Source organism: Carya illinoinensis, chromosome 4 (genome assembly GCF_018687715.1).
Source record: "Carya illinoinensis cultivar Pawnee chromosome 4, C.illinoinensisPawnee_v1, whole genome shotgun sequence".
In the NCBI taxonomy this organism is placed as follows: domain Eukaryota; kingdom Viridiplantae; phylum Streptophyta; class Magnoliopsida; order Fagales; family Juglandaceae; genus Carya; species Carya illinoinensis.
The window spans coordinates 38,294,038-38,366,126 of record NC_056755.1 but is presented as its reverse complement, the minus strand read 5'-3'; the positions used below and the strand labels follow the sequence as shown (position 1 = coordinate 38,366,126).

Below are 72,089 nucleotides of genomic sequence, written 5' to 3'. Positions count from 1 at the left end.
GATTTCTATGGAGTTATTGTTGATATAATTGTAATGAAATATTTGGAGGAGCTTGCAGTGTATCTGTTTAAGTGTGATTGGTGGGATTTAAGCAATCATTGAATTGGAGTTCGTAATGATGAATATTTTTTGAGTATTAATACATCAAAATAATGGTATGAAGATGATCGTTTTATTTTGACTTTTCAAGTACCTAAGTATTCTACTTAGATGACTCAAAGTTAGGAAATCAATGGCAAATAGTACAAAAATATTCTTCAAGAAATATATATGATGTTATCCCTCAGGCAGAAGGACGAGATGAAGAAGATGATAATCCCTCTACTCAAGAAGCAAACCAAAAGAGTGAGCCCGTCTTTAATTTGTTTATGGATTTGAGCGAGTATGAGATAATTCCATTAAATAGAGAACATATTGAGGCTGAAATTGTTGATGCAACAATTGAGCAAAATGTTGAATCATATTAAGTATCTACAGATGATGAGACCGAATTGTTAAATGATGCTGATACAGATTATGATTGACCAATTGTGTGTTCACATTACTTTTGATGAGCACTATTTTACTTAATGAAATTATGCCACTGAAGAGAAAGGCAGTTTGCATCCCATATCCACCTGTTCCTAGCTCGCTTTTAGACTCACCATTAGAGATTGACTCTATAGAACAATGTAAAATTCTAATAGTCATAAAAGTTATTAATTAAGTTTATAATAGAAAATTGATTATAATGTTATATTTTGTAGAGTTCACAGTACAATCTCGTCAAGGTCGAGGCACTATTAGCGGCGTGATGTTAGAAAAATATTGTAAGGTGAGTAAGATAATGGTTAACATTCTTGACGAACATACCGGAGGTGAAGGACAACCAGCAGCTTGGCTTGCATCGCATGCGGGTGCTCTTACACGAATTTATGTACCTTTGGAAACGAGTTTGAAATTACCCAAGTACCCCTGATACGTCACGTTTAACACTTAGCTTAAACTGTTAGCACCGATTAGTAACTAAAATAAAATAATCACTTGAACACACTATTTGGTTACGAAGGGAAACTCTTTGAAGAACTCTTCAAAGATAAAACCCTACGGGACAACCAAATCCAGAAAAGTTAATTTATTGATTTAGAGAACTCAAGTAAACTGTTAACAAAACCTTTGTAACTCACCCGTTTACTCAAGACATGCGACCCGCTTGCCTTCTACCTTAGTAGGTAATCAGAACCTCTGACACTCTCCAATCGTTGCCTTTCCTATTGAAACCTCCAGTGGTTGAAACTTGAACAGGACAACTCTCCCTTGGAGTATGCTCCTCCTCAATTCCCAGACTGAGTTTCTCAAGATCTTGATCAATGTCCAATATGTGCTGTATATGCTCACCCTTTAAATCTTCAGCTGACTCCCTTTATATAATTAATGTTGTTATTGACTTGTAGAAGAAGTCTGCTGACAGGTTTATCCAGTATCCTAGTTAGAGACATTTCTACCAACTTGCGAATGCTTCAGACTGGATTATTCTTCTAAACTGCGTAGAGTTCAGATTAGCTTCAGTTTCTTCAACACGCCTTACGTCTTTATCTCTTCAACTGATGCTAAGACTCTAAACATTCTTAGGACTCTTTGATAACTCTTATCTTATGATATAAAAAACTATGACAAGAGTTCTAATTTAAATACACAGTCTTATCGGATCACTAGAGTCTAATTAAGATTACATTCATTTCTTACATTATACGCATCTAATCCTCGCCAAGCACAAATTACATTTACAATCTCCTCCTTTGGCTGATTGATGATTCCAATATAAACTTGATGAATGTAACTTAATCTACAAAAAAGAAAAAAAAAAAAAACAACTAACCAATCACCAGCAAAGATCTCATGTAGACAATCATACTTCATATTAAATTCCATCATAACAAAAAATTATCATAGCATAAAGTATGTGAACTAGCAAATAAATCCTACACATGCAAATAATAGTTTAAAATACATACCTAACTAAAATAACTTTAGATAAACTGAAACTTAAAAAAAAAAAAAAAACTCAAAAGAAATGAAATGATGATGGTGGTTGCACATCGTTAGCAGCACTGCCAAGCTCTCCAGCATAATTGACCAGCCCAGTTCCCCCAGCTGCCTTTTGAAGTCATTCCTTCTCCCCCTATATCTGGTAGCATCAGTAAGAATCAAGGTTATCTTCATCCTCTGGTGAAGTGACTGTTTTCAAGATTTGATCCACATCCACTACAATTTGCTGCAGTCTATCATTTATCTTTTCAGATTCATCTTGCTGATCTGCAAGCAATTTATCAATCTTCTCCATTTTCTCTTCCCATTTGTCCACAAATGAGCCAAACTTTGATTGCAAAATTTGAAATTGTTCAACCACTTCAGTGGACTGTTTTGGAGGATTAGAAGATGTGAATGCCTCAGCATGAGTCCTTTTCTTTAACCTAACAACTGCCTTTGACTTAGTAATAGTCTTGGAGGAGATTTTCCCAAACATTTTAAGTGTGGCCTCGGTACTCCTCAAGGGGACTTTAAATAGTTTGGCCAATTTCATGATAAGGCCACCAAATGGTAAACTTTCTTTGTCTATTTTATCAGTTATGGCCTTTGAGATCACATCAACAATGTGTGAAGGGAGATCAATATGGACACCTTTCACTAATGCATACATAAACTGAGCTTTCTCAAATGTCAGCTCAGTATGTCTAGAAATGGGTCACAGATTTGTTAGAACTACTTTGGTCAGAAACCTAAATTCGGGGAGCATGGACTTCATAGGGAGCCTATGAACTTTTGGGGGCCATGCTGGTGCATTGGGCCTAGCAAACAGATCCTTCATTTGGGCATTTGACGGGGTCCCCGTGCCCTTATATGGAAAATCTGGGTTTTCCACACTTGGGAGCTCATAGAACTCTCTCACAATTTTGGGAGTAATGATTAAATCAACTCTTATGACAACTGAAGTAATAAACTTGTCATCAACACTTATTAAAGCATTTGCATAAAATTTCCTAACAACCTCAATGTATGGGGCAGGGGCCCCCGCTGTTATCTTTTCCCACCCTCTATCTGCAAAGATGTGGGCTATAAAATCAAAGCCAGGTTCATTCAGATCATTCAATGTTACCTCTCTTTCTCCAAGCATGTTCCTTTTGGAGAAAATTGTTTTGTAGAGGTTTTCAGCTTCTTCACTCGAGAACTTTGGTACCTTAGAACTTGAAGTCGAGGGCTTCGAAGTGCTCCATTTTCCTTTGTTAGGGCCTAACCCTATTTCTATCTCTTTAGTTCTTTTTGGAGTTTTCTCAAGTGGCCCAGTTTCCTCTTTACTCGAGAAATTTTCAGGGATTGCATGCCGGTTGAATTTTGCCTTCTTTGCAACAGTTTTGTATTTCATCTACAAGCCAAAACCGTTTAGAGTATGAGAAATGTAGAGAATACTAAGGGACTCAGGTTCATAGGTATTCCTACATTCAAAACCTAACATAATACCTTTGCAAACCAAATTAAATCATCATGCTCGTATTTAAAAAATATTTAGAAATCAGTAATCTTTATTCGATGTACACATTTCCTACTCCTAATCAGGGTGTCATTGCAGTACAAAGACATGATCGATATTTAAGACAAACCAAACAGAGTTATGCTGACTTCATTTGTCACTTTTCTAAATACAATCATCATGCCAATTAAAAAAAAAACATCTAATCATCTTTTCAACCGATTTTCAAGAGCTAACTCAGGCAAATTCCCAACAGAGCTTCAAGTATTTCAAGGAATTTGAAAAAACATCTTAAGAACAGTAAAGCCCTAAGATAAATGATGACCAATCTTCAGACAAAATATTCAGAAGAGATAAACTCACCTTGAGGTTGTGTAGAGAGATTAGCACGAAAAGAGGAAAAAAAACTTCAAATGAAGCAGAGCAATTTTTGGGTTTTCTCTAACACGAGGAGTATCGGAGAAGATATCAGTAGCCCACTTGTGAATGAAAAATAGCTTAAAGAGTGATTATGGAAGATGGCATGCAGTAAGTGCTACAGAGTAGCAGCTTTATTTTTAATCTCCCACCCAGAACATGGGACGTGAGGCCTGGGATGTGCCAGGCACACAAGCCCCTTAGAGTATGCATTAGAGGCTACTCTTCAAGATGATACCAATTGTGGCATCATAATCTTTTTTATTATTTAAAAAAAAAACTGAATAGAAACAATAAAACAATTTTAAAAACACTTAAAATGTACATGTCATCCACACGGTTGAGTCCTTTGAATAACACCTTTGTCCAAGAGATTTTTATATTATTTTTTTATTATAAAATGAACACTTATTCATTTATTCATGAGAATTATTTCTGACTGGCCAGTCTTTACAATTGAGCATTTTACTTAATATATGACCTCCTAAGAACACGTCTCTGAGTGTGTGTAAGTGAGGTAGACAAAATCTTTCCTTTGTTCTTATTTATTTCCTTTGGTCCCTTTTTGTAATGATCCAAGAAGGGTGAACTTTCCTTGAAAGTCAAACTTTATGTTAGGGCCTATATACCCGAAAAACATTTCCCTCCAAGCACAAGGTCAATAGAGCCTGTATGTCCATTTAATATTGCTTATCTTTTTCCATAATGATGAAGACAATGATTTTTTCTCTTAAGGACAGTGAGGGCTCAAATCTAAGTATGAGTGTTTGCCTTTTTCCGTAATGACTTCTGAACACTCGAATTTTTCTATAAAAATTGAACAATGTGCATGGCAAGAGGAATTCTTTTTCTTTTGAGTAATAGGTTCAACTAGTTTTAGTTAATTCGAAGGCATGGATTCCCCCTCCTGTGATGCATTGTATAGAGGTGGACAAGATGCCATTAAATTGTTAGGAGGTTAGATCTGACTCCTCATTGTGCAGAGGATTGAGTACTCAAGAGGTCTTTCTTAAGAGTTTTGCATCAAAGGTAAAAACACATACCAGAGAAGATCTATTTTGTACCCAAGCAAATGAACTTGTGTGGTTATAGAGTGCACGGACTTGGTATATTTAGCAAACCTATACCTCGTGTATGATATCAACATAAAAACTGTGAAAGTAAAAGAAAAAAAAAAAGCAAAGCCAAAAAAAAAAAAAAAACAACTTCCCCCCTTTTTTTAATTATATTTTTTATTATTATATTTTAAAAAAATCAAGGCATGTCACACACACTAATAGTCTTCCTTAGAAATTCAAACCTTAATCCATCCTAAGGTTTAGCGAACAAGTCAGCCAATTGGTGTTCAGTATCAATATGTTCGAGTGACATTATTTTTGTCTCAACTAAGTCTTGTATAAAATGATATCTTATATCTATATGCTTGGTCCGAGAATGTTGCACAAGATTCTTCGAGATACTAATGGCACTCATATTATCGTAATAGATAGTCATAGTATCTTGTGAGAACCCATAGTCCTCAAACATTTTTTTCATCCAAAGTAGCTGTGTGCAACAACTACCAACTGCAATGTACTTGACTTCAGCAGTGGAGAGAGAAATAGAATTTTGGTTTTTGCTCATCCATGCTACCAGATTGCTACCGAAATAAAAATAGACACCAGTTGTGCTCTTTCTGTCGTCATCATTACCAGCCCAGTCAGCATCAGAATAGCCAACTAGACTTAGATTTGAATATCTGGAGTACCAGATGCCATAGTCAACCGTAGCACTCAAGTATTTCAGAATTCTTTTGATTGCAGTGAGATGTGATTCTTTGGGTCTCGCATGAAACGGTGCACATACACCTACACTAAAAGCAATATCTGGTCTGCTAGCAGTAATGCATAGAAGACTTCCTATCATGCTTCTGTAGAGAGTAGGATCAACGCTCTTATCTATAGAATCTGAGCAGATTTTAACTGAAGTGCTCATCGGAGTGTGAGCATGTGTCTTGCCTTCCATGCCAAATTTCTTAACAAGGTCTTTAGCATATTTTGATTGTGAAATAAAAATTTCTTCTTCAGTTTGTTTGATTTGGATTCCAAGAAAAAAAGTTAATTCCCCAATCATGCTCATCTCAAACTCAATTTTCATGTTGTTAGAGAAATCATGTAAAAGTTTATCAAGAGTGAAACCAAACACAATATCATCTACTTATATCTGCGCTATAAATAAATGCTTACCAGATTTTCTTAAAACTAGTGTTCGGTCAGCTTGCCCTCTTACAAAGTTATTGTCAAGCAAGTATTTCGTGAGTCGTTCATACCATGCTCGAGGTGCTTGCTTGAATCCATAAGGAGCTTTCTTCAATTTGAAAACATGGTCAGGAAACAGGTGATTAGTAAATCCCTTTGATTGTTTAACATATACTTCTTCATTTAGTATGCCATTTAAAAATGCACTTTTAACGTCCATTTGATAAATCTTAAAACGTAAATGGCTTGCAATTGCTAGCAGTATGTGAACTGATTCCAAGCAGGCTACTGGTGCAAAAGTTTCCTCAAAATCAATTCCTTCAACTTGGGTGTATCCTTGTGCCACCAGTCTGGCCTTGTTATGAACAATGGCGCCATGTTCGTTTGACTTGTTCTTAAAAATCCACTTTGTTTCAATGATGTTATGATCCTCGGGTCTAGGTACCAGCTCCCACACTTGATTTTGAGTGAACTGGTGTAGTTCCTCATTCATGGCATTCACCCAGCTTTCATCTTGTAAGGCTTCTTCCACGTCCTTTGGTTCAACCTGCGACAAATAGCAAACATATGAGACGTGATTTAAAACTTATTTCCTTAGTCTCATACCTTCACTCAAGTCTCCAAGAATGTTTTCTTTTGGGTGGTTGTGATTGATTCTTATGGATGGCACATTCTCACGAGTTAGAGTTGAGTTTGGTAAGACAAGTTCCATTGCATTTATATCCTCTTGATCTGTTGAGTTTTCTTTGATTTTTTCAATAAGTTGTTCAAATTCCTTGGTGTTCATTTCTTTGGAATCGTCATCTACAACTAGATTGACTGACTCCATCACTATTTTAGTCCGTAGATTATAAACCCTATAAGCCTTGCTGTTTGATGAGTATCCCATAAATATTCATTCATCGCTCTTGCCATCAAATTTGTGGGCAGTCTAAGTACTCTCTCTGTCTTTCAATATGTAACAGGTACTCCTGAATACTTTAAAGTGCTTTATCGTGAGTTTCTTCCCATTCCATAACTCATAGGGAGTGAGTTTGGTACCTGTGCGAAGAACTACACGGTTTAAAATATGTCCAGCAGTATTGACAGCTTCTCCCTAGAAGTATAGAGCCAACTTTTTGCTACTTAGCATAGTGCGTGCCATCTCTTGTATTGCTCTATTTTTCCTCTCTACAATTCCATTTTGTTGTAGAGTGATTGGGGCTGAGAATTCTTGATATATGCCCTGTTCATCACAAAAGGAAGAAAAATTAGCACTTTCAAATTCTCTACCATGATCACTATGAATACGAGAGATATAAAATTTTTTCTCTATTTGCAGTCGTTTGAACAATTTCTTGGCAAGTTCAAAAGTTTTTGTTTTATCTCTCAACATAATGATCCACGTATATCTTGAATAGTCATCTACGATAACCATTATATATTTCTTTCCTCCAAGACTCTCATTCTGAGTAGGATCCATCAAGTCCATATGTAGCAGCTCAAGTGGTCGTGAGGTCAGAATGTTACTTAACTTCCTGTGTTGTGCCTTGGTCTGCTTTCCTTCTTGACAAGTTGCACACACTATCTTTTTGTTTTTCAAATTTTTTGGCAGTCCTTGTACAACTTCTTTCTTGAGAATCTTTCGCATGTCTCTATAGTTGATGTGGCCTAGATGGTAATGCCACAACTCAATTTCATCCAATTCTACCTTGTGACATCGTATTGGGTTGATGTGAGTGATTCTATAGCAGTTCTAGTGCCTCTTAAAATCTATTTTCCAGCACCATTATATACTTTGCATTCATCTTTTAAGAACTACACATAAAGATTCTCATCACAAAATTGGCTAATACTTAACAAATTTGCCTTGAGACCATTAACAAAAAGAACATTATGAAGAGTAGGTAAACTAGGAATATTCACACTTCCATTTCCTTCCATTGTTGTTGAACTTCCATCACCGAAAGTTACTGACCCACCACTAGTGGACTCAATCTCTTTAAACAATGATTGTTTCCTGTCATATGTCTAGAGCAAGCACTATCCAGGTACCACATGCTAGTGTCCATAACTTTGAGAGCAGTGTGTGCTACTAGGCATACGGCCTTTTCTTTCACTACCCATTTGGTCTTGATATTTGTTTTCTTTAAATTTTTTGAAGAACATAATTTAGATAGTTTGCACATATTCTTACCAAGAGTATGTATTTGATTGCTCAATTTGTCCACTTTAAATTCTAGGTTCCTATATTTTCTTACAAACTTATTTCTTTTTCCTCTCTCTTTTTCTTTTCTAAGTCGGAGACATGACAAGTAGGAACAAACATACATTTGGACTTACCTGAATGAATCATTGTTGACTTGCCTTTGTTATCAGAGTTCTTTGGGATATTTTCAGTGTTACTTCCTTTTACAAAAGGTAATGCCTTTAGACGTAGAGGTAGCAAATGCTTTATGCTATGAATCTTTGAAAGTATTGTATCCCAAACCTGTACGATCAGTACTATCTTGTTGAACCTTTAGTAGTTCACTTAGTTTTTGAGTGGGAGTTTTTTCTTTGAGTTCCTGACAAGTTGCCAAATCCTTTTCCAGCACTTCTTTCTGTTCGTGCAGTTTTGTCACTTCCAGTTCTGTCAGCTTCAGTGCTTCCACCAAATTATTCTTCTCATTTTCCATGGTGTTTAAGTTTTTATATAGCTTTTTATTTACTTTATGAATTTTCACGAATTCTTCACATAGTTCCTCATATGCTTCTTGCACGCTTAATTCATGATCAGATACTTTTGTGGCAACATCAGAATCAGTATCACATAAGGTTGTGCTTTTATCAATACATAGTTTATTCTTCTCAATATGATCAGTAATGGATGCAGAGAAAGCTATAAATGCAGTTTCATTATCAGAAGATCTATCTGAGCTTTTAGAATCAGAATCATCACTCAAAGTAGTATTCAAAACTTTTGCCTTTCTTTTATAATTTTGACATTCAATTATTATATGACCAAAACCAGAATATTCATGACATTGGACTTTCTCTTTAATATATGGTTTATCTTTATGCCATTTTTCAGGTTCATTCTTTTTAACAAAACTCTTTCATTTTCTCTTTTTTCTAGAACTATTTTTATTAAATAGAAATTTTTTAAATTTTCTGGCCACAAGAGCTAGGTCATGACTACACAGATCTTCATCATCAGAATGTCTCTCTTCTTTAACAGTTTTGAGTGCAATGGACTTGTCTTTCCTTTGTTGTGGAAAAGTAGATTCATAGGTTTGTAGAGAGCCTACCAGTTCTTCTACCCGAATTGTATCTATATCCTTGCTTTCTTCTATGGCTGTCACTTTTGGTTGAAACCTTTCAGGCAGAGATCTCAGGATTTTCCTCACAACTCGTGCCTCCTCCACCTTTTCACCGAGATTGTACCTGGAATTGATAATGTCGTTTAGTTTGGAATATAACTCATTAAAGGTCTCATCATCCAACATTTTTATTTCTTCAAATTTTGAAGTCAATATTTGTAATTTAGAATTTTTCACCGTCTTGGTCCCTTCATGTGTGGTTTCCAAAATATCCCAAGCCTCATTGGCATTTTCACACATTGAAATCCTCTTGAACTCATTAGGTGAAACTACTATAAAAATTGCATTTAGACCTTTGTTATTCCAATTACAACTACTGGATTGATCTTTAGTCCATTCTTCTACAGGTGATGAAGGCCTCATCCATCCTGATTCCACAGTTAACCATACTTTCTCATCGAGTGATCTTAAAAACATTCTCATTCTTACTTTCCAGTAGGCATAGTTGTCACCATCAAATTGTGGTGGTGATGATAGTGTTGCCAAAATCTTTCAGGAGAATAGATCACACTCAGATTGAGTGAACTACGCTCTGATGCCAATTGAAATTATCCAAGTACCCTTGATTCATCACGTTTAACACTTAGCTCAAACTGTTAGCACCAATTAGTAACCAAAATAAAATAATCACTTGAACATATTATTTGGTTACAAAGGGAAACTCTTTGAAGAACTCTTCAAAGATAAAACCCTACGGGCAACCAAACCCATAAAAGTCAATTTATTGATTAGAGAACTACAAGTAAACTGTTAACAAAACCTTTGTAACCAACTCGTTTATTCAAGAGATGCGACCCGCTTGCCTTCTACCTCAGTAGGTAGTTAGAACCTCTGACACTCTCCAATTATTGCCTTTCCTACTGGAACCTCCAATGGTTGAAACTTGAACAGGACGAGTCCCCCTTGGAGTATGCTCCTCCTCAATTTCATGAACTGAGTTTCTCAAGATCGTGATCAATGTCCAATATGTACTGTATGTGCTCACCCTTTAAATCTTCAGCCGACTCCTTTTATATAATTAATGCTATTATCGACTTGTAGAAGAAGTCTGTTGACAAGTTTATCCAGTATCCTAGTTAGAGACGTTTCTACCAACTTGCAAACACTTCGAACTGGATTATTCTTCTTAACTGTGTAGAGTTCAGATCAGCTTCAGTTTCTTCAACACGCCTTATATCTTTATCTCTTCAACTGATGCTAAGACTCTAAACATTCTTAGGATTCTTTGATAACTCTTATCTTATGATATAACAAACTATGATAAGACTTCTAATTTAAATACATAGTCTTATCGGATCACTAGAGTCCAATTAAGATTACATTCATTTCTTACATTATATGCATCTAATCCTAGCCAAGCACAAATTACATTTACAGAGTTCATGGAAAAAAGTCCTCCAAAATGTTAAAGAGTTTATCAAGAAGCGTTGTTTGGTAATGTTTAAAACATTTATTTAGTAAATTAAATTTTTATATTTTACTTAAAGTTAGAATATTATAAATGATAATATGTTTGTGTAAATTTTTTTAAGGATGATTTCAAATTAAATTTTGGTCGGAGAGAGGAGCGTAAGACTGTGGAAGTGCTTATGAGTAATACATTCCGCAAATATAAGATGAGGTGTCATGAACATTATAATAAGTTCAAGAATATGGAAGATGCACGCCAACATCATTTTCAGGATGTCCAACTTTTTGAGTAGAAAAAACTTTGTGACATGTTTGATCTATCATATAAGATATAATTAAATTAATTATTTTAGTTGTCCTATTTTTAATTTCGTTTTCTAATATTTTCAATTTTTATGTAGGAGCGAAGTTTTATAAACAAAACAAATATATCAAAATTGAATATTAATCATCATGCAGGCTCAAGATCTTTCCATCGCCTCTTTAAGAAATTTGTATTGCTATTTTTTTTATTGGATATAGTTAATTGAATATATGAATTCTAATGACTTTATATCTTAACAAATATTTATTGTAGCAAAATTTAGATACCAATTATGATCTGACAAAATTATATGCTGCATCACATACAAATCATAATGAAGAGTGGACTCATCCCAATGCCAGTGAAAATTATGTAAGTATTATAATCTGTTTTAAATAAATATATTAGAATATTTATGATGATATTAACTCTTTATTTTATGTGTAGGATAAAATGGTTGCCATACATGCTGAATCTGCGTCAGATCAAAATTCCTCAACAAATGATGTTGATATTTTTACACAAGTTCTGGATCAGCGTTCAGGATATTTGAGGGGTTTGGGTCACTGTGTAAAACCTTCTCCCTCTTCCTCTTCTTTCCAGTTTGCTTCTACAGCTTCTATAGCGCAAGAATGCGAATCGCAGAATCGAAGAATTGGTTGTAAGGCAGCATGAGTTAGAGGCTCAATTGGTGAAACAATGAGACATGAAGATGCGCCACAATAAGAAGAGTTTATGAGAGAGATGCAACTCCAAATGCAGCAGCTTATGTAACAGTACATGCTTTCAAACAATTGATGGTTTTTTATGTATAGATTATGGGATTATCTAATTATGTATGAACAATACCAATCTCATGGTCATTTATTAGTTCGCACTTATTATAAAAATTTTGTGAGTATTAAACAGTTTCTAATGTATTTTTCTCAAATATTATGAATGTCTATTTGGTTTTTTATTATTATGGGGTTTTAATAAAATAGTTAGCATTCGAATGACTATATAACGTTTGAACACCATTGATTAAAACGTTCGACCGACCGCAGACGATCAAATAACATTCAAACACAATTTATTATTGTAGTGTTCGAACATAACTTTTATCCGTTCGATTTGTTCCTTTAACGTTCGAACAAAAAGCTATTTTATATCGTTCGAACGGTCTAAAAATGTGTACTCGTTCGAATGTAAATTTTCAATTGTTTAAACAATTTAAGACCTTTCGAACGTAAAATAGTAACCATTCGAACAATATTCTAGAATGAACTTGAGCCGTGACAAAAAATTAACCGTTAGAATGGTATCAAATGGTTAATTTCAAAATCGCCCCAAAAGATATATTTTGGGATGAAATGGTGATTCTCATCCCAAAATATCTTCTGGGACAGTATTGTAGGAGTGACCTTGGGATGAATTTTTTTGATCTCAAAAAATTTCCTAGGACGAAATTCCTATAATTTGGGATGAAAATTTTCGTTCCAAAAGAGTTATTATGTTGTAGTGATGATATTTCCAGAAGAGAAATACTTTTTGCAGTCGGCAGATGCAGTCGGCGTGCAGTCGGCAGTAAAAAAAAAATTAATACAGGACCTACATGAAAAAAAAAAATTATTTTTATAACTTTTTATAATTCATGTAGGTCCCCTTGAATATAAAAAAAAAAATTTATAATTGTTTTTATTCATTCCGTACAGCCGACTGCACGCCGACTGCATGTGGCGACTGTATGTAGCAAAGTCCTTTCCAGAAAAACAATTGTAAATCAAATCTTGCCTAACCGGCCAACAGTGTAATTAAATCATATGTATCCTTCACTCCATCGATCTTATAAATATAATTGATATGTTTTTATATGTTTCTAGAGAAATAATAGTAGATTTTTTAAGAAAATCGACCTAAGCCGTACAAGTTCATCATTTAAGAAAAAAACAATTAAAAAAGTATAGATTTTGCTAAAGTTTAATTCTTAAACTATGATTTTCTTTCGGCATGGGCAGTGCATGCATGGATATAAAAAATGTGCACGCATGCAGCATGCATTCTGTTAAGTAATTAAAGCTAGATCAAACTAGCTAATACAAGCTGGGTAGACATCACGTTCGTTTAAAAGCAACATAGCATTACTATATATAATTTGATGGTCCATATTTATTATACAGAACCAAATATGGATGCACACACACATATATATTATATCTATGATAAACGACACATTTTAAAGAAAAGGAACTAATTTCTCTGAAAGATTTTAAGCGCATTAATTTCCATAATTTATGTATATTTGGGATCATTTGCGCACTTGCATTATTAATATTAATTCGTCCTTCAAAACAAGTAATGTACCTGCAATATTTAAACCCTTAATTAGTTAATGCCTCCGGCCGTCCACATAAAGATCAGTACTGTTTTTAGTTCGATTAATAGTATGAATTAAGTTTGAATGAATGAATAGATCATCATGAGTCTTCTGATCGATCTCTCATAAATCTTAATCATGTTATACCTAATTCAGTACCACATGCTCCAATATTCAAATGTTGGGCACTCGATCATCATGATCAGCTAATCGCTAACGACCAACATTAACTCTTCATGATCTATGATTGATGTTTCTAATTCTCATGTTTGTTGATTGAAAGTAATTAGTGAGACCCCAAATGATCAGAGCTCTAGCTATAGGCGGAAAAGAGTTAATTCTCTGCTCAGCGCGCACACATTACAACAACACTCAACATGATGATGATGATGAGATGCTATCTATTTGTGTCAAAGTGATGATGAGATCATGCTTAAATTTTTTATCCCTCCGAGTACTTGAATTAAAAATATGCAATGAGAAAATAAGAAAAGCTGGAGAATGGCATATATATGATCCTCTCGCGCCAGAAGAATTGATGCATTTCTTTGATTCATGTATATCACCCGGCCAGTTGTTATTTGCTAAATGCATCCTTTCTGATCTTAAGTACCATCAGCATCCCATTCTCTGAAAGTTCAAATTAGTACTTGGAAAACTAATTGAAGTCTATAACAGAGGCCGCATATTGCATGATTCATGCCCCCCCACAAGCAGGTGACAGATCCTAATGATTAAGATTTTTGCATGGTTTGAATCTTCACTACCTTTCCTTTTGGTTAACCAAGTATATCTATAGAGAAATACTCTAACCATAAAAAGATTATATAAAAATAATTTCATAAATTAATGTAATATTTTTATGTATTTCGTCAAATCTGCCACAATCATTGATGGTGATCTGCAGATTGATTGAATCTTTAGATAAGGACTCGCATGCTTCGAGAGTTCTACAATGAATATATTGCTTAGATATTTCTATGTTAACTGGAAAAGGCTAGCTAGAGTCGGTATTGCTATATGTGTGAGCCTCTAGCTAGGGGTTTAATTAAATGTTTAGTGCACCCTCGGCCACAATACTATACTTTAATTTGGTCATGCGTACTTTAGGCCGTACAATACGTTCTTTTAAGCTTTAACTATTAAAAGAAAAGGTAATGATATATACTACACTCTCATCCTACTTTCATCTCGTTAGATAAGATATTAGGTAAGATATGACATATTTATCACTATTAAATATTTTATTATTTAATAATAATAAATATGTCACATTTTATATAGTAAAATAAAAGTAAAATGATAGTATTGTAATGTATAGAGTTTTCCGATACTCCATATCGGCAAAGTTTATGAATCAAAGGCTCAAACGCTAATTCCTCTATCTAACCAAAAATAGACTGCTTCATGCGCAATATTGCGCATGCGCTCTTCGTATCCTTGGGATTAGGATACTGCTGTATAATATAATGAAAGCTTTTGAGCTTGGCTGAGTATTTGATAAAGTTCTGCACCAACGCCATTAATCATTTTATTAATGCATGCATGCATATGTTGATGGGATATAAAAATTAAGGTATTTTTCTCTGTTTTCCAAACGAAGGACTTTTGGAGTTGACACGAATTAGTGAAAGCGCCCGTACGTCTTGGCTCTTAGCTAGTGCCAATCACCTTAAACAATTTTGTAGCATTAATTAATTAATATAGCTGTTCAACTCATACTTCCATTAATAGAGTATTGCATGCTTAAGATTAATTACATCAATTAGGCCAAATCCGGCCAACTCGTAGGCTGTTTGATATAAGTCCCTAACAGCTTATATAATATAGGAAGGGATAAACTATATTCCAATGTATCTCATAGGAAAGCTACCAAAAGGAAATTTTTAGCCTGTCCCATTTATGATTCGTATGTTGTTGATCATTTCGTTGAATTTGGATGAGTTTTTGTAGAAAGTGTGAACAAAGAAAAGAGATAAGACATACGCGATTGGGGAGACAGACAGCGCAGTGAAGAGCATGGCTCTATCTTTCTGATATCCAGGGTGAATTTGGTTGCGGAAAATACTAAGGCTAAACAACAGATTTGGTAACTAAAACCAAAGGGATATTTTTGTATCCTTGACCTATATATTGTACGTACGTAGCTAAGAGGCAGTGTGATTTTGGACTAAACCATTTGAATTCATGAAATCTTGACAGATTTTCCCCAGATGGCCACTGATTAGAAAGACTTGCAGGAGTTTTGATGTGGCAAAATCAAAGGAGTAGACTGTAGGGACTAAAGTCATACGATCGAGAAAATGACCACCAATAGAAACTTATAAGCTCAACAGATCTTCATAGTGCATTAGGAAAAATACATTATAAGCTGTGATTGCAACTTATGAATATATATATATATATATAGGTGCAAAGTTTGCAAAAGTAATACTTTTATAGAAATTAGGAAATACTTGAAATTTGAGTCCGCATGGATAATATTAAAAAAAAGATAACGCTACCTACTAATTATAACCAGCTTGTTGGTGAAAAGGCTAGGAATCATGAGTTGGAGATCAGAATTCACCCCTACTTCTTAAAAAGGATCCAATTCAGAACGTACAGTCACTGTGGGGGCCGTGAAAAGCCGGTATATCTATATCACGCAATCAATAAACTGCTCGCATCTGTTATAGGTCTATATATCTCTTCTCTACAAGGAATTTGTTTTTCAGTTTGAAATCATTATCATTTTATGTTCTTTAATTAGAAAAATATATAATAATCTTGGCATGAAGAGTAGTTCAAGCAAAGGTGTTCTTGTTTGTATGTGGTCTTCGTTTGTATAAATCAGTCATAAAACATGAATATCGATGATGGATAATCATCAATCATATCAATATGTAATAACCCTATCGGCCTTACATAACCACTTAATATATCTATCTAGCTAACAATTGGCTCATGCGCCCCTAGATGGGTGTCCATTAATTGGAATATTAGCTCCATACGCAACCCAAAGTTCAAACATATTTAATAACATAAAGTGATTGACACTTTGCAATGGCGATCGATCGAACTGGTGAAATGGGGTGAGAGTGTATTTCGAAGGGAAAAAAAAAAGCATTATAAAAATGTATTGAAATAAGGAATGCTCCTAGATCTCTCCAAGGGTCTTCAAAAAGTGGCTTTAAACTTGAAAAGAGAACACATTATAATACTGCATGTGGAGACCAAAAGAAAAAGAAGATCTTCTGTGCACGCGAGTTACCTAGGTGTTTTTGGGAAAGATATATATACATAGGAAAGTTGGAAAGGCTAAAATAATACAGATTGTTAAACCAAAGTTCGAATATATATAAGGTGTGAAAGAGATACTCCATAATTCATGGGGGGCATTGGACTCAGAGTGGAGGCCAGGCATATTCTTGGTTGGTTCTCTGCATCCAAAGGACAACATATATATATATATATATAGTGGGCATTTTGAATCATGTGATGAGGCAAAAAGGGGATCACTTATGTCTTTGAGGCTTAAAAATGGTGCACTTCGATTCTCATTTACCATTCGTACTAAATGCATGATTGAGGAAATACGTAAATGATTGGGGAATTAAAACAAGATGGAGAAAAAATAATACCCATATCACTAGTTTCTGCACTCCAGATTAAGTATTCAGACCACAAAACAATGATCTTTCTCCACAACATGATCATCGCCAACAAATTAATATATAGTACGTGGCGTACGTATCATGCACATTCCTGTGCAGAGAAGTCATGTTCTTTGAAATTGGTGGATATATGGCATTAAGATAGCTAGGTATGATTCAGAACGTCATCATTATGTCCTTAATTATTTTTTAGCATTAATATTGGATGATCAGCATAATGGTTCAGTACATGCACACTTCTGGCTTGCAACTGGCTTTTCTTGTGAAAGAAGAATGGATATCGTCACCATAGTCAAGCAACATATCAATTAGTTACTCAAAGCAAATGAATGTGTTTTAACACTTTTATTAGTGCGTGTGCATGTGGATGGATGACTGATCGCACAAGTGAGAAGTTAGGGACCACAATTATAAATATATATTATAAAAAAATGTTACATTAATATATATCAAAATATGTACTTCTACTTTTTTTTAATATTTTTAATTTGCACTATAAATTATATCATATTGTCCACCTTATGGTCATCTCGAGAGAAAAAAAAACATAAAAGTGACTACGAAATCATCAAATAAAATAATTATCTAAATGATTATTATCTATTTTAAGTGAAATTGAATGAAAGATGAATATTAAGTAAAAAATAAATAAAATAAGTAATGAATGTTTTAGGCTGATGAGTCACTTAAGAGATAAGATTTTGGGACACGATCAATAATGTCAAATGGGCCTCATCTTATTATTCAAACATCTGGTTCTACGGCTTATCATTCATGATCTGGTTCTACGGCTTATCATTGATCTCGTAAGAGAGGTCTCCGTCGGAATATATAGTTTTGGGCCTGAAAACCTAGCTGCAAATCACCCCCAAGCATTTTCAAGACATCCATATATTTAACATGATTGGTTGACCATGATCTGCATTTCATCCCCAACGCCCACTGCTTATGATTGAGCAGTGTCATCAATGGGAGACTGGAGTAGCAACATGTCGTTGTAACAAGTACGTTCTCTCTCTCTCTCTCTCTCTGATTTGTGCCTGTGGGGTCAAGTATATGTGTACATAAGAGGATGCTATTGGTTGGTGCGATAATCAAGTTTATAAGGTTTGATCGAGGATGTGCATGTATGCGTCATGAATTCGAGTAATTATATCACGATGCTAAGAAAATAAGACTCGTGTCTATTATATCTCTCTACTTACTCTTTCTCGTTTGGATGTTAAAATGAGATAAAAAAATATGTGAATAATATGAAATGATTTGAGTTATGATGTTTTATGAAGTTTTGAAAAATAAGATCAGAAGCGTTGAATAAAAATATTCAGATTATTCCAATGTTTAATTATTTATTTCTTATAAAGTTAAAATATTATTATAATATATTTTTCATTTTGGAATTCGAAAAGATTGAATTATTTTTTGTATTTTTTTGAAATTTTTAAAAAGTTATAATAATTAGATAATAATTAAATGAAAAAATTGAAGATTTGACATTAAAATTTGTTTATATTTAAATACTATTTAGATATAATTAATATGAGATAAGATAGATAGGGGTGTAAACTGATGCGTCGGCGTCGGCGTCGGTTTCGGCGTCAAATTGAATCCCCACCGACATGGGAAAATGGTGCTTACAACCAGCTGAAACCGATCGACTAGAGGAGAGAGAACCGATTCCATCGGTCTCGACTAGTGTTGGCGTGGTCTTTGGTTCGCCGTCGGCGTCATCTGGGATGGAGGAGCAGCGTCTGCGACTCTGCCATGGGAGTGTGACGAAGCTCTGGTAGACGAAACCCTAGGGCTCGACGAAGAAGGAAGGGGGCAAGTTGGTTTAATGCTATTTTGGAATGACTCCGTTAAGCCAAACGGCGCCGTTCCTTTAAATTTTTTTCCCATTCAAGGGTATTAAACGACGTCGTTTCACTTTAATGAGTGAAACGGCACCGTTTCTTTACAGGTAGAAAACAAAAAAAAAAAGTTACCGCTGACGTCGGCCGGTTCAGCAGTTTTCCCTGGGGTCAAACCGCGAACCGAACCAGCTGACGTCGGTTCCTATATTTTTAACTCGAATGCCGACCGGTTCTTCACCGGTTCTGGCCTCCGGCGGTCGGTCTCCGTCGGTTTAAACCGGTTTATCGGTTTGGTGTACAACCCTAAAGATAGATATAAAAGAGGATGTAAAGATCCAACCCGGCTGTAATTACTCCTTGGTATTTGGTGCGACTAGCTAAGGTGAGATGATTCTATTTAGATAGTGAAAATATTTCATTTTATTATTATAATTATTTCATATTTTTACATAAAATATAATAAATAATTTAATTTTTTATATACAAAAATAATAATAATATTAAAAAATAATATTATATTCATCTTCTAATTTTAATCTAAAATCATCGTTATCTTCCAAACAAAACATACAGCACCAAAGTCTTTGTAGACTCGTCTAGTAGCCCATTCCGTAGATGCCCTAAGTAAAGTTACACGTAAACGACCCTAATCTTTGGTCCACCTCTCCCTTCTTTGTCCTTTTCTGCACAGAATACTAACAAAAAAGAAAATCTAACCGAACCATGAGCCACCGATATATATATACCCCCAAGTCTACTATACTGCTGCCACAGTGAAATCACCTCTCTTGTTCTCTCGATCTAGCTCTCTTAAGCAAATTAAAGCTCTTCCCCTTCATGCTCCTCAGCTGATCTGGCTCTCCATTTTCTGCTCCACTAAACAAAACCAAAAGATCAAGCTCACATTTCCTGAAAGTCTCTGGAACCCTCCTGATGATCCGTACGTATTTCCAGAAATCCAGGACTTCCCTATAAGTTCTGTCAAAAATCTCAGCCTAATACTCACTCAAAGAGAGCGCCAGAGTTCCCGAGCTCTATTCCATAACTATAAGTTGAGTCTCTAGCATAATCACATATCGATATCATCCTCCATTTTCTTCTTTTGCATGGACGTCGACCCATGGCACTCTGAAGTCAAGTGATCAGTTTAAATCTTATTGCAACTCTTTTCCTTTGGCTTTTCTGGTGTTATGGACTACTTGAAAGAATTGGAAGGCAAGCGAATCCATGACCATCTCGACCAAAATACGGCGCAACCAAGGTGTAAGTGGGTGCCAGGGCCTGTCATAGTTGGGGCTGGCCCTTCAGGTTTAGCTGCAGCAGCTTGTCTCAAACAAAGAGGTATTCCAAGCTTAATCCTCGAAAAAGCTGGGTGCCTAGCTTCCTTATGGCAGCAAAAAACCTATGACCGACTCCGTCTTCACCTTCCAAAGAAATTCTGTGAGCTCCCCTTCATGCCATTCCCCAAGAATTTCCCTACCTACCCAACTAAACAACAGTTTGTGGCATATTTAAAGGCCTACGCTGACCGTTTTGAGATAAAACCTGTATTCAACGAAACAGTAGTGAGTGCAAAGTTTGATCAGGTTCGAGCGTTCTGGAGGGTTCAGACAAAGAGCTTGGAAAATGAAGAAGCAGAGTACGCGAGCAAATGGCTGATAGTTGCAACTGGAGAGAATGCAGAGAATGTTGTGCCGCAAATTGAGGGAATGAATGAATTTTGTGGAACTATGGTCCACACAAGTGCGTACAAGAGCGGGGATTTGTTTAGTGGAAAGAGTGTTTTGGTGGTTGGATGCGGTAACTCAGGCATGGAGGTCTGCTTGGATCTTTGCAACTATAATGCTCGCCCTTCCCTAGTGGTTAGAGATTCGGTGAGCACATTTAAATTCTTATCAAACTAAACTCAGACTATTATATTTGATAAACTGGCAGCTGAGTTTATGAGCAAGTTGTTCTTGCTTCACAGCATCAAAATTAGCTGAAATGAAACCATTAAATTAAGAATTTTGAAGTCTTCCGACACAAGAAATATTACATTTCAAACCTCTGTTAAAACAGCAATATATAGCTTTGTGAAGTTTATCCAAACATTTCCCGAAGCGGTTCTTCTCCTTGCTTTATAAGTATGGGCGGAAATGATCATACTTTAATATTGATTTATGGCAGTTAATAATTATTTTCTGTTTTTCTTTGTGCTCGACTATTTTTTACAGTTGTGGTGTTGACTTAATCTGGACTGTTATTTTTCTATTTGGCGAGGGTTTTACTCAAAAGAAAACGGAAGTCTGTAAACAGAAAAAGCCATGCGAAAAAAATAAAAAGAAATATAATCGAGAGTCTGTCCATAAAGAACTTTTCATCAGGAGAAGATGTCATCCTTTTCTAACTTTCTTGCTACTTGTTGGCATGCGCAACAATGGCCAGCAGAACAAAATCTTACGGCATATATCCTAATATTGTACCTTTTTTGTATAAAATTGTTACCAAAAAAAAAAAAAAAAGAAACACTCCGAAGTTAGAATTAGTGTTGCAGATTTTAAAAATGACATGGAAGTCATATCCTAGAAGAGGCACAAATGAACACGAGCTTTCGGGACTCATCAGAGGTCCCATGCAACATCTTTAGCCCTTTAATTTCTATTATTTTAACCACATGATCTTTTTCCTAAAATTATGTTGCAGGTGCATGTCTTGCCCCAGGAGATGCTGGGAAGATCAACTTTTGGATTGTCCATGTGGCTGCTCAAGTGGCTCCCCATGCGCCTCGTGGATCAATTCTTACTCCTGATGTCACTCATGATGCTTGGGGACACCGCTCAATTTGGTCTAAATCGCCCAAAGCTTGGTCCTCTTGAGCTCAAGAACAAGTTTGGCAAGACGCCCGTGTTAGATGTTGGAACACTCGCCAAGATCAAGACAGGGAACATCAAGGTTCACTGAGTGTGTGTGTGTGTGTCTATATATATGTATGTATAACTCTTAGTCCTTAAATAATCAGACATTTTTTACAACTATATATGAAACACGTTGTTTTGTAACATGATCAAACATGTCACCTTGATAACTAGAAGCCTAGCTAACTTTCACCCCCACATCGTGGATATAGGTATACAAAGCAATAAAGCGTTTAAGGCACCATGCTGTGGAGTTCGTTGATGGGAAAGTAGAAAAGTTCGATGCTATCATTTTGGCCACGGGATACAAAAGTAATGTCCCATCTTGGTTAAAGGTAGGAGCATGTGCTAAATTTATGTATATACAATCTCAAGCATGTGTTCATTCACGAGAGTAAAGGAAATAGTAAGAAGTTGAAATTTTGTTGTCATCAGGAGAGCGACATGTTCTCCGAGAAAGATGGGTTGCCTCGGGAACCATTCCCGAAAGGATGGAAAGGCGGATGCGGGCTGTACGCCGTGGGATTCACCAAACGTGGCCTGCAAGGCACGTCTGCCGATGCCAGGAAGATTGCAGAAGATATAGACTTTAGAGCACAGCTGGAAAGCTGAGGCAACACACTTCAAATTACATGGCTTTCATTTGCTGGTGCACTATATATACTACCATGCACGACAATTATGAGCTGATAAAAAAAGACTAGAGATCGATGCAATCAACCGTGTATAATCTTCTTCCATGGTTGAACAAGATGATTGTGCCATGAAATTATGGTGCCCCATTTGTTTAGAGCAAAGCATGCAGGGAAAGAACAGAAAAAGTACTAGGATTGATCAGGATATATAAAAACATTCAAATTGCGTGCACTCGACCTAGCTAGGTAAACATATAAGGTAAAAAGTTTGGAGAATTGAAGTGCTGAGGGAAATTTTAATTTAATTTCTTGTGCCAACTGTTTAATATCACTACTGGGGGATGTAATTAGAAACATTAAAAATTTACAGAGGTTAAATTAAGAACCAAAAGAGTAATTTGGGATATTTTACCCTTGCATCTATATATATGTGTGTGTGTGTTTTTACTGGCCGTGGCTGCATGGTAGCAGTACTGGTGATCGTACGTGCATGTAGTAGTATCCACTATAGTACTACTATTTCTTTGGAGTTTGTAATTTTTTTTTTTTTTTTTTTTTTTTTTGCCCTTTTGGAGCTATATATGTACGTGTGTGTATATATATATTTCAATTAAATTTGTGATCACTCTACATTTCAACATTAATAATGATGTTTCCATGAGTTTGACTTTGTATTATTGTCTCTATATATCTCTCCGAGGTATTATGATTGATCATCCTTAATTATGTTAACTCTCAGGAGTAGAGTCGCAGATATACATACAAGCTGCTAGCTAGGCCGGGAATAGCTAACTAGGGACCATTACATATATCTTATCAAGCCATTCAAAAACTTAGTATAGTGAGTTGAAAGTGAGTTGAGATTAGATGAGTTGAAATAAAAGTTAAAAATTAAATAAAATATTGTTAGAATATTAATTTTAAATATTATTATTGGTTTGATATTTTAAAAAAATTAAATTATGTATTATATTTTGTGTGAGAATTTATAAAATTTTTAATAATAAAATGAGATGAAGTGAGATAACAAAAAATAAATTCGCATTCAGTCTATAGCTAGCCTGGTTTGACCATTATTATGAGCGTTATAGAGACCCATTACATGTCTTATCCTGTGGAAAACCAAAAGCAAAGGCATTCAAAATTAAGTAAATTATAAAAAGACATCATGATTAGAGAAAGTGCCTTTAGATGCCTTGTAAAAGGTCCCATTCATGAATTAGCTAGATGAAGTGGCTCTCTCTCTCTCTCTCTCTCTCTCTCTCTCTCTCTCTCTCTCTCTCTCTCTCTCTCTCTCTCTCTCTCTCTCTCTCTCTCTCTCTCTCTCTCTCTCTCTCTCTCTATATATATATATATATATATCTTTATTGTAGACTAGCTTTTCAACATGATATACATGATCAATATAATCTTTATTCTTATTGTATTATATCTCTAGGCTACCTTTTCTATTCATTTGTACGAATATATATATTATTCATATATATATATCAGCATCAATAACTCGATCGGAGTCTCGGACCACATTTTTAATTTGTTTTTTTGGAATTCAAACACGCATACGCTTTCCAACCACAATTTCATCCCTATCAACACTTGATGGGGTCTCATGTATTTATGATGAAAGACTTTGCCAATGAAGAATATCAAAGCTCGATCTATTCATTATATTATATACACATGACACACACACACCAACTAGAGAAAAGCTAGATGAATGATCAGCAATTTAATGTACAGGCTGTTTGCACAAAGAGCTAGCTAGCTAGCTCGAATTAATAATTAAGAAAAGGAGAATTAAGGGCATTTGGTATATGATTAATTAATGGTACTACCGATCATCATCATCTCTTAGGAAAGCAATAGATCCAGCCAATTACAATTAATTTACCAAATCGAATATTGTTTAATAAATATCTATATATCTATGTTTATTTAAAATTATATCTATATATCGAAGCACTGTATACCATATGAAAATTGTGGTAGTGAAAATAAGTAATATTTAGAAATATTTTACATTTTTGCTTGCAAATGAACCTTATAGAAATATAATTACCATATATAATATGGAAGATTAGACGTTAGTTAATATATAGTTTGAGGGTACGTACTAGATATATAGAGGCCAGTTTTTCCCTTAATTTTTTTTAATGTTTAATTTTTATTTTGGTAGGATTTATTCCGACCGAATGGAGTTTGATGAGCAATAGAAACGAATGGAATGTTTGGACTCATAATATATACAGACAATAAACGGGAAGGTAGACTATCACCATCAAGAAACTTCAACTTCGAAAAATCGCACTTAGGACCAGCAATGGTGCCCTACTAATAATTGCCTGGCCCATTCAAGATCCCATCATTCCACTTGAACGGCCCCTTAATTCCTTTTGCTGCCGACTCTAATTTCCTGATCTCTCTCTTTTTTTCTATCTTCTCCTTTTTTTTTATCAAAAAAATAATTACTTGGCATTTTTTTAATTACTATAATCTGCTTTTTAAATTATTAAAACTGAAATTTTAATTACTAGTGCTCGATCCTTCCCTTTCCTTTATATCTTTCTCTTAAAAAGAAAAGTTTCATTGGAGAACAATGCGCTCTCTATTGGGTTGGTGCATGTTTCTCATTCTCCCACTAACGTTCCTTTAATCATCAAAAGTTGAAATAATTCTCAAAAAAAAAAAAAAAAACACCCAGCAAATAAGATCAATGGGGGCTGAATGTCTCTGCCATTTTCTCCTGTTAATATTTGTTAATACCACTCGTTTTTTTAAAAATAAAAAATAAAAAATAATAGTTAAGAAGTAATCAACAAGCTCACTCTATAGCTAGAATATTTATGTTAATGTTGTGACATGATTTTCTTTTTGAGTTTTGGGATCGATACTCTTGCAATATTTCGACATCGATCTGTAGCTGTACATGATTGATCGATCGAAAAGGCAGATCGATGATCATCAACATGACGTCTCAACCACTTGGTGACTTTGGGAGGGCTACTTACAAAGACAGCGTAGTATGGTCCAGAAAGCATGTGATACGCAAAGGCGGCATTACATGTCGCCACCCCGGCGCAGCTTTCCCCACAGTATTGTACGTACACATGCTGCTTCACATGCTAATTGGTTTTACCCTGGACCAATCCCTTTAATATCATTTATTAGATTTACTGCATTAATGGTTCGTGGTCCATCAAATTTATTGTGGTAACTGTATCTGATAATTGCTCATTATCGACCGTATATCATTTTCTTCTACGGTTTCTTTCAGGACCATTTGCCTCTGCCTGCTAGCTTCAAGATATATAAAAGTGCACACACACACATATATATATATATATATATGTCTAACAGCTAAGGTGGCTTTGGTTTAGATTTTGATATTCCAATGATTGCATTTAAAGTTCCGGAATGTTATCATATGTTGACAATTCTATGTTTTTTGCCTTATATATATTCCTATAATTGTGAAAAGAGATGCAGGAAAAGGAGCCCACAACCACAAGTAGTAGGACTGTTCAAAGAACTGTACGCGCAATTATCACTGCATTAATTTCATATTAAGAATATTGAATTTTGTTATAATATTGGAAATATCTACCAAAACATGCATGCAATTGATCCTTTAAGTCACATGCTTTAATTACCAAGTCTTTTAATTTGGAAACTTAATGCATGCTACGGTCCTGATAAACCATGAGTGTTTGTTTACTTTAGAAGAATTCCCAAGCTAGTAACTAATTAATTAGCTAGATCGAGGAGGTACTATGAATTAAGGTGGTAAAATGAATCGGAATCAGAGTGCACTATATATTACGTACGTAGTTGAAAAGGGCAAGTCACGCAGGCGCGAGGGGAGAGTGACAAGAACACGTCGAGTCATCGTCAGAAGCATTATATATATATAATCAGGTAGGGAATGGATGATGGACGGTGAGAGAGCGTTGGATCGGATGATGCTGATGATGATCAGAGTCATGAGTCATGAGGCGGGAAAGGTCTCATGTTTGAGATCGATGGACGCAGCAGTACAACAACTACTACTAATTAATATTTAATACTAGATGACTTTGGCTTTTCTTTTGAATGAATATATATATATATAATAAAGAAAAGCATGAAGGCTAGCTAGGGACCACATGATGGATGATGCACCACTTCATGAATCTGCAATGTGTTGTCTTCTTCAATAATTAGACCATCCCAGCTTACTCGATCCCGTACATATGGGATTCCTAGCTACGTACTGCATGCATGCCCGCTGATCGATTGAACACATCATGCAATTGATCGGACGTTACGTACGCTTTCCTTCGGTAGTACTGTTCATTAATATTTTATTTATTTATTTTAATTTGATCTGTCTTTGGGGAGCTAGCTAGCTAGCTCGCGCTTGTATGCAAGATTCACAATATATAGGGATCATAGATAGATCGATAGGGCCTGCTATAGCTAGGCACATTGGACGAATATCATCCCTTCAAGAAATCTGAGCGACGAAAAGTACTAGCTTTATTCATGGATTAATAATTTCGGGATTTCCTTTCTTCATTTTTGGAGGAATAAAGATTTTCCAAAAGCTTAAGCTAGGATATATAGATAATGAAATCAATATTGTAGCTAAAATCCTCACCAACATGCTGGAAAACGTCGTACTTGGGCAGCCATGAGTTTTCAATCCATCTAAAACTAATTAGCGTTAGAAAATGCACACTATTCATCGTCACACTCGAATGCCTATTTTTAGGGCAGCTGTAGAGAGTGTTATAGCGGCTATACATACTCAAAAACCATTTATATAATTTTGTTCTCCAAGCTGGTGATCAAGCGCCGGCTAAAAATACTACGCATATTGCCCTTGCATGCGCGCAGCTGCTTCCAAGATAGATTAATTAACATTAATCAAGACAACCAGTTTCTTACATAAATGGCTTCAACCCCCCATGATAAGAACGATATATCGATCATGTTCTTATCATTTCAAATAAACCATGTAGTATAGTACTTTTCCTTCGTTCCAAAAGTCTTCTAAAGTTCTCTTTCCCCGGTCGTTGGTGAGGTAGATCATGTGCATCATGCATAATATCAGTAGTACTTGAGGAGTAAATTAAGCAAATTAAGATCCGCTGCAAAATATTCCATAGCTAGCTCTCGTTTCGCCCTCTCCCGAAGGGCACTTGGAGAGACAGTAACTAAAAGGTACCTATACTTATCTCCTCTTTTGAACGCAATAGGCTGATCTCGAACGTGATGCATGCGTGGCTGGAAAGGTCTCAAAATGGTGCTTATAAAGTATAGAAACAGAGAGAATCCAAATGTACTAACTAGCTAGCGTCAACTATACTTTCTAGTGTCATTTGCACTCCATATTCTTGGGATCTCAATGATTCTGAGGGAATCTTCTCTAGCTTAAAATGAAACCAAGTCCAAGAAAGAACAAGCACGTGATCCTTTATTATTGGATATTTTGGATCATTGGATTTCTTTTGTTATTTTGGCGTCCAACTTGAACTTGATGACTCTGAGTTGATGGGATCGAGATGCTTGGTGGGATCGATCCGTCAAGTTGAGTGGTCTAAAGATTTTCTCAACAACAATAAATCAACCACACCACGCATATGGTTTGGTATAAATATATGCCTACATCTAGCAAAAGATCAATCAATATTTCTGACGGAAATTAATGCTAGGGTTGTGTACGTGAGACATGAATTAAGATCTCAACGTTTAATTGCAGGTATGTAGAGTGATAATTAAGATCTCAACGTTTAATATCGAGCCAAAACCATGCAGACACCAACGTTTAATTGCACCCAAGTCCTCAATCAGGAAAAAGGAATCTCATTTTGGGATTGAGCTACAATTCAGACTAGCAGGTAATTATAAGATTCCTACGTGACCGTACGTACGTAGAGTGATAATTGGATCAATATTCTCTCAAGTTTTAGTCTTGACTTGAGGGTCTCAAGTGGAAGAAAGATATGTATGTACATCATGATGAGGGATATGTACGTACGTACATCTTTCCAAAAAATTCACAAGCAACATTAATAATGTTGTAGTGATATACATTATCATGTGTCTATGATCTCTCTGTATCCCTTACAGAAATATTGATCTTTGTAACTATATGCATGCATGCACCTCGTATGCCTCAAGATGATAATATTAATTCAGTAATACATATATAGTACATAAACACATGCAAAAAGAAATTGATCAAAATATATATGCCTCTCGAAAGCACCTCCGATATTCTTCTCTCTCCTAAATGAAATGACCTGAGGAGGTCATGTCAGTGACAAAGGATTAGGCGTGCCTGAGACATATATCTTGTGAAAGACAACATTATAAATAAAGATCTTCTGGGTATATTCTTCATAATTCCTTCATTGATATTGTAGAAATTGTTTTCAGCCTCCTTTACATGACTAGTACCGCCTTTAAATTTCAGTTCATAATGATCATCATAAAACTTGTTCTATTAACACAAACATAAGAAAAGGTACGTAGAAAATATCTATGTTTCAAGAAAGATAATTAGTACTAAAGATGCAAACATATTATAAAAATAAATCTACAAATTAACATTATTTCATATAATACATTAGATCTGCTTTACAATAAAAATAATTTTACAATTTAACATATGTACTACATTAAGTTACGCTAGCTTGTGAATTTATTTTTCTCAAAAATGTACCAAATTGTAATATTGCATTAGTCTTTTTATATTTCTACATGCAAGATTATAACTCACAACCTCGCCCTTTACTTTCTCTACGAGGGAGGAAGCATCATAATTGATCATCCCAACTAATCTCATTTATTAGTTTCCTTTAATTGATTTTACCATGCATTTTCCTTTTAGAATTTTGCTACATATAAGTAAAGTTACGTACTAATCTGTGTACCAATACTGATTTCTTCATATTTAAAATTTAAATTAGCACTGTTTTCAATCAAATCAACTTTTTGACCAATCACATTCAATTGGTGCACATATTAGTACACAATTATGCTTATAACTAGATTTTTCCTTTCATGAATATGCGTATATGTGTTCGATATCTTTTATTAATTAAGATTTTCCACAACATTTGATATCTTTTATACACATATATTAGTTTCTATTTCATACACACGAGCATATAAATTGAAATCAAGAGAATAGACATTTCAAATTTGGATTCTTTAGAGTTCTGCCGGAATTTTATGGTCTAGAGTCAATAATAGATAGATACATAAAATGAATCTTACATCATTTATAGAGCATTTGTTGTCCAAAAAATTATTTGAATAACTATAAATATTATGTAATTTATTTTATATGTTTATCTCTCTACTACTATAAGCTTTTAAGTGCCTATTGCCATAATGTCATTGTAGTCCTCATTTTTGCCATCCAGATTCTTATGTTTTTGGGCCTTATTGCAAAATCCTTATATAGTTGAGACAAGACTTCCAAGAATCAAAATACGTTCATATTATCTCGTTTTTTAAAGGGGGAATGTTTGAGCCTTGATCACGTTTAATTGAAATTAAAGCTCAACTCATGGCCCAAACTAATCCAACCGAACAATAATTTGACTCAATCTCAGGCAGGCAAACTGGGGTTTGGGCTGCCCAACCCTATATATGCTCCAAAGGAGGATGAACCATATTGGCTCCTATGAATTTCTATACATTCTCACCGAAACAAGAGGCCCAAATTCAAAGTTAAAAGATAACTCAGACGAATGCACTTGCACCCGTTTCCCTTTTATTGTTCTCTGCATGTGAATGCGTGCGCCACAGAGGAAGAGAGGCCCACGAACCCAAAAATGTGTGGATTAACTAGACTGCTTACCCAATAGAGAGGAAACAGTCCAAAGAACAGAACTGCCGTGAGCAGACATTCTTTAATCTGTAACGCCATTTCTCTTTTGTCTTTCAATCTCTTTCTCGTATGCAATGTAACACAACTATCAAGCACAGACATGGTCCCCAAGAAATGAAGGTGGTTTAGGCTCCTATTCTCTGTGTAGATCCTGATCAGCAGTTAACTTCCAAATTTTCTCATTCTATTTGTACGTGTCTTCTCTTTCATTTCCATTGTTCAAATATCCATTCTTTGAAAAGGACTTCACACACACACATATATATACACAACGCCTATTTTCTTGTTCCCTTTATTATTATTATTATCATTGAGAGCTAGCCTTGAGATCCTTTGTAATGGTTCAAGTACGACAATAGGACATAATACTACAAAAATAACTAGACTGATCTGCTCCTTTTCCCATAATCCATATAAATAGAAACTATAAATAAATGGTACGTGGTTAACAGCACAACAAAAATGCATGTACCTAAAGATACTTTATCCCTTATAATATATATGTATATACCAGCAATTTAGAATACTTGCCAAATTGTGGTTTCTTTTCAATCATGGCTAAATTATTTGAAGAACACTTTGTCTTTTATTACTGAATTTCCTTTCCATCAAGAATACCTCATTCTTGTCTGAGCTAACCTAAAAGATAATACTATTAATAGACAACTTGTTCTCAATTTCTGGCATCATGATATGTGTGAAGCTCTTGGAATATATTTAATTAGGGTTGTTGATTATCTATGCAAGCATCTTTACTTGTTCAAATAGAATTAAAAATTTTCCTTCTCATTTGTGACACCGAATAGAATAGCAATTATTCTGTAAGTTAATTTCAACAGATAATTTATAATTTGGATTTTTACCAATTTATGATCTATAGCAATAGATATATATTAGATTGTTTTGGGGAAAAAGAGAAGAAAAATATTGAGTTCTTATATCATCTTGATCTTTAATAATTTAAGAGTAACATGTTAAATGTTTTAAGAGAATTAGTATTTATTTAAAATAACAAAAAATGATTTTTGTAGCCAAGAATTTAGAGAGAGAACAAATACACTTACATTAGAGAACGAGCTTTTGTCTTTTTCAGAAGTCAAGTCAAACCCATTTCACCTTTAGAAAATGGGACAGCCTTTTAGGTCTTTTTACATCTACTTTCAAGTCAACAAACAATCGCTCCCATCCCCATCTTTTCAAGCTCCTAATTGATCAGAAGTCACCCGATCTGAAAAGCTAATGAACCACCCACGACTTTCTCTTACCATTTCCCTAAAACAATATTTTCTTTTTTCAAACAACCAAGAAACTACTGTTACCAAATTTACCTCATCAAAAGCATCAAGTACTGTTCTACTTCATTTTCTATCTCACGTGTCTTCAAACACAGTTGCTTAGATCATTGTAGAATCAATATAAACCAGGGAAAAAAACAAGAAAAATCTCAGTCATGTCGCCTGTTTGGTACAAAGAATAGATTTGCAGTAAAAAGTAGTAAGGAATCGGGTGCGCCAAATGGTTTTGGAGGAACTTGGAGGTAGACTATTTGAAAAATGTCATTTTTTTTCTATATTTTGAATTATATTTGTTGATATTATATTTAATGTGTCTATTATTTAAAAAAGAAAATAATATTTATCTTTTAATTGTCATGATTTAAAATAGGATTGCTGATATATAATTGAAAGATAAATAATAAATAATTTTCTAATAATCATATTAAAAGTTAAGATGGTTAAACAAATATATATAAACAGATCTTATTAATAAGTAAGATCAAATTCACCAGCTCCTCCCTCCTTCCATCTTTCCCATCTACAACAAGCTGCTTGATCTTCAAATTTAAAAAGATAGAGATGAATAATAGCATATCCATTCACCAAATTAAATTTGAAGTGAAAATTCTTACCAAGATTTTGGTTAGAAAGACAAGCATGCACGCAGAAAACAATATATATATGTCGACAATTTTTCTGCAAATCAATTGCAAAAAAGAGACTCCCATATCTCTGTGAACACCTCCACAATGACCTTATGATGATGGTACGAATTCAAAGACAGAAAACACTGCAAGAGCTGCTCTAAATCTTTGGCCGCAAATATCTGCTTCTCGACGATCATCTCCACCATTGACGTCCTGAAATCGTTGTAAGGATCGCTGGAACTCTTCACCACCGCATAGCTATCCTTCACTTTCCCCTGCATTTTTGGCATTAATATACCCGTTTCAGAACTCCGAGCAGTCCCCGACCTTCTCCGCCGAGCCCCGTGCCTATTCCGGCGAGAACGACGTCGCCGAGACTCAGATGAATCGGAAGATAGACTCTTGGAAGAGAAAAGAGTGTCAGTCTCGTCCTCTCTTTCTTCTTCTTCTTCTTCCTCTTCTTCTTCGCTGCTATACCACCACCCACCCAAACTCATATCCTGCGAAGATGAGCTAAAGGGAACGGATTCCGTAGGCTTGTTCTTCATTGGGGTCGTCATCTTTTTCGTCTTACTCTTATTTCTTTCGGAGCCTTTCTTCTTTTTCAGTTTAGACTTTGAATCTCCGAGCTGGTAGAAGGGATTCAAGGGAGAGATTGGAGACGCAGGAGGGCAGGTACGTCCATCGGGGTTGGCCAAAGCGAAAGGAGAATAAGGCGGGGAGACTTTCTTCTCAGAGAGAGAATCTTTTGCTGCTATTAAGCAGCTGTGGTTTGTGGTTTCTGGGGTTTGCGAGGGCTTGGGTCTGCAGATGAAGGTGAAGGATCCAGGGCTAGGGGAAAAGGGCTCTATCATGTGGAAGTTCTGGTGGTTCTGTGGCAGAAAGACGGCTTTTTCAACTACGTCGGAGAGGTTCCGGGAGCCGCACGAGCCGAACGAGCCTCTGAACATGCGAGAGATTCGGAGCTTGAATCCGTTTTCCATGAGAGAGAGAGAGAGAGAGAGAGAGAGAGAGAGTTTGAGGGGTGAGAATTTTGAAGAGAGAGAGAGATGGCGGATCTTTTGAGTACCTGAAAGTATCCACACATGCATGAAATGAAAAAATTAATCGAAAGTGAAGTACTGGAAATTTTTTTAGAAGGGTCTGACTTTCAGGGTCTGGGTACCTGTTTGGATTCTTTACCTTAATTATTATTTGCATATTGACATCTGGAGTTAAAATATATATATATATATAATTGATAACATAATTTATTGAGAATTTAATAAATACAAAAATTATTTTATTAATTTACTCATTTCTCTCCTAAATCTTACAGCATTTACAATAATTTATTTATACTATCTTTCGATATAAATCACTAAAATTTATTTTTTCTATTTTACATAATAACTTTTACAGAATACTGTACATTAGTTTTTTTAATTTTTTTCATATCATTTAAATAGACATTCTTATTCTTTTTTTGTTCTTTTTAAATATTTTTCCTAATTACCAATAAATTTATAAAATCCTTATATCTTTTTATATTTACAATTTACTTTTTATATACAATGAGATATAATTCCATCATATACACAAAATAAAAATTAAAAAAATCAAAACATGAAAAAAATTGGATCATATTAAAAAAATATTTTCAAGATATTTTGTGGAAGAGAATGAAATAGAGCTGTTCTAGATGATTAACAATAAAAAGAATTTGCTTAGATGGTGAAATGCAATGTAAAAGAAAATGAAATACTAATCATAAAAATTTATTTATAAGATGAACAGTATCCACTACATGTAGCGGGTTTACATAGTATTCATAAATGTAAATTAGAGGAAGTTTATGTGATCGATCCATTAGATCTGGTTTTGAACAAAAATTTACATATTTAATAATTAGATTTTACAACATCCATTTTGAGTGCTCTTATAATTCCTACCTACAATAACTCCCAAAGATATGAATTCAATCATTTAACAATATAGTTTTTACTCCTTAAGTCTTAATTAAGAAAACTTTGGGGAGAAACATAGACTATAAACTAGGCATCATTCTCGAACATTATAGTCTAAGTAGAAGAGAGACAAACATATAAAATAAGCATTATAGCATTTATTAAGAAGCATCCAACATTATTTGAAAAATTCAATCAGCACTTACAAAATATATAAATCTAGCATTTTAATAGTAGTTAAATGTTTTGAAGAAAGAAATTTTATTAGATTTTGAAAAAAGATGGACAAAAGTTGAATAAAAATATTATAAAATTAAAAAAATGTTTGAATATATATTTATATATGATCAAAATAGTACTGTCTTACTAGTTGAGAAAACTCAATCCAAAAAAGTTTTTACTTTTTCTTTTCAAGGTATTATTCTGGTGCTATTAATATCGAATCTAAGAGATCCTTATTGCATCACCAAATCTTGGGCATTAAATTTAGAGAAATGATATTTATAGTCACATAGCTCGTACTTTTTAAAAAAGAATAATTTTACTTATCATCTCTACACACTACATGTAACATTTATTTTTATTTATTTTTATTTTTTCTATAACAAATATGTGGTGTATGGATGATAAGTAGAACGACTTAATTACTTTAACAAGAATAAAATAAAATAAAAATAATAATAATAAATAATTTTAAAATATGTAAAATGTATAGTTATGGATGATGAGTAGCATCTTTATTTGAAAAGAGTGAATAAATATGAAATCTATATAAAAAAAAATTATTTTTTTAATTATAGACCACATTCTTTTTCAAAAAAGATGTACAAGGTCGACTCTAGACAACCTTGCATGACTATATTGAACATTACTTATAAATCTAATCATTTTTTTAGGTGTGGTTTGATCCTTCCTCAACTTCAGCAACTGTATGCATGTTAATTGATCCCTTCCATTAATATTTTTGGAACTAGCAAATCTAGCTTGAACTTCAATGTCCTGGGTATGCAGCAGCTTCATTAATATTGTGAGCTAGATTATCTATCATGAAGAAAACAGCAGGAGCAGGGCCTGAAATGCACGAAATAAGACATGCATCTAGTCATTAAGGGATTGCATGAAACTTTATCAAAGTCAATGATATGTAGTAGTAGTAGTACTCGAGTTTCGTGGATTAATTAGAGATCGTGTGGATTTATTTAGTCATGTTATGATATTCTTCGATTGCCAACTAGTAATTAATTAAATTGAGTTTTGCTACTCATCATCTCAGATACCACATTTTTATTATTTATTTTTTATTTTATTCTTCTAAAGCTAATTGAGTTTTCTACTCATCAATATCCATACATGCATGACCATACATTTGATAAGGAAAAAAAAAATAAAAATTAAAAAATGATATGTAGTGCATGTATTTGTGATATGGGATGACGAATAGAATTTTTCTATTAATTTCTTTTACAAAGAAAGTTTATTTTACTAATTTATTAATGTTCTTTCTTACCCTATGTGCAAAACTATTTAATAAACAAGGCAGTCTGCATGACGTTCTTCTTCTCTCTCGGTTTTTCCTTGCACGTCATGAATTTATAATTAGTTGATCAAAAGGGGTCCTGATCTCATCGTATGCTTATAGTTTCAACGTGCATGTTTCTTGTACACCAGATGTATATAACATAACCGAGAAAGAGAGTACTGCATGGATTTTTTTTTTGGAGGGAGAGAGATCAGCACTTTGAAAGGCGATTTCATAGTAGATGATCAGGACAAAGGTGAAAGTGTCGCCTTCTTTGTGTTTCGATACGGGTAAGTTTCATTTTGTCAATTTTTATTTTTCATCTTTGAAAGTTTGTTTAATTCCCATACACATTTTGTCAGTGTGCTCATGTCTGCTACATCTCGTCCACTGATTTTAAGACAAAGTGTAGCAGAATATCTAACCCTTTGGAGGAATTAGTTCTCCAACCCAAAAACCTCACTCTCTCTCTCTCTCTCTCTGAGAGGAGCATCTCAAAGTCACAGAAGCTTTCAACAATACCAAAACAAACCAAACTACAAAGGATACATGATGATATCTTGCGCCCACGGCCAAGAGCTAGCAGACAATTAATTAGGTGTTTTCTTTCAGCTTTCAAAGTTGAATTTAGTTTAGTGACGAACAGAAAACCACATTATTCTCTCATAGCTTTCCAAACAGTACCCCTATTTTCTTTGATTTGATGGATATTATATATTGTTATGCGCGTAAAAGGCTCTGAAAATTTCAAACCAATTCCATCTGCATGGTCTTCTTAATTAAACAATCAAGGAATTATTGAGATCGAGGACAATTATTTTGACATTTGAGTCATGGCTTTTGGGTAAGGTTGGTTTGTCTACTTCACTTTTTAAGTGGGGTTGTCGTGTTTATTTTGTCTGCATAAACCTCTTAATCAAACTGCGTCCAGGCCGATTTCACATCCTTTACTCATCATATATATATATATATATATTGAAATTTATTATTAACAAATTAATTTTTTTTATATAAAATATATATTTTATTTATTTATTTTTAAAATAATTACGGTTACATAAATTATTGTTAAAAATATCTTTTTTAACAAAAAATAATGTGTAAAAATTTTGGGCCCTAACACGACTCCCTAAGAGCAGTCTCATAGGAATATTTAAATCTAAAATTAAGGCCACCTTTTACCAATTAGACATCAAAATCGTCTGCATTAGATTATGCAATAACAAATTTTGTAGCTTTTAGGTACAGTGATTGGAAAAAAATATCAAATTTTGTTGTAACTATATAATAATCAAATTCTTATTTTATTAATTTATTGTAACTCTTATTCTCTCTTCTCTCGCATAGATATATTCCAATAGTTTTAATTCTGTCTTGCACCATATCCAGTAGTCTTAATTCATGAGCTAAAAAACTAAATATTTTTTAATTAAAATTAAATTTATGATAAAATTAAACAAATTAAAAATATCCAAATTAAATATTTTTTAGGTTAATATTATTTTATTACTATATAATAAATAAATGAATAATCTAATATAAATATTTGATGTGAATGAAATAGTTAAAATTAAAATTATTTTATATTATTTTATTATTATATAATAAAAAATAATTATTTTAATATAAAAATTTATATAAATTGAATAGTTAATATCTAAATTTATTTTATATTTATTAAACATGTCAATTAGATATGCATAATCGAATGAAATGCCCTAAGATATACATAGGATTAACAGTAGTGTTCTACTAGACTGCAAAACGTACTTTCAGGTTTGTGATAACTGATATGAGTACAACTCGTATACTGTTATACATGTTGATGCTTTTCGAAGGATGAATTGGTTGAATTTGTTGGCGGCCATAGCATGCATGGAAAAGTGAATAGCTAGCCAGCTATGGTCCTCGTACCATTACAGTACTGTCCACTAGTCTATGCCAGCACCACCATGTTCATTGTTCAGTACCCGTGAACTACAACACTTTGTCTTACACTTTTTAGAGACTGTTTGTACAGTAAATTGACATGAAATAAATAGTGTAAAATTTAATAAAATATAATTTTTAATAATTTAATATTTTAAAAAATTAAATTATTTATTATATTTTATATAAAAATTATAATAATAAGATGAGATAAAATATTTCTTATATCAAATTAGGCCATTGTCTTGTTTTAAAATTTAAATTTAAAAGTACTCTCAATTTTTAAAATTTGAATTAAGATGTCTCTCAATCTATCTTATCTTTTAAATTTTTAAATTTTATTTTAACTTTATTATAATAATATTTTATTTAACTTCTATATAACATTTTTATTCAAATCTAACCTTACCCTTTTGCATAACATATGTTCTTTCTTTTATTATGTTAATATGCAATAATATATACACATATGAAGGAAAATGCTGTTGTGCCGCTTGTAGTGTATCGCTATAGTATACCCCTAGCTTTTTTTATTTAATAATTAAAGAAATAATTTTAAATATATTTATGTAACTTTTTTTTTATTTAATAATTAAGAAAATAATTTAAATAAATGTAAAAAAAATTAAAAATAAAAAACAACTGAGCGATATGCTCAGCGGTGTACTACAGGCTGCACAGTAGCCGCATCCATATATAAATATAAGATGCAAGTAAAAAATAATTGATCTTGTCTTGTATCTTTCCATATAAATCATTGAAAAAGGTGTTGCAATGCAACTTGACTAAATGCTAGACGCATTGTAGCCTTCGTGTTTATGGGTGGAAGAGGAAGATCTCATTCGGGATGAAAAGCATTTATGAAATATAAAGGATATGGTACTCTCGACGTCTTATTAGAAAACGTTATATTATAAATTTTGTTACGTACAAGTAAAATTGTGTATTAATCTATATATTAATATTAATTTTTTATATTTAAAATTTAAATTAATATTATTTTTAATAAAATTTATATTTTAACCAATCACATTAAATTAGTGTGTAGATTAATGTACAATTATGTTTGTAACTAAATTTTTTCTTATTATTTACACAAATATTAATATATATATATATATATATATAACATCTATTAATAAATGAAAAAAAATTAAAATACCATATTTTCAAACTCCAAAACTAAATCATCTATAATTAACAGGGCAAGACTAGTACACATGAATTCAAATTTTCAAAATAAATAAAAACAAAAACAAAAAATTAGCTATTAGGGGTTTTTATAAAGTAAATTATATAAAATTTATTACTTTTATATATAGTTTGACCCCCCCCCCTCAAATTTGACTTTTCTGATTCCGCCCCTTGTTTGTAGGGCAGCGATTTGACTTTAACTCCAACCAATGGGCCCAACTTTAGCTCCGTTTCACCTTTGCAGGATTCGAAGCCCATAAGTGAAAATCAGATAAAGGAAAAGCCGAAAGAGATTTTAGACTTCGTTCGGTTATACAATTTGATTACAAAGCTTAAATAAGATAAAATAAAATATTTTAAATAGTAATAAAATTTTTAAATTAAAATAAGATAAAATAATTTATAAAAAAAAGATATATTTAGATAGTAAGATGAGATGAGAGTTTTTTTTGTTTTTAGGATTTGAAAATGTGTGGATCCCACGATTTAAAGAGTAACAGATTTTGTCCTGTTTACAATCTATTCTGTTAGTTTTATACAGTTTATTTACTATTTTATACTATTCAATTACTATTTTTGTTAGTTTTAAACTATTCATTTATTGTTTTACATTATTCACTGTCACTTTTTTACCGTTTTATTTACTGTTTATTTCAGTAAATGTTCTCAAAATTTAGAGATGAAATAAACTATTTGGATAGGCAAAATATATGTACCGTACAGCTCCAAATGAGATAAATTTATCTGAACCGACTAACCAAACTGGGCTAAATACCAAACAAAGAAAACAATCAAAACCACCATATAAAAACTAAGTACGAAGTTCCTATCTCTAATTAGATAAACAACAAGCAATTGATGTTCTCAATGTTGAAACAATCATAAAAAACCATAAAAACATACGGTATACCACTTTTAAGTAATAAAAAGAGAAGAAGAAATACAAACATGGATCTCAAGCCGATGTGATATGATTAATTTGATTTGAAAGATAAATTTTAGATTTTGAATATTATAAATCAGATTTTACTATTTAAGTGATGTGACATGCTCGTCACGCCAGTTTGAGAATAGAATAACTTAGCCTATAATATGATACAAATACTCCAAAGTTGATAGAGTTTTTGTGTGTGTGTGTGTAAGTAACAATGTTTAGGTTTTGTATGAATAAGCAGCAATTTTTAATGTCAAAAGAATCCTAACTTTAGCAACATAAATATGTAGCTACACAACTTCCATATCCCTTCCCCTACTATCCATCTTTCTAGCTTTGTTCTCAAATAGAGCTTCCATTTCTTCTAAGCTCTTGCCCTTCGTCTCCGGCAACAAAGCATAAAAGAACATGGTGCCCAGTACCATTATTCCCGCCAGCACAAAAAACATTCCCCCAAATGTTATCTTCTTGGAAATGGTCAGAAACGTCATTGACACCACTCCACTCACCAGCCGGTTCACCGAAATGGCTAGGCTCGAACCCTGGGCCCTTAGCCTCATAGGAAATATCTCTGACGAGTAAACCCATGTGATTGGCCCAAGCCCAATTGAAAAGAAAGAAACATCGGCACATACCGCCAGGATGCACAACACGATGGCCCAGACCGGCTTACTTTCGGATTGCTCAAGAAACTTCGAGCCCAGGCCCAGCCCAGCTAACGAGATGGCCATACCAACCGATCCCACAAGCAAAAGGGGCCGCCTCCCGAACCGGTCCAAGTAAAAGGCCGAAAACATAACAAAGGACGTCTTGGAAAGGCCCATTATTACATTGACACCAAACAGCTGTTTTTTACTATGTATCCCAGCAGCCTTGAACACTTCAGGGCTGTAGTATATGACTGCATCGTTCCCAGAAGCCTGCATGAAGAAGTTAATTCCTATAGCTGCAATTAGCATGCGTTTAATGGGCCTCGAGGGCCTTAACAAAAGCTCCTTCCAAACCCCTTCTCCACTCCAATGGCTTTCGTGGGCCGAGGCTGGGCTAGCAGCTGTGTTCGGGACTAAAACTGAGGCAGCTTTTGTTATATTCTCCAGTCTCGACTCGGCTTCTTCCAAAGTGTTCGATGTTTTAATCAAAACCTCCCTTGCCTGGTTCACTCGGCCCTGCATGGCGAGCCAACGAGGGGACTCGGGCATTGCCAAGACGCCCAAGCCAATAACTATAGCTGGTATGGCTGCGAGACCTAGCATTAGTCGCCAATTGATGTGCTGTGGGAGACTCGACAAGGCATAGTTGATAATATAACCGAGTAGGATGCCGAAAGTGATGCAAACTTCTGGGAGGGAAGTGAGGAAACCGCGGCTCATGGAGGGGGAGAGTTCGGCGGTGTAGACGGGAGCGATCATGAGAGAGTATCCGACGCCGATACCGGCGATAATGCGGCCCGCCATGAGGAACGGGAACGACGGTGCAAGGCCCATCAGAAGTGCACCAATTAGAAATGTAGCTGCGGCCAAGACTATGGTGTAACGCCTACCTATGTAATCAGAAGTCCTACCGGAAAGAAGTGATCCCACTAAAGAAAACACGTTTAGGGTACCCACCAAAACCTCCTCTTGGATCGATGTGATTTTTAGGTTTTCTTTTATATACAGCGCTGCACCACTCATCACCCCAATATCTGCATATACATGCGGATTTTCAGCCCAAATATTGTCACATAATCTTGCTTTTGTGGGTTTTGGTTATAAGCAGAGAAATAGCATAGCCTATGAGTGGGAATTTTGTGCATTAATTCAGTTGAGAAAACAGAGCTAGCAAGCAAGAAGTGTGAATCGATTTGACTCACCATAACCCAGAAGAATGGAAGTTGAGGATGCCAAAAGAGCACAAATGAATGTGTATTTGTTGAGGCGAGCCTCGGAAATAAAGAAAACATCACGCCTTTGTCCATGGTGATACTCGGAACCGACTTGATCATGAGTTTTCTCCATGTGAGAGTCTCTCTCTCTCTCTCTCTCTCTCTCCGTGTCTGTGTCTCCCCCTTGATTCTCTATCTGCTCTGAATACTCAGATCATCAGGTTGTTTTTCGAGAGCGAAGAAAGAGGCTGAAGGGAGGAGTAATATTATCAGGATTCAGGGATTCAGTTAGGTGGGAGTAATGGGTTTTGCTTTGTCGGTTAATGGATAGTGGCAAATAGCATGAAATGTTTTGAAGGCTCGCATGGGGAACACGTTTACACTAACATTAAATAACAAAAATTATATTGAACTCTTGCCTTATTATTTTACACACTACGATTAATGTGATTGGAGCCATTTAAACCGTTTTAATTTGAAGATTAAATTTTTTTTAAATATTTTTAAATTTAAGTTTTTCTCCTCTTTTTAAATAATAATAAAATATCTTTAACTTAAATTAATTCATTACTATTTATAAATATTATACGATATTCTTTATATTGTTCCTCCTAAATGTTAATATTTAATAAAAATTATTAGTAGAATCTTTCAAACTTATCACTTGATTAATTTAATTATTTTTTATTTAATAATTAAAGAAGTGGTGGTTAATGAAGTAAGAATTTTAAAAAAATATTAAAAAAAATTAAATACCGCTTAGAGCTGGTGGCCCGCTAACAGCACCGTCATGATCCCTTCCTACGTTTCTTTCCAAATTTCTAATAAGAAAACAAATACCAAAACAGAAAGAAGGTTAGATGGCGGATACGAGTCTCATACCTAATAATCTTGTCTATCTTTGATATCTTATGGAAACAAGAATAATTCCCTTACAACAAGGTTTGGATCGATAGTAAAATCTTTCTATTTTATCCTATCTTATCTTATCTGATTTTAATATTTAAAATAGAACTGTGTATTTAAATGCTGATTTAAATATCCAGGAATATTTTAATCCATACTCGGATTTTTAAAAAATTATTATAATAATATTTTTATTCAATTTTTTCTTTTTTATTTTCAAAAACTTCATAAAATATATTAATTCAAATCGTTTTATTAATATTCACAAATTATTTCATTGCATTATATAAATTATCTCATTTCATCTCACTATTTAAATTTAGCCAAAAATCCTTATATTGTATACGACGTCAAGGACACGATGGCATTTATAAGGGGTAGTTCGCACTTGGCACGTAAACGTCGTCGCAAAGAGCTATTGATCAGACGATTTCATTTTTTATTTTTTCTCTTTTGAGAAATTAAGTATCGTGTACGTTTGTTACATAAACACAATTAGATTGAAAAGTAGTTGTTTTCGGATTGCCGGAGAACATCATAATTCTCAAAATTCAAATTCCAAATTCAAAATTAGACGTTATGATGGTAAACATTAAATGGGATTTAATGACCATCACGAGGGATCCCATGGTTAATATTAATTTACAATGTATGTCAGTACAGTTAATTAATTAATTTGGATTGCCATATATATATATATATGTCAATTTGTCTATCTGGAAATTACCATTAAATGGTATATAATATTGTTCAGTTATATATTCTATAGAGTCATGACCATTGATTTGGATTTCCGGCCTATATATCAATTTCTCTGTTTGGAAATTATTATCATAAAATGGTATGTTAACTTATATTTCTAGAGAGTGCTATTCTTGAGGGCTTCCTAATTATATCGTGAGAATAATTTTTTTTTTTTTAAATCTTTATCATGTTGAAAGTGAAGAAAATATTAACTAAAGAAATTAGGATGATCATCATGATGAGTCTTAGGTCCTGTTCGGATGTTAAGTAGAGTTGAGATAATGAAGTGAATTTTGTGAGATCTACCTAAGATAAATTTAGATGTGTCTAGATGTTAAGACGAATTTAGATGTATTTATAAGAAGTTAAAAATTTTTTTAGTTCCCACGTGTAAAGATGTGTTAAGTTGAAAATGATTATGGGTCTCACTGCATGTAAAGAAGTTTTAAATTGAGATGAATTCAATGATTTGAGAATTTAGTGTTTGAATATTAGATTTAGCTTAAAATTAGAGTTCAAAAATTTAATAAAAACTTTCCTTGGTGATTTGTATTTTACATATTATTTTTTCTAGCATTTTTCAAGTTTTATGCAAAAAATTTGCAATTACTTATCCAATGGGTTAATATCCAATTTAATAGGTTTTTCTAATTGCCTGTCTGTTCAGAAGTAACACTCCTACTCCCACTTCGCAAGTCCAACGTATGCAATGCAACAGTCTTATCCTATACGAAGTTTCACTCAAATATATATTTTATTCGTCTTTCAATATTCTTTTCCACGTGTCAATTACCATGCAAACACGGCAAGACAAAGCACAAGCTTCACGGGAACTTATTATATATCCACCGTTGGACATCTGAAATCCAAGAAAACATAAAATGTTTGAGGACTCCCATGAACACCGTTTAGGATTGCATTTAATGTTTTCTCCTCCAAAATGTTAATGGTTTTTGCCAAATTTTTAGTAAGGAAAACATTACAAAACATAAGTACTTAGAACAAAAGGTTTACGAAACATATAGATCAGAGATAATGAATGATGATTCCCGTAATCTATCTTTTACAAAAGATAGATAGGTAGAGACCCAACTAACTCTACTATTCTGAATTAGACTGATTTGGATTTAAAGATAAGATGAGATGAGATGAGATGGTTTTAAATGAAAGTTAAATAAAATATAGAAAATTATATTCATAACCAGCCCCGCGCAACCACAGCACACCAATATGACGTGGCAAGTCAAAAGTCAGTCTTGACTTCCTTAATGACGGTGCGGTTTGAGGAATCAGCAAATAAGCGGTAAGCGGCATCTTGAAATTTTTGAATTCATTAATCAAAACTGTGCGTTTAATAAACATTAAAACTTGCAGCATCTTCTTCCTTCCCCGTCCTCTCCCCCTCCCGCACCCTTCCCCTTTCCCTTCTCCTTCTCCTTCTCCTTCTCCTCCCTTCTCCTTTCCCTTCCCTTTCATATATTTTCTTTAGATTTTTCTTCTCCTTCATCCATTCCCACATCCTTCACCTTCTCCTTCATCCATTCCGCACCATTCTCCCAAATCCCCTTCAGGAAAACCGTAACTCAAATTGTTTTGTCCATTCTCTGAGAGTTTTCATCGTCTAGAAGCCCCCTGCTATCGCGCCGAGGCCAAGCTCCTCTCTCCTCTACGTCAAGCCTCGTGCGGTGTGGTCAGCATTCAACGGCGCATTCTCAGGTGAGGATCCCTCTCATTTGCCTCTCTCTAGCTCTCTGTTTCTCCATTGATAAGATATTTATTTCCCACAACTAAGCAACTAATGAAACTTAAAAAAGAAAAAATATATACATATTTATAAGAACAAAATAAATGGATGCAGAGGCCTAAGAAAAAAGAGATACATTCTCTATGTTTGCTTTTGTGTGTGCACTGAAAAAGAAGAAAATAAAATATTATAAAAAATAGATTGAATGATGATGAAAGGTGGCAAACATAATCATTTGAGTAATTTTTAGTTTTAAGACCAAAATTAGAAGATATTGGAGTAGATTTTCCTTTTGATATTAGGTGTTCATCATTACTGAACATATGAAGTAATTAATTCACTTTGTTATGATGACCCTAGAACTTATGATGGAGCAGGTCTGAAGAAGTCCCTATTTTAGAAAATAGTTGAAGTTTTTTTTTAGCCAATGATTTATCTAAAAAGGATTCTTTGTCTTACCCTTTTACAGATATTAATCTGGTAGTACTTATACTGGGAAGTCATGATTTAGAGAATTTTCCTTTTGCACAGATAATTGGTGCTCCATCCCTTGATCTTCCAATAATTATATTAATGTAGATTAAGTATGATGGCTGGTGCTTTGCTTCCTAAATTACTAATACGTATTCAAGGCCATTACCTTAGCCTGACTCCCCTCATTAGCTATCTATTGTTTATGATGTGCATATGAAATTTTGGTAAGGTACGTACTGGATGTCACATGATCTTTTTACATTAGACCATTCGATTTGTTTAGAGATCATGCCTCATGATCTGCCATTCCTCCCATATTCATAGAAAATTTTCAGTCAACAACTTGTTGGTTTTGAGATATAATCTCCAAAATTCATAGTTGATATAATGTTAAAATTCATATTTTAAGATATATAGTTTATAATGTCTTGCAAGTATGATATTGGAATCACAAACCTCTTCTTGCTATTGATTTTTCATTTTTTTTTTTTTTTTGCTACTGATATTGGCATGATCACAAACATCTTGACCATACTGATTCTGATTCTTTAGTTGATAGGATGTCAATAGCAACTTCTTCATCTTCTCTTGTTAACCGTACTTTGGCGAACAACCCAATATGTACTTGTGGCCAACCCGCTTCACTTAGAACTTCAAATATGATGACAAATCCAGGACGATCCTAATTTGGGTGTCCAAAGTATAATAAACATGTGGAAAGTTTTATGGAAAGTTTGTTTATTTTACATACATGTCATTTGTTTCTTTGATTTACATACTTAATTTTTTGGTTTTTTTAGGGATTACCACATTGTAACTACTTCAAATGGGTAGATATCAGTGAGGAAATAGAAATAGAACGTATGAAGATAGAAATTCAGATGTTAAGAAATGAGCAAGAGCTTCGAAAAAGAGAGGAAGAGATTTTGAAGAGGGAGTTAGAAGTCCACAATGATCGACTGGATATTCAAAAGCAACAACCAGACATCCGACATGAACGCACACTTCTTCATATCTATTGTGTGATTTTTATTTTTATTTTATTGTATTTCGTATGATCATATTGAATACCCACTGATCAAGGTAGCTTGATATGTTGTTAATGTAGTTGGACAAAAGTTCAAAAAATGTATATACTAGATCCATGTGTATGTAGTCACCATAGTGACCTTAGTATGTTATAACCTTGTGTATGTAGCTGGGAACTGGATTTTGTAACTGGAGTTACAGATTATGTAACTGGATTGTGTATGTACCTTGTGTATCCAACTGGACTTTGTAACTAGAGTTATAGATTTTGTGACTGGATTGTGTATGTATCTTGTGTATCCAACTGGATTTTGTAACTGGAGTTACAAATTTTGTGATTGGATTGTGTATGTACCTTGTGTATCCAACTGGATTTTGTAACTGGAGTTACAGATTTTGTGACTGGATTGTGTATGTTCCTTGTGTATCCAACTGGATTTTGTAATTGGATTGTGTAAGTTTTCTTACATGAAAAACGTAGACTTCTACCATGTAGTTTAAAGCATCTGCTTGTAATTTAAAGCATAGTTTTGATGGCATGAATAAGAAGACAATAAGCATCCATGCAGTGCTACAAGCAGATGTAGGATCCCATTATTTTTTCAATAAGTATCCATGGAGTGCTACAAGCAGATGTAGGATCCCATCATTTTTGTATCAAACTTCATATATTCATAAGACAAAAAATTGAAGTACCCATATGTATCAACCATTATATATTCATAAATAAAATGTTATAATTTGGGCAGTCTCCAAACCTAACATCCAAACCTAGAAACTTTTAATACATACATCTATCCATGACCGAAAAATATATATATTGATATGTACGTATATACACAAAAACATCTATTCAATGCCCAATTCATCTTCATCAACTGGAACCTCTACATCAATCTTCTTGGTTGACCAAATAAAGATGGGGAAGTTGATAAATTCATAATATTTCTTCACCAACTCCTGCAAAAAAATAACAACCGTGCATTATCCCTTGCAAAATAATAAACCGTGAATTTATGTCAAATAATAAACCACAACTGGGTATTGACAGAAACATTAACATATCCCTTACAAAATAATCTAACAAGAAAAGAATCCATCATGTGACATAAATTCAAGAAAATAAATATCCAACCTTTAGTAAGCAAGCAAAGCATAAAACACCATGGTGAAAATGCATGGTGAAAGTGCCACACAAAAACCAATTCCTGCAAAAACCAAACAACCGTTCATACTTATCTAACTTAACTTAACTTCAGTCAAATAATAAACCAAACTTGATTCCATCTAGAAGATTAATATATCCCTTGTAAAGTAATCTAACAAGAAATCAAGGTATTATCCATAAATTCAAGAAAATAAATATCCCACCTTTAGTAAGCAACCAAAGCATAAAACTGCATTGTTTAAATGCAACAAAATGCATGGTGAAAATGCCACACAAAAAAGGCCAACCCACCCTATCAACACCATAGCAAGCTCCACTACCCATAAAAAAATGTTAACACTACAACAAAATATTCCTCAACCCACTTTTCACCAACTATAGTAGCCTTTATAACCATAGCTGTGTCTCAGACAACGGTTCCAACTGGATTCTATCTACCCCAATATGTACCTATGAACCATTAAATAATGGTTAAAAAAATATCTACATGTAACTATATAATTCACTTTAAAGAGAGTGACCGAGTTAAAAAAATTACACTTTCTTGAGTCTCACTCATTGCAAAACCCAACTGGGTTCCACTATATTCCAACACCTCTGTAGTATTTTGTGGTTGCTAATAATAGATACAAAAAAGTAGATTAATTTAAAGAAAGACATCAGTAAATCAATGGCTGCTAACAATAGAAAAGGAAAAAAAAAAAAACTAGATTACTTTAAAGCATATCAAACACTCTAACTCACCATGCGGCTATAAATCCTTAAAAATGCATCATACCTAAATGTGAACACTCTCTTCAGTCCCAATATCTACATGTCCAAATAAATTTCTGCATGTTTCTCCTCCATGCAACTATAAATCATTAAAAATAAGTTAAGTCTAAACAATTACATAAGATAGATAAAACTGAAATTATCATAATGGAGTATTGAGTTGACCTGTTTACATTTTCTCTGTTGAGTAGCCTTCTTCGTTGTCGGTCTGACCCGCTCAATCATTGATTTCTTCATGAGAAATGGTGGTCTGCCTTTCCCTATCACTGGAAGGGGACTCAGTACTTTTTTTTTAACTCCCCTCTATAGTGGTATTGACAGTTGTAACTGCAACGTTTGAACAAGTTGGAAGGGGCAACTTGTTGGTGAGGTAGTCGATGTTCATTTCATGTAACTCATGTATCACATCCTCGGCATTCTTATCAGATGATGCTGCATTTGTGGCAACCTCGTAGCATACCTTCATGATACGTGAATATCTACTCACTTCTGAGCTCGCATCAACTGAGTCATAAGAACTTCAAATAAGAGTGTATGTCCTTTTAATGTCCTTTCTCTATCGATCTAATATGTATTTTTCTGGCACTTTTTTTACTTTGTTAACTCTCATAATAGCCAATACACATGTCTACACAATATCTCTCTTATTTCGAACAGTGCGCATGAACACTTCACATCACATTCAGCCTTATTAAAGTACACAGTTTGGGTCACCTTTTTGATGAAATCATCAACAACAACTTCATCTTCTACATGGTACGTTGCGATTACACCATCTTTTCGATGTAGAGTTGGAAGAACACTAAGCATCCCGATTATCTCTTTTTGAACTTCTCTAAATTTAGCATTAGTGTATATGTTCTGAAATATCTTTTCAAGTGGAGAGATCGAGACGACGGGAATTGTGACGTTGAATGAATGGAAGTCTGCCCCATTTTCATTTTCAATCTTCTTTCGCAATGCATTATCAAATTGATCGACAAACTCTTTTAAGTTTGTCCTTGAATGTACGTAGCCATCGAAGAAAGCATTCATGTTCTAGCTTCGTTGGATTGTAATCATCCCAACCCAGAAGATTTCTTTCAAGAATACTGGTACCCAAAACAAATGCTCATCATATAAACTATGCAACCAAGCATTTTCTTGCAAGTTGTACGGGGTAATTAACACATCCCAACTATTTTCAAACTCCCTTATGGTTTAAGAGTCATACACACACTTCAGCAAACTAGTTTTCAATCTAGTTTTGTATGCATGATGTGAACCAAGTTTCTCAGATACTTTTTTTTAGAATATGCCACAAACAATATATGTGTCGTGTATTGGGAAAGACGAGAGCAATTGCATTCTTCATAGCTCTATCTTGATCTGTGATAATGGCCTTTGGAACTTCCCCATCCATTAAGTTTAGCCAAGTCTGAAACAGCCATGAAAATGTTTCCATATCCTCGTTAGAAATCAATCTTGCCCCCAGAAGGATTGACTGACCATGGTGGTTTACACCAACAAACGGTGCAAACGGCATTCCATACCTATTTGTTAGGTATGTGATGTCGAATGTCACAACATCACCAAAATATTTGTAGGTTGCCTTGCTCCGTGCATCTACCCAGAAGACATTCTTCAACCTTTCATCATCATCAAGGTCGATATTTGAAAAGAATCCATCATTTTTGTATTGCATCCTAGCAAAATACTGACGAAGGGCTTCAGCGCCACCTTTCCCAAGTCGAAGGTAGTGTGCCTTATCAATATAATTACGACAATCTTTCTCACTGAATAGCAAGTTCTCAAATCCACCCACTTCTTGCACAAGTGCTGCAAAACTCTTGTTTAATCTAATGCCAGCTTGATCATTTGTATCTAATACTTTCTTAACAGACTCGCTCACTTCTTTATTGCAGCGAAAGAATCTCGACTTTTGTGGACTTAGGCCGTGATTGTGGGAATTGTGAACACTCAACAACTTGAATACTCCGTCCATGAACGTAGTATTTATCTTTGCCTTACAGTCAGTCTTTGACGTCGGACGTGGCCTCGCAACATTTGTCGTCCGGTTCCGTGCCTTCCCACCACGAGAACAACAAAACGTGATATATCTGAGGCTCCCATCCTCAAACCTATAACTCCTTTGAGTCATTATCCCAAAACCACATTGTTTCCCATAGCCTTTATAATAAGAAACTAACTCGTCTTAAGATTTGAAGACCATCCCCACCTTTGGCTCCTCAATGATATCGGCCCCCTCATTGTATTTTCTATCTCGGCCTCATTGTTATCTTCGGATTCAGAGGATGTAGACAAGATTTCAACCTCCCTCGAGTCAGGTGTGGGCTCTTGAATTTCTTCAACATGGCTGGAGCTTGCAGATGGAATACCAATCAAAGAGGGGGGAGGTGGTGACTGAAATTCTAGTATAAGATTTTCCTACAGTTTACAACAATAAAAACCAATATTTAAATCGATATAAACATTTTTATAAATACACACCCTATTTAAAGAATTAATTCATCACCTGACAAGTCCATAAAGATGGGTTGGCATTAGGACAAGGTAAGAAAGGTGGTAACAAAGCATGTGGCATTGATGCATGGCCCCCATGCATATAACTTGAGAAATTTGGATAAAATGATATTGGTATCACCTAAAATATAGATCAATAATGAAAATTAACTAAAGATGTAGTAATAAATATAGACATTAATAAAACTATGGTGTCAAATTAATATTTAAAGTACCTGAGTTGTTGGATTGATAGATGCATTTGTGCTAGGAGGTGTTGACAAATATGTATAAAATGGTCTTGGTATCACCTAAGATTTCAACAACCATGTCATGATAATGAGCAAAAAAACTGAAAGAGGTGAGAAACTCTACATACCTGAATTGATGGATTAATTGATGGATTCGTGGCAAGAGGCGTTATAGGATATGCATGCTCTTTCCCTTTCCCTTTCTCCATTTACATGGTATTTACTAATGTTTTAGAACAAATAATAACTTTTAAGAGTGAGAAAAAAAAAAAGCAACTCAATTAAATGAAATTACTCAAATGATATATAACATCAAGAAAGAAAACGACTTTAATAAATTAAGAACATGCATTTCAGTTTTTTTTTTTTTCAATTGATAAAAGTTTTCACTTCCAATTACCACTCGATTATTAACATTTATACTAAAATTCAATAATTATATGGCCATAATAAACTCATCCATTGTTTAAGGAATCGCCTCTTGAAATAAGAACTTCCCCCCGTATGAAAGTTAAGAGTTTGTTAGGCGAGTTTCAGCTGTTTCTTGTATCCTTCTTGAAAAATATGTAATAATTTTATTCAATAAATTAGATAAAAGCATCAAATAATGATTAGGAATAGTTGATTGAAATATTTAAACAACTATTTCTTCATACTTATATTGTATTGTAATGAATTCTTGACCAATCAAATTTTGAACGAAAAAAAAAAATAGTGGAAGAATCATCCTTTGCCTAGAAATAATGACTTTATTGAAATCTGGTTCCAACACTATTTTTGAGATTGATACATCGACATTAAAACTTAACGAAATTTTAAATATATTTATTTCGGGCTAAGACCAATTAATAGAGACCAATTAAAAGAGATATATTATAGGGAACAAACACTATCTCAGAAGCATTCGTTCATGAAGTCAGGTCCAAGGTCCAGTTGTATCTATTAATGACTTTATCTAGTATAAACAAAAGCAAATGCATTCAGTGGATTGTTGGATACAGAAAAAGAGAAATCTAGATATCCTGAAACACATTATACACAAATTTGTTATCTTAGAAATCAGCAAACACTACCTGAGACCGTTGTGCGTAGAAGATAATGTCACGTGCAGAGGACATCGTCGGCATAGAGCAAACCGGCCAAAAGGTAGAGGAAGAGATTTGGGGGAGATGAAGGAAAAATTAGAAAAATCAGAAAATGGGTTCTGCGTCGAGGAGAGACCAAAAAAAATCGAAAAGTGGGTTCTGCGTTGAGGAGAAACCAGAGACTGAAAAGAAGAGCTTATTTCTATTTCAATCCCCCCCCCTTTTTTTTGAATACACTAAACATCTGACAACGCCACCTCAGCATTAGGTGCGTAATGGTTACGCATGTTTTGTTGTACGTAGCACTACTGATAGAATATTGTTATATTATTATTATTATTATTATTATTATTATTATTATTATTTTAGGATTTGAAAATGTTGAATTGTTTATTATATTTTGTGTAAAAATTTAAAAAAATTATAATGATAAGAAGTAATAAGATGATATAAATGAAATGAAAATACTTTACAAATTCAAATGGGGCCAAGCCTCACCGAAGAAAATAAAATATTGAAAATAGAACTATTGGGTTGGCTTCGTACGTTGTTCTCTAGGCCCAAAGCCCAAAAGAAAGACAACCTTAAATGGTGGTTCTTTTTAGTTTTTCGTAGTCTCATGATTGGCCTGCTTCCCCTCTAGTGGCAAATGTATTTCTAGGCTGTAGCGTCAATTAAGAGGTGAGGCAACTACTTCTTGTATAGCGTTGTGCTGTTGGGGTTGGAACTTTGTGCTCGTTAATATAAAGGGTCATAGCTCAGTGGTAGAGCATTTGACTGTAGGTCAAGAAGTCACCAGTTCTAACTTCAACCTCTGTTCCGATATATTATTTATTTTAGAAATTTAAAAGGAAATATAGATTTTATTATTTATTTTATCTTGAACACTTAAATTTTTGAAAAAAGAGTATGATGATTATGTCTTGGATGAAAGCAACAACATAAAGAGATAGCAGGAACAAATTGATTCGACAAAGGACAACACCTCGGGAGCATGAGAAGCTGAGAGCACTCCTAATGACTCTTATAAAATATATTTTTCTTTAAAATATAAAGAAATGCTCTTAAAATACAACTCCATTGAATTTTATATTTTAAAAACACTTTACATTTTGTTACAGTGATCCCTCTACATGTTGAGGATCCTGTTCATCAAAGTAAACATTTTTAATTAATTTTTCTTTCCTCCTCGTGTTGATTTTTCCATTTCTTCAAGTTATCTTTATTTTCATTTTAGACCCCCTCTCTCTTGTTCCTACTTCCCATGCTTTCTCTTTGCTTGGCACCAAAGATTGAACCCTCTCTTCCGTCTTCCTCGACTTTGCTCATCAACTCCATCACCGACCATCTATTGTCTTCTGCTTCAAGATTTGCTCTCACAACTGAGGTAAACATTAGATTTTTTTTTCTTTAGCGTATATCGATTCACTAAATATATGGGTGAAATACTTTAGTTTCTTGGAATCTCTCTCTCTCTCTCTCTCTCTCTCTCCAAAATGCATGAAAGCACAAATTTTTTCTCCTCAAAATATGGATCTAGGAGTTTGCATGTGTACATGATTTGGACTTGTGGTTCTATTCTTACAAAGATTTGTTGATTTCATTGAGATTCTATATGCAAGTCTGTTCTCATAATGTTTTGTTGGTTTCATTGAATTTCTGTATATTGCTCGATCTTTTTTCTCTATGTGGAAAATATTCTGTTGAACTTTGAGATTCTATTTCCTCAGTGTGGAGGGTCTGCTGGATATTCAATGATGGGTGTTTGAATGAATGGTTAGGTTAGGCGAGTAAGATATGGATGGAGCTTTTGTGTGAAAGTGTCATAAAGATGAGAGTTGTATTGATGAAAAGAGACTGAAAAAGAAAAAAAAAATTGAGAAAAAAGTGCACACTTCCATTCTTTATAGTCAATGCCGATCTCTATCAATTCTAAACAAACCTGCACTGCACTGCACAAGCATTGAAAATGTTCATTATTCAGCTTACAAATTAAGGGATGCTTGATTTTTTGTTCTATTGAAATAATACAAGCGAATTAAAAGCTTCTTGCTTCAATAGAACTCATATATTTTTTGGTTTTTTAATCCAATTTTTTACTCCTTGACTATTTGCTTTTAAACTGAGAAGAAAGATGTACGCCTTCACTACTTTTTCCCATATATATAAGTTATAAAAATACATGGATCTCTTGCTTCTTAGTGGCATTGATGGAGACCGTTTAGGCATCTTTTTATTTTTATTTTTATTTTTTTAATCACCATGATTGGGATCTATATGACATTATCGAAAGCTACCTCATTGTATGTTGGTGGAGCATTATAGATAATTTAACCATGGAGAAATTAAATCTTCAATTGTTCCTCTCTTATCTTTCGTGCTATTTTGTTGATAGAAAATGTCTTCTAGTCATCGATGGTCAGAATATACCCCATTGCTATTATTAATTGGTATTGATCCATTCTCTGGTATATCAAAGCATTAGGGGTCTGCTTCTAGTTTTGATTCAATAAATCTGGACCTATAGAGAACGTGAAATCCAAGTTGCAAAGACAAAATATTGGAGAACTGTGCTCCTTGAAGTTTATTCACGTTCAATAGCCTATTTGCCCGAATGGGGAAGCTTAAGAACTACTAGATGAGATTAGCTATTAGGAGCATGGCCGCCTGTGTTGCTGACTAGTGTAGTTTCTCCGACTAGTGTAGTTTGAACTTTAATTTTCTTGAAATGATTCTCATTTACCCTTTTATTTAAGTTGTTAATTTATGTAGGCAATTTTTTTAATTAATAGTCAATGACCTTTTGAATTACTTGTATATATAGTTTGGTTTTTTTTTTTTTTTTTTAAGTATCTAAAAAAGTATCTTGTGGAATGTAATATATATTCTTTGACCAATTATCATATTATAAAAATACAATTTAGTGTTCTGCTGGTTATTTGCACATTGATGGTCCATACTAGGAAATCTTTTTTCTTTACATGAAAGCCAATGTTTATTACTTGTATTTTATTGTTTTCAATTTGACAAATAGCACATCCATATAGAAACCTATGAGTCTAGACAAGAATGCATAGAGTCTAATTTAGGAAGCATGTGTTGCTGTTTTGTATCTTTCACAAACTTTTTAATTGAGTTTGATTGAGTTCCATGATCCCATATTTTTCTTTTTCTTCTTTTTTTCTTTTGAATGATGGATTCACAACTCCATGGAGTTCATTCCTTCACTACCTTACAAGAGGGGAAAAAAACTACAATAACTATCTCCTCACATCTTTGAATGACTTAGAATCTCAAGTTACTCCTCCCAATCCAAAATAAGCGACTGCTAGAAAAACAAAATCTAGACAATGAAACTTTAGTCCTGAAGAGGACAACTTACTAGTGTCAACTTAGTTTAATACTAGTCTGGACCCAATCAATGGGGTTGATAAATCTAAACATTTATTTTGGGCTAGAGTACCTGAATATTATGAGGAAAATAAAAAAATCCACATTTTGTGAATGTAGTTCCAGCTCTCTCACAAATAGATGGTCAACCATCCAACATGCTACAAATAAGTTTTGTGGGACCTTAGTTCAAATCGAAGGAAGGTCTCCAAGTGGGGCTATTGAGCAAGATAAGGTGCATAAACAATATCCTTTAATTTCATCGTTTAAATGACAATGTATTAGATATAGATATATTTTCACATCTCATTTATTGATTTTTCAAATTGAGCAAGCAAATGAGCTCTATTGAAGTAATCAGTCTGCAACATTCAACTTCCTTCATTGTTGGACTATTCCAAGGCACCATCCAAAATGGAGACAAATTGTGGTTGAGGGTAGTGTGAGAACTAAGAGAAGATCAGTAACCCCAGATGTTCATGTGCCATAGTTTACAATCCTAGATGAAGACATCATATCTTTCTCTATAGATGTGAACCTGGAGAGACCCATTGGAAAGAAGGCTGAAAAGAAGCAAAAGAGGCAAGATAGTACCTCTTCCAATCTTGCTGATTTGGTGACTGAAATGAGAGATGAGAAGAAGAGAGCAAATGCTGAGAAGGAAAAAGATAGGAAAGAGATTATCTGCCTTACAAAAGAGAGGCTTGATTTGGATCAACTGAGAGAACATAAGGAAATTATGAGAATGGATACCTCAAGTTTACCTCCAATGCAGCAAGAGTATTTCCATAGCCTTCAATTGGAAATACTTGAGAAACAAATGTCTAACAACCATGACTGGGTTTGGTATGGGTTGCAAAGAAACATTTTTTGAAAAGTAACAATGCAGCCACTTTTGAGAATACTCATTTGATAGTTTTTTGTCTAGAACATAGCACAAATCTAAAGCTTATGTCCAGCCACATTTGGGAATTTTCATTTGATAGTTTTTTTTGTATCAAATACACTACAAAACCTGAAGCCACAACGCAGCTAGTGGATAGTTTTTATTTATTATTATTATTTTGGTATAAAACAAAGCACAAATCGCACACTAAACTATCTTAATAGTCTAATGTGTTCTTTGTTGGGGAAGTTATGATGGTTGCACACTAAAGTGTTGATGTGAATGATTTAATTTTAATTATGTGAATGAATGAGAATGAACTGGCTAGAACTATGGCATTGCTATCTTTGCATTGATGCCTTGTTTAGTTTATTGTCAACCCATTGAGTTTCTATGCCCTATTTAGTTTAATATTAACCCTAGGCTTTTGTATAATTTTTTCTTCTTAATTTACTCTTACTTATCCCAAGAAAGAAAAGATCATGTTCTTTGTTCAGTTTGTCAACTTGAGGTCCTTCATCATGGTGATATTTCCTTCATCGTTTGTCAACATTAGTAGTTCTCTTTTGTATACTCCTGAGCTGTGCCTTACTTCTCTTTAGTAATTGTATACAAATCTGTTTTTATTTTTTGTCTTGGTGTTTTGTGGGCAGGGGTGTGGTATAAAAAGAGCTATTTGGTGGCTTATGAAAGTTGAAAGCTTAGTAACGCAGAGTGTCAGTCTTTGTATGTGTTTAAATTTGCTTGTAATCCGTCTCAGGCTAGGTTCATAGGAAAAATAGTGTATTTTAGTGCATTCGTATTTCTGAGCCTTGAATCTCTCTCTCTCTCTCTCTCTCTCTCTCTCTCTCTCTCTCTCTCTCTCCAATTAGCTTGTACATGAATTTCTTCTACTTGTTACAATGATGGCGTTTAGTTCTAATGTTTCATTCTCATTGGGATCGAGAAACTAAATTTGCAGGCTAGGTTCATAGGAAAAATAGTGTATTTTAGTGCATTTGTATATCTGAGCCTTGAATATCTCTCTCTCTCTCTCTCTCTCTCTCTCTCTCTCTCTCTCTCTCTCTCTCTCTCTCTCCAATTAGCTTGTACATGAATTTCTTCTACTTGTTACAATGATGGCGTTTGGTTCTAATGTTTCATTCTCATTGGGATCGAGGAACTAAATTTGACTGTTTGAGTCAGTTTATTACTTGCTATGTGATTGATTTAGTTTTTGTTGCTAACCTCAAGTAGTTCATGAGATAGGCACCATGGATTGACTTGGTTGATTGTTGTCATGGTCTAATTTTTATCATATGTGCGTTTTAAGTATAATGGCTTTTCAAATATCTATCTTGTATCTGCCAAGAGCTCGTAAGGAACTTCAGCTTTGCTTTTCTAACTTTAGAAACACACTTTTGGTATTGGGAGCCCTCCTCTCTCCATACCATTAGAACTTTAATCGGTGTCAATGTCATCTTCTATGCCAGCTTGTGATTACTTCTAGTTAACTTTACCATATTCTGTCATAGTTGAGGCATTATTCATTTTGCCGGATTGAGTGGTGATATTTTAATAAAATTGAGTCTCATATATTACTTATTTAATAAAATGACAAGTGGGCCAGACAAGAAATTAAATAACACAACCATACATGCATATATAGTTTTTCCAAGTTACACTTACATCTTGTACAAAACAAGATGTTAACATGAGACTAAACATAGTGAATGTAAAATACAAGTACTTAAGATTGACTATATATTTGCCATAAATGTTTGATAAGATCCAATTGGAGTTAAGAATGAAGTCCTTGATCTCGAATGTGATGATGACGTTGAATGAAGTTTACAAATTCACCTGTATGATCATGGGACACTGGCTCTTCAAATATTTCATCGTTTTGCTCATGAATGCCACTCATCTTCTACGATCATATTATATAAAATTATGCATGCCATCATAATCTCCTTTAGATCTTTGTACAATTGCAAATCGAGCTTGAAGCACTCCAAATTCCCGTTCTATATCTTTTCTTACAAATTTTTGAGCTGCAGCAAAATGTTTTTTTTTTTTTTAAATTTTCAAATGGAGCATAAATTGTTTTGACAAGCGTCGACCATGAAGGATATATATCATCAGCAAGATAATATTCCATTAAGTAGTTAGTCATTTCTATTTATTGAGTAGTTGACCTTCGGGGTATGTCCTTCAGCGAGCTCTCTAAAAATAGAAGAATGTTCTAAGAAATTAATATCATTATGAGAGCTTGGTAATCCAAAAAATTCATGCCATATCCAAAGATTGTATGATACTACGGCTTCTAAAATTATTGTTGGTTCATGAATGTGACCATAATACATTCTTTTTCATGCACTTGGACAATATCTCTGTCGTTTGGTGATCTTAAGTACTCGTTGAAGAAGATGCTAATGATAACCTTGACAAATTTCTTTAAACACTCTGTTGTTGTATTTTCTTCAATACTTAAGTATTCATCCACAAAATCACCAAATACTCCATAAGCCAATATTTTCATTGCAACAATTATTTTTTGAATGGAGGAATGCCAAGTCTTCTAGCAGCGTCTCTTTTTTGGATGAAATATGGTTCGTATACTTCGACTGCAGCTTAAATAAGTAAGAAAAGATGATGTTGCATTCGGAACCTCCTACGGAATAGATTTGGAGGATATATGGGTGATTTAACAAAATAATTATAAAAAATGTGTTCATGGCCTTCAAATGAATTTTTTCAAATGAATATATGACGCTGAATAGAATTACGATGCAATGTCGAGCCTCTTTCATTACCCAACATTCTTCTTCCATAGCAAGAACTAAATTTAATTCCAACTTCTCGTCAGATTATGAAGACTTTTATACCTCAAAGACGAGATCCATAAGAACTATATAGAAAGAAGAACTATACGAATTATGTAAAGAAATGGAAATGAAGATGTTGATGAAACTTTATGAAGAAATAGTGTTATTTATGGTAAAATTTTTGAGAAAATCAAAGATATATTGTCATAATATACTAAAGAATATATTAAGAATATTCTTTCACAATTAGTGAAAATGGATATTCATAGAATATACAAACGAATATCTTAAGACCATTTTTTTCACAATTATCGAAAATTGATATTTATAAAATATACCGAAGAATATCTTAAGAATATTCTTTTACAATTATTGAGAATGGATATTCTCATAATATATTTTGAGAATATTTTCATTATATATCTCTTCTTTTTATTTTTTGAATTAATTTATATTTTGGTTTAACTTATAAATTTGGATTAATTTAAAATATAACATAATTATATGATATTGTATATGGGTAGATATTGTAAATATCAAAAGATATGAGGATATCATTGATAGTTAGAGAAAATATTTGAAATGAATAAAAAAGAATAAAAAGTACAATATTTAAATGATATGAAGAAAAAATTGATAAGTTGATGTATAGTATATTGTAAAAGTCGGTATGTAAAATAGAAAAAATGAGTTTTAATGATGTATTTTAAAGGATAGGATACATAAACGATTGGGAGTGCTCTAAGAACAGAAGTCACTAAGTTAAGGTAGTGAACCATAGGAGGGCTGGATGCACATCGATATGTGAGATCCATGCATAGCCCAAATGGCATGTAATGCACAAGCACTAGTCCATTTTGTCACAAATCTAAGCTCAAGAAGAACAGAGGAGGAAAATAACGTGGAGCAAGAGTGTACGATCAAGAAGATTCCAGAATAGTCAAAAGAAAAATTGAGAAATTGTAATCTGATTTTTTTTTCTACTTAATACAAAGAGTTATGTACATATTTATACAAGTGACTTCTAGCTCAACATAACAAACTTTATTGTAAAAATAATCTGATAAGAACTGGTTTAATACTCCCTCTCAAGATGGAGTGTAGATGTTAAGAACATCCATCTTGAAAAGAAAATCATGAAACAACTGAGAACCAATAAGCTTAGTAAACAAGTTTGCTAGCTGGTTTGAAGAAGAAATATGAAGTGTTTTAATAACTCTAGCCTGCAACTTTTCTCTAACAATATATCAATCAATTTCAAAATGCTTTGTTCTCTCATGAAACATTTAATTAGCCGCGACATGAAGGACAACTTGATTACAAAGAACATCAAAGAGGGTTTAAAATGAACAATAGTCAGATCACAAAGCAAAGAAAGAAGACAAGTGATTTCATAGCAGGTTGAAGCCATAGCTTTATACTTAGCCTCGGCTAAACTCTGAGAAACAGTGGTATGTTTCTTTGATTTCCATGAAATAAGAGCATCACCAAGGAAGATGTAATAGCCAGTGACAGAACGACAGGTGTTGACACAATCAACATCGCAAAAAGCCTTACGATGAAGACTAGAAGAAGCTGGGAAGAAAAGTCCCTGAGTTGGATGAGCTTTAAGATATCATAAAACATGATGGGCAACAAGCAGATGAGATTGACAAGGTTTATTAATGAATTGACTAAGTGTATGCACTAAGAAGGCAATGTCAGGTCTTGTAATTTTAAGATACAAGAGTCGCCCAACAAATCGTCAATAAGAAATAGGATCATCGAGCAAGCTGTCAGCTGACTTGGATAATTTCATATTTTGATCCATGGGAAGAGAGGAAGGTTTGGCAACAATTAATTTGAGGAGAGGTGTTGGTGTTCTATTAATGAGATAAGCTGCAGTAAGAACACACACCCTAGAAAGAAAGAGACAAATCATCTTAAAACTTAAGAGCTCTAGTTGCATTAAGAAGATGTTGGTGTTTACGTTTCACAATGCCATTTTGTTGAGGAGTTTGAAAACAAGATCAATGATAAATAACATCTTTTAAAGCATAAAAATTTGACATAATAAATTCAAAACCATGATTAGTTATGATAGTTTTGATTTTAATGCCAAATTGAGTATCAACAAGAGTGAAGAAAGATTGAATCAAAGATCTAACTTCAGGTTTATGTTGCATGAGATATATGAATGTGCAATGTGTAAGATCATCAACAATAGTTAAAAAAAAAAAAAAGTGAACCATTAATAGAATCAACAGAAAATGGCTCCCATACATCACAATGAACAAGATAAAAAATGGAAGCAGAAGTTGTAAAACTAGAAGGAAAAGACAATCTATGTTGCTTAGCAAGTAAAAAAATTGTACATTGAAAGGAATCAGAAAATGACTTATCTAAGACAATATTATTGAACAAGGAAAAATGGGAAAGAGACATATGTCCTAACCTATAGTGCGACAATTCAAAAGCAACTGGCATTACAGTAAAAACTTTGTTGGACTTCTGAACATTATTAACAACAGGACTAGAAATAGAAATAGACTTAGAAATAGACAAGTGTGGATGCTCAAGATAGTATAGACCAGCTTCATGTTTGCCCACCAAAATCGTCCTCCAAGAACACAAGTCCTGGATGAAACAAGATTCAACAATAAATATTAGGCAACAAAGTAACAGTTTGATCAATTTACTAGCTGAGATTATATTGTAAGTGAAAGAATGAACACATAATACATTAGTCAAGATCAAGGAATCGACAAACTTGACTATGCCAATATGTGTGATTGGTGTGAGAGATCCATCAGGCAATTTAACAGAGGTATGAATAGTGGCAGTAAAGGAGGTGAAGAAAAAAGTTGAATGGACCATGTGATCAGTGGCTCCTGTATCAATAATCACATGGAGAAGTTGAAACAGTTTTGGAAAAAATAGAGAAACAAGATATACCTGAAAGATTATTGAAGAGATGATTTTGATTAATATCTGATGAATTGATACCTACATTGTGAGCACAAGGCTGAACTGTAGGTAAGGACTAAGAATGATGCAAATTTAGAATTTGTTGATTTTGAGTCAACAACTGATGACATTGTTCTTTGGTAATAGAAAGTTGTGAGATTGGTTTAGACAAGCCTACATCATTATTGACAATTAGATTAGTAGAAGACTATTCAGAATTAGCTTTGTACTTGGACTTGAAACAAGGCGGATAATCATGTAGCTTATGACACTTCTCTTTGGTGTGACTAGCAATACCACGACGGACACAAAAGGGTCTATCATGTCTGTATGGCTGTTATCCACTAGATTTAGCATTAATAAATGGAAGAGACTTGTTGAATAATGCAGTAGCATCAAGAGAAGACGTGACAAATGAAATAATCTCTCTTTGCCTTTCTTCTTGTAAGACTATGGAGAATACCTTATTAATGCGTTGTAGAGGATCCATAAGGAGAATTTGACCGCGCACATGAGCAAAAGACTCATTTAATCCCATAAAAAAATGCATGACATACTCATTGTGCTAATATTCAATCATTGCTTTCAAAGTCTCACAAGATTCAGACATTCAACTTAGAATTGCATTGTAATTGAGCAGTTCATCCCATAAGGCCTTGAGTTTAGTGTAATAAGTACTCATCGAGGATTGATCTTGTGTAAGTAAAGCAACCACGTTCTGTAACTGATATGTCATTGGACCATTGCACTAAGCAAACTGTTCGTTAAGATCTTTTCATATTTTTGACGCAATAATGATGTATATAAGACTTCTTGCTATCTCTTTAGATAGAGAATTTAAGGTCCAAGAAATCACCATATTGTTGCATCGATGCAGCGAATCAGATGGAGGTGGTTTGCGAAGAGAACCGTCAATGAAAACAGTCTTCTTCTTCGTACTCAAAGCGATGTACATTGAACGACTCCAAGTGTGGTAATTGTCGCCTTCTAGGGCTTGAGAAATGAGCAAAACTCCTAGACTATCTCAATTGTGAAGATAATAAAGACTTGAGAAATCCTTAATAGAAGGAGGAAAAGAAGTAGATGGCGCCATGGCAGAGCTTAATGCTCTAATACCATCTCACAAATCTAATCGAGAAGAACAAGGGAGGAAGATAACGTTGAGCAAGAGTAAAAAATCAAGGAGATTCCAGAATAGCCAAGAGAAAAATTGAGAAATTGTAACCTCATTTTTTTCTACTTACTATAAAGACATTTATACAAATAACTTCCAACTCATCATTATTCTAAGTTGGATGACTAATCTTCAAGCTCAGCATAACAAACTTAATTGTAAAAATAATATGATGTAAACTAGTATGATGTAAACTAGTATAATACATTGACAAGTCAATAGCCGTTGTTTTGACTTTGAAGATCGACAGCTTTTCATTCTATTGGCATAGCTTGAAGGTGGTCTTCGAGTATTACATCTTCGCTAATGATGGAATAAAAAAACAAAAAGCAGAAAAATGAAATCTAATAGGTTCACAAAAGGGCGGAGCAGAGCTTTGGGTCCACCCCCTCTCAAAGGTGATCAAATTGGGGATTTGATAGATGAGTCGGCCGTGAGAGAGAGAAACCAGTCGTCTTTTTGTGGTAACACATTACTTATAGAAACTCGAGAATTCTGTTTCCTCCATTCTATAATATTATATGTTATTGGAAATAAGTCCCTTTGCCATTATTCGATAGGTTTGAAAAATGATTGCCAGTGAGAAAATGCTTGATTCTTTTTGAAGTATTTAGACACCTCAAAGTGACAAACAAAACATAAACTTGGGAAATGATTGGCAAAAGTGGGCAAAACGTTGTGCTAAGAAAGGAGGGCCTCGGGATTCTCATCAACTTCATCCTCGAAAAGTGCCCCAATCTCTTCTAAGCTCTTGCCTTTCGTTTCCGGCAAGTAGCAGTAAAAGAAAACCGTACCCACGGCCATTATTCCGGCAAGAGCAAAAAACATGGCTCCAAATGTTATCCCCCTGGAAATGCTTAAGAATGTCATGGCCACCACTCCACTCACCAACCTGTTCACGGAGATGGCCAGGCTCGAACCCTGTGCACGTAACCTAGTCGGGAATATCTCCGACGAGTAGACCCATGTAACGGGGCCGAGCCCAATTGAAAAGAAGGAAACAGCTGCACACAGGGCAACTACACACAATGCAATGGCCCAGTCAGGGTTGCTGTTGGAATACTCGAGAAATTTGGAGCCTAGGCCGAGCCCAGCCAGTGATATTGTCATACCGGCTGAGCCCAACAGCAAGAGTGGCCGCCTACCGAACCGGTCCAGGAAGAGGGCCGACAACAAAACGAAGAATGTTTTGGCAATTCCCATGATGACTGTAACACCCACAAGGTGTTTCTTGTTGTGAATTCCAGCGTCCCTGAACACTTCTGGACTGTAATAGATAACTGCATCATTGCCGGAGGCTTGCATGAAGAAGTTGACCCCAATGGCAGCTATGAGAATCCGGCGGATGGGCCGAGATGGAGTTAACAGAAGTTCTTTCCAAACACCTTGCCCATGCCAGTTACTTGAAGACGAAGAAGCAGAAACATGGCCGGAGAAAGAAGCGGCTTTCACCATGTCTGCAAGTCTGAGTTCAGCCTCCTCTTCAGTTTCCGATATTTTAATCAAAACCTGCTTTGCTTCTCCTAAACGGCCTTTCATGACCAGCCACCTTGGTGACTCTGGCATTGCCAGGACACCCACTGCAACGGCAATGGCCGGAAAAGCTGCAAGCCCGAGCATAAGTCTCCAGTTCATGTACTGTGGGAGGCTCGATAAGGTGTAGTTGGAAATGTAACCGAGAAGGATTCCGACATTGATGAAGACTTCAGGTAGGGAGGTGAGAAAGCCTCGTGTGAGTGCTGGGGAGAGCTCAGCTACGTACAGAGGAGCAATCATGAGCGAGTAGCCGACTCCGATGCCGGCAACTACCCGTCCGGCCATGAGGAATGGGAATGATGGTGCGAGGCCCATCAGGATTGCGCCTATAAGGAAGGTGGCTGCTGCTAGGATAATGGTGTACCGCCTGCCAATACAATCTGAGGTCTTACCTGAGGCTAGCGATCCGATCAAGGAACACACATTTAGAGAACCCACCAAGATCTCTATTTGGGTTGATGAAATATTAAGATTCTCCCTGATGAAGAGCACTGCGCCACTCATCACCCCAATATCTGCACATGGAAAGTGAATCCCAGTTCCAAAACAAAAACTGAAACTTTAAAGATCTAATCTTTTTCGGATTTGTTGGTATTATGAATGGTTTGGTTTGCAGAAAATTCAGAAAAGATCCGGGGCAATTCAAAATAACTGATGTAAAAGCAGAAATCTTACCATAGCCCAATAGAATAGAGTTTGTAGAAGCCAAAATGGCACCAGCAAGAGCAAATTTGTTTAGATAAGCCTTCCGATGAACAGGAGTACCCTCCGGGAGCTTGGATTTGTGGGATTCACTTCCAGTGACTCCTTCTCTTCTTCTTCCATTCTTCAGATCATTTCTCACAGGCAAAGCCGATTCTGAATCAGGAAGAAGGTGGTAGTCATGGTGCTTCTCTGGTTCCATAGCAGAACCGATAACTTGCATCTTTGCCGAAGAAGGAATGAGAATGCTGGCTTTTGCGAGATTCAAGAAACAGAAAATACCGACCAGTAATTAGACACCATCATCTATCCATGTTTGCTTATACCTTCCAGGGTTTTACCTTTTATTTTCTTTTGAGAATTCAATGTCCAGGTTTGACCTTTGAGAATTAATTATGCCAGATAAAAAACAAAAAGGGAACAAAAGAAATCATCACTCCCCATCGCCCTGAAAGGATAGGAACTAGAAAATGGCTTCCTAGCATTTTAAAAAGCCGCTTTTTTGTAAAGTAGGCTGGCAAGCCACGCTGCCAGCACACGCCTCTTTCAAAAGAAGAAACAGTACAAATAACTTTATGAATATCCATCCAAGGTTTATTCCATGTCCCATTTTTCATAGATAATACACATGACCGGTATCAATTTAGTAACATCATTACATAACGTACATATTATAGCAGCGTTTTTGTCGTTACAAAGACAAGCTGGCAAAAGGTTAATTGCTGAGACCCTTTCATGGAAAGAGAGGTCATAAACACTGCATCAGCAACTCATAACTACAAATCTGCAGATTAGCTAGCTGTATCTCCCAAGGAAACTTTATTCTCATCCATTCTTGTCTTAACTAAATGTTGGGGGGGGGGGGGGGGGGGGGGGGGGGTGTGCATATTGCCATATTCCCAGTTCCCTGGCTGAGAAAAAAAGTGCCGAGATTGAAGTGCGCCCCTCACTTGTGAAAAGCCGTAAAGAGAGAGTAGTCGGAGACTGCTGACACCGGTGTGAACACAGATATCATAGGAATATTTCCTTTTCATGGAAACAGCATGAGCACTCTCATCACGGATACTGAATCCAGATTGCCAAGTTGCCAACGTGGACCTCCCACCGTGGTTGGACCCTCCACGGCTGCTCTCTGATATGACACATTTTTTTTTTTCTAAGGTTGGTAGCTTAGGCACCAGTTCTATCACTATGTCTGCAAATTGATCAGCAATATCACATGCATGAAAACTTCTGTTTTTACCGTGGCAAGTTGAGCCTCGATGAAATATAAAATTAATTTGATTTTATTTGATTTTATTTTAGTCTAGAATATAATTTCAATATAAAATTTTTAATTAATTATTATAATTTTTTTAAATTTTTAAATAACAAATAATTATAATTTTTTTAAAATTTTAAATAAAATAACATTATAAAATTATATATTCTATTAATATTTTAACTTTAGAATATTTTTTATTTAATTTTTTTCTTTCCTTTCTCAAAATTAAAAATATAATTAATTCAAATTATCTCGATCGTTTCTATTTATAAATTATTTTACTATTGATGAAATTTTAATATCATCTCACTCTCAAAACTTATCTTTAGAATGAAGACGCGTGTACTCTATTGTTGGTCCTATTCTACATGTCCAAAAAGTCCTGCTTCCACAGTGGCCAAAATCCTTCCAGAAATTGTATGCAGACATGGAGATTTGATTTTGTTTTGCCGCTGCCCAGCCCGCACAACATTTTTCTGTGCCGTTTGAAATCCGGCATTGTGCTCAGCTCCTCCACCACCGGCATTTTGTTAATAATGACCTCCTGACAAGTAGCCATTTCCCCAACAGTGACTTTTCGCAACCACCTGATACCGAGGATCACTTTTTCTACTGCATAAAGGAGCTGCATTGCAGCAACTTTTGAAATAACACTTCAAAGTATTCCAGGATTACCCATCTCATCCAGCATTTCTTGAACCTGTTAATATGTTTTATTTTTGGTAAGATGAGATTTTACTTGGACAACATCAAGGTACAAAGGGAGTATACTTCAAATACACCTATTGTTAAAAAGTACAGTGAAAAGCACTTCAGGCTCAGTTTAAAGAAATGCTGCACAAGTTTCTCCAGCGCGACAAAAAGAAAAAACAAGTGTTTTCTCTTAGTGGTAAAGTGTACTACGTAGTTATAAAACTAGAGTAACACTTAACAAATCCACAGCCTATAAACTATTTCAAGAGAGAACAAGTGAGAGAGAGATTTTCATTATTGTGATTGATGCACCAGAATCAAAAGGAGGGGGGCTATATATAGCCCCTTACACGGCTGGCCTTAAAGGCTAGCCTTCAATACGCTGGAAATGCATGGCTTAAAGCCATGCGTTTACCGGCTGTGTAACGCATGAGCCATGCGTTATAACGTATGCATTCAAAAAGGGGGGTCTGCCCGTGTGGGCGCCCCCTCCATTTAACATCTCCCACTCGCACACAGTGGGCATGACCCTAGGTCTGCATCTCTCTAATATTCTCAATCTTGTTCACACAAATAAATAGGTCGTGTGACCACCAAGCATATCTTTAGAAAGGTGGGAGTACATACACTAAATCTCTCACAGAGAAGACTAGCATGGTAACATCCCTAAAGTGTCTGGTCATGTCCTAGACTCATTCGATCGCATCAGATCAAGCATTTTCGAAACCCTCTTGAGTTCAGAAAACTCAAAACAATGCTTGACTAACTCCAAATCATTACAATATGTTCACAACCTTAGTCGCTACCAGTATGTAGCGTCATAGTTTGACGTCAGCAAACACTATCGAAGATGCGACATCAAATAATCTTCCCTTTGCACTCATATCATTTAACTTTGGTCGAACGCTTTCCCAGCAATGCCTCTTTAGACCGTATTAATCATGGTCATAAACAACATGCCAAAGTAGCAGACATCACAACCTCCATCTTATGACAGAGTCAAAAGTAAAGGACACTTAAAAATGAGACTCACACAGTGATAAAGAGGGAAACCTTTTACTCACTTACTCATTTGGTCGAATAAGCACATGTAGTATAAAATACATGCTACGGTGGATTTCTCATTCTTAAAGAGCATATGTCTATATCAACACCGTACAGATTTTAGTCTAGTCGCTCTTTAAGCGTCTAACCCGAGTTCCTCCATTTGCTCGCCTCCAAGGCGTCAAAGAGGATCTCACATCTGGCTAACCACATGCTACATAGGTTGTGGGGTAACCCATGCATAGTCCTTTCATTGGACCTTATTTTAGCTCCCACTAAAACGACATATCTTTGTGTCAACTAACTTATCAATTTGGATAAGTATCTAAGAACACAATGTTTCATCTCTACTCGCTTCTCAAATGCTAGAGGCGATCACTCGTGTGAGTGAGTCGATCTAAGCCTGTTGACATATCCTGTGTATGTATTAGAAAAAACAATACGATAAAGACAATAACTGAATCATATTGTATTAATATCCCAAAGGAAAGGTTACATCTCAATGTCATTTGAAACACAAATTACATTTACAGTCTTCGTAGTCCTAGATTCCTAACATGAGCCTCAAAGACATCTCTTGTTATGGGCTTCGTTAAGGGATCAGCAACCATGCGACTTGTAGAGAGGTGTTTCAGAACCACTTCCTTTTGCGCTACCATGTCTCTGATGTAGTGATATCTGATATCTATGTGTTTGGTTCTTCCATGGTATTTAGAGCCCTTAGTATATGCAAGAGCAACCGTGCTATTGCAGAATATTGTCACCGGATTTGAAGTATCCGTGCCAATGTCTAAATGCTTGAGGAACCTCTGTAACCAAATGGCTTCTTGAACTGCTGCAGAACAAGCTATGTATTCTGCCTCCATGGTGGATAAAGCTATACAAGGTTGTTTCTTGCTGCTCCATGTAATGGCGCCATTGTTGAGCAGAAAGACATACCCAGTGGTTGATTTATACTCATCTAGGTCACTGCCCCAGTCGGCATCGCTATAACCCCTTAGCTGCAAATCTGAACCTTGATAGCACAGCACATAGTCTGCAGTTGCCTTAAAATATCGCATAATCCTCTTGACTGCTTTCCAGTGAGCCAGTCCGGGGTTAGATTGGAATCTACTTACTAAGCCAACTGCATAGCATATGTCAAGCCGAGTACACATCATTGCGTACATCAGACTACCCACAGCATTAGCATAAGGGACACGGGCCATCTTTTCCTTTTCTCTTTGAGTCTTAGGACACAACTCTTTAGATAAGTTCTCGCTTTTTGTAACAGGAGTGTCAATGGGTTTACATTCACTCATTAGGAAGCGTTCGAGAACTTTCTTTATGTAAGTCTATTGGGACAAACACAATATTCTCTTTGAGCGATCTCTGTAGATCTTAACTCCCAGAATGTATTCTGCCTCACCCATATCCTTCATCTCAAAATTGAAGGATAACCACTCTTTTGTGGCGACTATCAACCCTTTATCATTTCCAGCTAGTAGTATGTCGTCAACATATAATGACAACATAATGAAACTCTTCTTGGATCTTTTGACATAAACACAATGGTCCTCTGTGATCATCGTAAACCTATTCGAAAGAACGGCTCGATGGAATCTGAGGTACCATTGCCTAGATGATTGTTTTAGGCCATATATAGATCGTTTGAGTTTGCACATTTTGCGCTCTTGACCTTTGACCACAAAACCCGTTGGTTGATCCATATAGATCTCTTCATCTAGTTCTCCATTGAGAAATGCTGTCTTAACATCCATCTGGTAGAGTTCCAAATCCATGTTTGCTACTATAGTTAGAATCAAGCGAATTGAAGCAAACCTCACGATTGGTGAAAAAGTTTCTTCATAGTCTATACCCTCCTGTTGGGTATATCCTTTCGCCATTAAGTGAGTTTTGTACTTATCTATCGATCCATCCTACTTGTGTTTGACTTTAAGAACCCATTTATTCCCAATAGTCTTACGCCTTGTCGGTAGATCAACCAGATCCCAAACCTGGTTAGTTTTCATAGACTCAATTTCATCATTAAGAGCTTTCATCCACTCATCTTTAGTAGAAGATGAGAGAGCCTCATTAATTGTCCTAGGCTCATCATCATCATGTGGAGCTACCATAAAAGCTTCCGTTTCAATCTCAAAACGACGACGGGGAATACTTTCACGTGTGTTTCTACGCGACTGAGGTTGTTGTGATTGATTGACAAGTGGTGTACTCCCACTCGGATTTAAGTCCTTATTTGTAGGAGCTTGAGGAATTTCTTCCTCATTCTCAACTAAATTCCTTGAAGCACTTTCCTCTTGTTCCATAATCTCATGAAGTTCTAAACTCCTATCAACCTCACCTCTACTTGGAAATTCATTTTCAATGAAGTGCACATCTCGTGATTCAATTTTAGTCACACTTTAGAGTGTTCCGAGTACCTTATAAAGATACACTTCTTCCCTCTAGGGCCTAATTTCCCATACTTATGAGAAAGATCATGAACAAAACTCGTTGAACCCCATGGCCTCAAGTTACTCAAATTGAGTTTCTCACCGGTCCATAGTTTATATGGAGTGGAAGTTACTGATTTGGAGGACACTCTGTTAAGAATGTAAGCAGCAGTCAAAAGTGCATCCTCCCAAAAAGAAATTGGTAGGTTTGCTTGCGCCATCATTGACCTAACCATCTCAAGCAGTGTTCGATTTTTCCTTTCCGCCACGCCATTTTGCTGCGGCGTACTCAGCATCGTTAACTGTCTTTTGATTCCTTTTTCATCACATAGCCTTTTAAATTGCTCAGAGAGATATTCTCGTCCTCGGTCAGTTCTTAGAGTTTTTAAACTCTTGTCTAACTGATTCTCAACCATTCTTAGATATCGTCTAAAACACTCCAAAGCTTCAGACTTATAGGAGATTAAGTAGACATGACCATAACGTGAAAAATTATCTATAAAAGTGATGAAGTAGACACCTCCGTGTCTTGCCCTCACACTCATTGGACTACAGATGTCTAAGTGGACTAATTGCAATGGAAAAGATGCCCTAGTGGCTTTTCCAAACGGTTTTCTCTTAGTTTTTCCCATTAGACAATGTTTACACGTGGGCAAGATGACCTTAACGAGATTGCCTATCAGGCCTTCTCTAACTAATCGAGTCATTCTATCTTGCCCTATATGGCCA

The 72,089-nt window shown here is 34.7% G+C and overlaps 5 protein-coding genes across 5 annotated transcripts; 1 reads left to right on the top strand and 4 right to left on the bottom strand.

Moving 5' to 3' along the window:
- Window positions 1-19,865: 19,865 nt before the first annotated feature.
- LOC122307873 (indole-3-pyruvate monooxygenase YUCCA2-like) lies at window positions 19,866-23,025 on the top strand. The gene is made up of 4 exons (XM_043120987.1): window positions 19,866-20,956; window positions 21,768-22,016; window positions 22,192-22,314; window positions 22,415-23,025. The coding sequence occupies exons 1-4, from the start codon at window positions 20,273-20,275 to the stop codon at window positions 22,589-22,591; spliced, it is 1,233 nt and encodes a 410-aa protein (XP_042976921.1). The 5' UTR covers window positions 19,866-20,272; the 3' UTR covers window positions 22,592-23,025.
- A 9,206-nt stretch (window positions 23,026-32,231) lies between these two features.
- Window positions 32,232-33,523, bottom strand: LOC122307678 (transcription repressor OFP8-like). The gene has a single exon (XM_043120711.1). It carries the CDS (start codon window positions 33,509-33,511, stop codon window positions 32,477-32,479), a length of 1,035 nt encoding a protein of 344 aa, XP_042976645.1. The 5' UTR covers window positions 33,512-33,523; the 3' UTR covers window positions 32,232-32,476.
- Window positions 33,524-40,186: 6,663 nt separating this feature from the next.
- Window positions 40,187-42,151, bottom strand: LOC122306968 (polyol transporter 5-like). Its single transcript, XM_043119550.1, has 2 exons — window positions 41,795-42,151; window positions 40,187-41,626 (listed from the first exon to the last, which is right to left on the bottom strand). The coding sequence occupies exons 1-2, from the start codon at window positions 41,937-41,939 to the stop codon at window positions 40,233-40,235; spliced, it is 1,539 nt and encodes a 512-aa protein (XP_042975484.1). The 5' UTR covers window positions 41,940-42,151; the 3' UTR covers window positions 40,187-40,232.
- A 7,767-nt stretch (window positions 42,152-49,918) lies between these two features.
- LOC122306489 (protein FAR-RED IMPAIRED RESPONSE 1-like) lies at window positions 49,919-50,785 on the bottom strand. Its single transcript, XM_043118920.1, has one exon. The coding sequence runs from the start codon at window positions 50,783-50,785 to the stop codon at window positions 49,919-49,921; it is 867 nt and encodes a 288-aa protein (XP_042974854.1).
- Window positions 50,786-64,167: 13,382 nt separating this feature from the next.
- Window positions 64,168-66,383, bottom strand: LOC122306761 (probable polyol transporter 6). The gene is made up of 2 exons (XM_043119275.1): window positions 65,898-66,383; window positions 64,168-65,737 (listed from the first exon to the last, which is right to left on the bottom strand). The coding sequence occupies exons 1-2, from the start codon at window positions 66,145-66,147 to the stop codon at window positions 64,368-64,370; spliced, it is 1,620 nt and encodes a 539-aa protein (XP_042975209.1). The 5' UTR covers window positions 66,148-66,383; the 3' UTR covers window positions 64,168-64,367.
- Between the last annotated feature and the right edge of the window lie 5,706 nt (window positions 66,384-72,089).

Coding starts and splice junctions, on each gene's coding strand:
- LOC122307873 (XM_043120987.1), top strand. CDS start 20,273: ATGGACTACTTGAAAGAATTGGAAGGCAAGCGAATCCATGACCATCTC. Junction 22,017..22,191: donor TCAAGACAGGGAACATCAAG/GTTCACTGAGTG, acceptor TCGTGGATATAG/GTATACAAAGCAATAAAGCG. Junction 22,315..22,414: donor ATGTCCCATCTTGGTTAAAG/GTAGGAGCATGT, acceptor TGTTGTCATCAG/GAGAGCGACATGTTCTCCGA.
- LOC122307678 (XM_043120711.1), bottom strand. CDS start 33,511: ATGCATGTGTGGATACTTTCAGGTACTCAAAAGATCCGCCATCTCTCT.
- LOC122306968 (XM_043119550.1), bottom strand. CDS start 41,939: ATGGAGAAAACTCATGATCAAGTCGGTTCCGAGTATCACCATGGACAA. Junction 41,627..41,794: donor TTCCATTCTTCTGGGTTATG/GTGAGTCAAATC, acceptor ATGTATATGCAG/ATATTGGGGTGATGAGTGGT.
- LOC122306489 (XM_043118920.1), bottom strand. CDS start 50,785: ATGACTCAAAGGAGTTATAGGTTTGAGGATGGGAGCCTCAGATATATC.
- LOC122306761 (XM_043119275.1), bottom strand. CDS start 66,147: ATGCAAGTTATCGGTTCTGCTATGGAACCAGAGAAGCACCATGACTAC. Junction 65,738..65,897: donor CTCTATTCTATTGGGCTATG/GTAAGATTTCTG, acceptor TTCCATGTGCAG/ATATTGGGGTGATGAGTGGC.